The 62231-nt window shown below is 43.0% G+C and overlaps 1 protein-coding gene and 1 pseudogene across 1 annotated transcript; both read left to right on the top strand.

Moving 5' to 3' along the window:
- The first annotated feature begins 26821 nt into the window (after positions 1-26821).
- Positions 26822-56292, top strand: LOC139370658 (multidrug resistance-associated protein 1-like). The gene is made up of 31 exons (XM_071110264.1): positions 26822-26989; positions 31758-31934; positions 32891-33016; positions 35607-35744; positions 39450-39572; positions 40732-40793; positions 41022-41153; positions 41694-41900; positions 42744-42921; positions 43215-43376; positions 43504-43596; positions 44323-44526; positions 47297-47443; positions 47534-47621; positions 48241-48310; positions 48390-48516; positions 48672-48848; positions 48966-49133; positions 49343-49538; positions 49658-49739; positions 49900-50017; positions 50234-50441; positions 50980-51290; positions 51561-51760; positions 52354-52480; positions 52751-52852; positions 53262-53408; positions 53607-53765; positions 53861-54027; positions 54615-54809; positions 54988-56292. The coding sequence occupies exons 1-31, from the start codon at positions 26822-26824 to the stop codon at positions 55094-55096; spliced, it is 4668 nt and encodes a 1555-aa protein (XP_070966365.1). The 3' UTR covers positions 55097-56292.
- Positions 56293-57371: 1079 nt separating this feature from the next.
- On the top strand, positions 57372-58612 carry LOC139369579 (centrosomal protein 20-like; annotated as a pseudogene).
- Positions 58613-62231: the final 3619 nt, after the last annotated feature.

The following is a 62231-nucleotide window of genomic DNA, read 5'->3' as shown; positions in this document are numbered from 1 at the left end:
AGAGTCCGAGCACATAAGATTCACCACCTGCTTACACTTTGTTTCAACATTTATGACATGATCTTTCCATGTATATCTCTCATTGAACCATATACCCAAATATTTGAAGGTAGAAAGCCTACCGATAGGCTGTCCATTCAGAAACAACTGTATATTAATCAGCAACTTTCTTCTTCGAGAAGAAAATACAGCAAGACTTAGCCACTGACAATTTAAAACCACAGTCAATCGACCATCTTTCAACAGCCACTATAGATTGTTGAATAGATTTGGTCACATGAGAGACATTCCTTCCCCAATTCCAAGTAGCTCTAAAGTCAGCATATAGGGAAGCCCCAATGCCCCTACCCACATTCGTAAACACATTGTTAATCATAATATTGAATAGGACTGATAGCACTGCCTTGAGGAATACCATTGTCAACTCCATAGGCATTGCATAAAATGGATCCTATTTTAACTCGAAAACAGAGATTAAATATGAAGGCCAAACCCTAGTTATATAACCTCCCACCAATAGCCCGTTTCTCCACATTGTGTCGTAGGCCTTTTCAATGTAAAAAAAGACAGTAGCCATTAGGCTACTTCTTTCATGACCAAAGTTTTTTCAACTTCATTGCTCACTTTTACTAATGCATCCACCTTTATGGAATCTACTTTGATATTGACTCAATAATGTTCCAGGAAATAGGACAGTCTGTTGACTATCATATTTTCCGTCAGTTTACAAGTTAGAGGTCAGTGCTACTGGTCTGTAACTATCAGCACATGAAGGATCTTTACCAGGCTTTACAAAAGGTAATATTACTACATGTTTCCACCCAGAAAGTATAACCCCCTCACTCTAAATCTTCTTAAATAATTCCAGGAGAACATGTATGACCTCATCAGGTAATAAAATGACATCACGTTCGCAACGCACATTTATTACCCTCCAAAAATAGCCCAATCAAATCATTTTTAGCAGTCAAATAACAAAGAAATAAAATATTTACATACAAAAACATTGTTATCTTCTTCCATGAATACATTTTTCTTTTGTGAATACCCTTGTAATCTCATTCAACAATGCAATAATTCACCAATAATGCATTCGGAATATAACTTAAACTACCTGTATGTCAGTGGAGGCTGCCAAGGGGAGGACGACTCATAATTGTTACGACTGCTCCCACTCTTCCACCCTGGCGCTCGAAGGCACCAAGCTTCCCAGCATTGCGCACTCCTGCCATCATCATTACGCATAACCTGCCTTCCCCCGGCACACACGTCAGTGATTATTGGACGCACCTGGACTCAATCCCCTCTGTCATTACCTTCCCTATATCAGTCTGGTTCACTACTCTGTTCCCTGCTTCTGCATTGATTGTCAAATGTCCTTGTTTACCCGTGTGCTGACGCTGGTTCTGTCCTGTTACCTGTCTGTTTCTCATTAAATGTTCAACTCCCAGTACCTGCTTCTCATCCCTGGCGTCGGTCCTTGCAATAATAATGGCTGGAATGACGTCAATGGAATGGTATCAAGCACATCAAACACATGGCTTCCATGAGGTTGATACCATTCCACTGACTCCATTCCATCCACTATTATAAACCATCCTCCCCTCAGCAGCCTCCACTGATGTATGCTGTTATCAGAGATTCTCTTTGCTGTTATTGTTTCAGTTCTGAAATAATAATCAGTATTTCCCTATGTGACCCATAGATGGCAGTCTTATACAAACATATTAGGACGGACAACTTCAGAAGCCTAGAAATATTCAATAACTTTCATTTGGTGTGGATCAACAATTCAAAGTTTTGCCACAGTGAATGATCATCATATACAACCATCCAATAAATTGCATTGATATTTTATAGAGAACCCCACCAACCAACAGCACCTCACACATATGCAACTTCATGAATCGGGCCTTTTATGATTTACACGTAGACCAGCATGCAGCAGTCAGCCAGTCAGTCAGACACCGTCATTCTGCAGGTTTTATAAAAGAACGTGCAGAGACATCTGAGGAATGGTGAGGCTGACTGCGATGGCCCAGGGTAACCAGGGATGAGACTGGTGCATTTAATGGAATAGCTGAGGCTGGCTGTGAGGCAGACTGAGATTGGGTAAGTTAGAGCTGAGGCTGGCTGTGAGGCAGACTGGAAATGGGGAAGGCAGTGTGGTTGTGTGTGGGGCTGACAATGGATGTGGGGCAGACTTGGACTGAGGGGTTTGGGCTAGGGACGTGGGGTGTGGAGATGGGTCTGGAGCATGGGGCTAGGGAAGGTAGGGCTGAGGTGAGGGATGTGGGGCTGAGGAAAACAGATGGGGCAGGAACAGCGGGCTGGAGCTGCAGGGGGTAGGCTGTGGCGGTGTGAGGTGTAAGAGGTACCAGGCACTTGGTTTGGAGTGAAGGAAGACAGCTCTGTCCCTGCTGTCAGGCTGCCTGGCTGGTAGTGGTGTGGCATGGAGCATCAGTCTAGTGCTGGAGGACCTATGTTCATTGTCCTGGCTAGATCCACATACAGTGGCAAGAAAAAATATGTGAACCCTTTGGAATTACCTGGATAAATTAGTCATGCAATTTGACCTGATCTTCATCTTAGTCACAATGAACAAACACAGTGTGCTAAACCTAACAACACCCAAATTATTGTATTTTTTATGTCTATATTGAATACATAATTTAAACTTCACAGTGTAGGTTGGAAAAAGTATGTGAACCCCATAGGCTAATGACTTTTCCAAAAAATAATTGGAGTCAGGAGTCCACTAACCTGGAGTCCAATCAATGAGACGAGATTAGAGATGTTGGTTAGAGCTGCCTTTCCCTATAAAAAACAGTCGCAAAATTTGAGTTTGCTATTCACAAGAAGCATTGCCTGATGTGAACCATGCCTCGAACTAAAGATATCTCAGAAGACCTATGATAAAGAATGGTTGACTTGCATAAAGCTGGAAAGGGTTACAAAAGTATCTCTAAAAGCCTTGATGTTCATCAGTCCACGGTAAGACAAACTGTCTATAAATGGAGAAAGTTCTGCACTGTTGCTACTCTCCCTAGGAGTGTCCATCCTGCAAAGATGACTGCAAGAGTAGAGAGCAGGATGCTCAATGAGGTTAAAAAGAATCCTAGAGTGTCAGCTAAAGACTTACGGAAATCTCTGGAAATCTATGTGTGGAGAAGAAAAAGCACAGCACAGCACACCAACATCAAAACCTCATCCCAACTGTAAAGTATTGTGGAGGGAACATCATGGTTTGGGGCTGCTTTGCTGCCTCAGGGCCTGGACAGCTTGCTATCATCGACAGAAAAATGAATTCCCAAGTTTATCAAGACATTTTGAATGTTAGGCTGTCTGTACGCCAATTGAAGCTCAACAGAAGTTGGGCGACGCAACAGGACAACGACCCAAAACACAGAAGTAAATCGACAACAGAATGGCTTCAACAGAAGAAAATACGCCTTCTGGAGTGGCCCAGTCAGAGTTCTGACCTGGTAACTCTGTACCGGACCATACTCACCACCCTCTGGAGCGCCTTGCGGTCAGGTACCTTGCAGTTGCCGTACTGAGAGAAAGCGTGAAAGAGAGAGAGCAGTTGTTTTCCCCTTGTTGTCTGCAACTGGTGAGTGGATCAGGGCTGTGTGCAGGTGCATGTGTGTGTGTGTAGGCCTGTGTACTATGCGCTTGTGTCTCTCTGTTTGTGTATGTTCGTATGTGTACACCCTTGCTCCAGGGTTCTGGTCAGACAGTGCATAGCTGTGGTGGGGCTCAGGCTAAGGACCCTTAGGCTAGAGTGAGTGAACACGTCTGTACATAGAGGGGGGCCTGGAAGGCAGCACTGCCTGGCTGAAGAGCATGACATGTCTTGTCTGGTCCTGGTACGACAGACACCCAGTTTGTTTCCTAAATGGCATCCTATTCTCTATATAGTGCACTACTTTTGGTGAAAAGAAGTGCTCTATTTCGGGAATAGGGTGTATTTGGGAAGCACACCCCCCCCCCCCCCTGAGACTGTGTAGGTATTTATGTATCCAAGTTGTGGGTCGTTGCCTGGCTGCGACATGACATGTCGTGCCTGATCTTGGTCCTCCCAGTCCTGTCAGGACACCCAAAAAAACAGTATGTCCTGTGTTTATGTGTCCAAGTTGGAGGGCATAGATTTCAAAACCCCAAGTCAACCCTCAAGTAAACAACAAACAAGTTTCGTCAAATCAACAGCTTGTTAGTCAGCTACTCCCTAGCTTGGGTTAAGATGTCGACATGTTGAGATGTTATATCGGTGGCACCTTAATTGGGGAGAATGGGCTCGTGGTAATGACTCGAGCTGAATAAGTGGAATGGTAACAAATATATCAAACACACGGTTTCCAGGTGTTTGATGACATTCCATTCGCTCTGTTCTGATCATTATTACGCTCCATTCTCCCCTCAGCAGCCTCCTGTGCTGGACATTGTTGGATGCTAATATTGTCCCAAAGTCAGGAGGTTACCGCCATTCCTCAATGCATAGAAACACCACAATTGCCCACAATGTTTGTTTCTATGCTATGGGGTTGTACCTATTTTGTTTGGAAGTGGCATGTGGTCTACATACTGTATATGTTTTGATTCCGCTGTGGATTTGAGTCTTTGTTTTTTCAACGTGTTGGCCTCTTGAAATCAATATTCAAAGGAACCGCAAACTGTACACGCTGTACATGTGATTGTGTCTTCTTGCATACATACATGCACGCGTGGTGTCATCTTGGATAACTGTAGGCTCTCAGGTGTTCTGACATGAAGCCTTCGTTAAAGACAAAGTCTGTAAATGTTATTCACATGACAAGTGGACTAAGTCACCTATTCAGGAAACATGTCTTTCATTATACAAAGAGGGCTGGAGCCGGTTTCTCTAAAGCATCTTAAGTCTAATTTCATCGATTTTGATGGTTCTAACGATGAACTTAGCCTTCAGATGCTTTTGGGAAACCGGGTCCTGGCATAGAACGAATGGGTACTTTTAATTTGCCCCAAATCCTCCTCCATTACCCTCCCCCAAACCTGGTAAGGAAAACTAGGTCGACAGACAGAAAAATCCAGGGTTACGCAACATCGGCCTCATATCCAAAACTCTCAAAGTCACCCATTTTTATTGCTGTAGCGGTATCCCTCTGGAGAAGACCAAGTTGTCTCGTAAAAAGCTAACAATTCATTTTCAGATTTACATTTCCGTCTACCCGAAGCTACCCAACCCTTTTTATAGAGGCCTTTATAAGAATAAGAACTGGTGGAGAGTGACGTTTATAGCATTATTGAAGTGTTGACACTCAAGAAATAATTTATTTTTGCGTTCCTCGGCACTCAGACCTTGTTAAAGCACTGTAAACAGACTGTTTTCATGAACATTGGCGATCCAGTGTGTTTTAATGTAGCTATGTCTCGGGTTGAGCAAATAAGCTATTGCCTGTCTGAAAGTGTCGCTCAAGTTGTAATTTTCTCAGGAGAAATGCAGGCTCAAGGCCTTATCCCTCTGTAGAGGTAAGGTGTGTGTTGAGCTGCACCTGTAGATGAAGAAGTTAATGATTTTTCATGTCAGGACATATCTCACCCAGGTAGGACATTGGATGTCTCAATGAAACCACCCTTATAATAACTGCTATTACAGAGGAAATAGTTGGGCTAAAAAACAATTACTTGATTTGTTTTTGTTTGGTTTCTATGGCACTCCTGGATCTCCAACTCTAGGGTTTACACAAGTGGAAGAGAGAGATAGTCGGAGTAAGTTGCAGATAGAGACAAGCGGGAACATGTCAATGGTTTTACAGGAGAAACTAAAGTTCTTCATGAAAACATCAACCACATGCAATGCTCTTGAGGGTTGATAGACCTCAAGCTGATATAGTATGAATTGTCAATGGAACACACATTAAAAGACCTGTATCAACAACCATGAGGTATTCTTTTTTTGTCTTAATTGTTTTGAAGACAGTTTTTTCAAGAAAAAATAACGATTGATCCATTACTTAATGCAGTGGTTTTGCTTTTGCAGTCTAGTAATGTTCAACATCAGCATACATAACATTGAGTCGAGCCCAAAAATAAGCCACATTTTTCTTTCATATTTGTAAAGATCATCAGTGCTAACATTACACTAACTAAGTGCTGAAACAGAAAGAACTGTAAGCTCAGGGCGGGGCCAGGGTTAAAGGGTTGTGATGGCAAACCAGACCTATTTATCATAAAACCTAGCATTTACCTAGCATTACCTGTTCCTGTTAGTCACAGGATGTGGGCATCATGCGGATGTCTGCCATGGTGGAAAAAGTACCCAATTTCCATACTTGAGTAAAAGTAAAGATACCTTAATAGAAAATGACTCAAGTAAAAGTGCAAGCCACCTGGTAAAATACGACTTGTCTAAAAGTATCTCGTTTTAAATATACTTAAGTATTGAAAGTAAATGTAATGGCAAAAATATACTTAAGTATCAAATTTGATTATATTATGCAAACAAAATGGCACAATTGTCTTGTTTGTTTTTTATTTACGGATAGCCAGAAGAACACTCCAACTCTCAGACATCATTGTACATTTTTACAAACGAAGCATTTGTGTTTAGTGAATCCACCAGATCTGAGGCAGTAGGGATGACCAGGGATGTTCTCTTGATAAGTGCATGAATTGGACCATTTTTCTGTCCTGCTAAGCATTCAAAATGTACTCTTGGGTGTCAGGATAAATGTATGGAGTAAAAAGTACATTATTTCCTTTAGGACTGTAGTAAAGTAAAAGTAAAAATTGTAAAAAATATAAATATTAAACTACAGATACCCCAAAAAACTACTTAAAATTATTTTTACTTAAGTACTTTACACCACTGAATGTCTGTGGAATTATGGGAATTATCCCTAGAGTTCTGTAACTGACAATGACAGTTTCAGGAAGTCTCTTCCATAGAGATCCTATGATTCTATATGTAATTCTAAACTCTCCTAAGCTCTCCTCATCCTTGGGTTAATAGAGAGCTAACTGGGGTTCCAAGGAAGTGCACACTAACGAGGAAAAACAAATCGTTTTCCTATAGGAAGTAAATTAAGGGTTCAAGTGTCAAAACAAGTTCACATTTTTAAGTATAATGTTGGTTATTTTTTAAGACATTATTCAAAAGCACATATGGGGCGTTCACATGCTGTCGGAGTTATTGGAAGTTCGGAGTTCTGACTAGGAAGTTTCACTTGAACAACTCTCCAAGTCTTAATTGCAAGTGGGAAACTCTGAGAAAATGTTGTTACCCACGTTGCCGAGTTGTGACATTTCACCACGACCTTTCACCTTTTCAACCAAAAGATGAGAATATATCAGTTTTGGACAATTACAAACATATCAATGCAGATAATGAAGCCCAGCTAGCAGTGGTGGTTCTAGCTTGTATGGTTCCCTGGGCGAACCCCCACTTCAGCCCCACCCCCACAAAAAAAAAGCAGGATTTGGTGGGGATTCTAATGGAGAGCACATGGGCATTAGTTTACACACTTTATTCACAGCATTTATAGTTTTATAGTGGTGGAACATCCCACCCACATACATACCCAGTAATAATAAAATCATCATTGTTACCTACAATATGGAAGCATAAAACTTTGCAAAAGGGAAATTATTAATTTTGTTTATGTTATGCAGGGATGCACACATAAACACATGTGCGTGTACCCACACGTAATGCGCACAAACATACCTAAAGAATCCTGCTGGGAAGATGTGGAAGCAAATGGGTCTTCATCCTCATCGTCAGGCTCAGACAACATTTGTGAAGACACCTGTGTGGCTGAGGAGGTGGATGGCTCCTCATCCTGAGGCTCCGAAGTCATTTCTGAAGAGGCTTGTGTGGCTGAGGAGGTAGATGGCTCCTAGCCTGTGCCAGAGGATGCTCCAAAATATTTGATCGATTCCCCCACTCCCCCTACCTTGGGCTTCGAGTGGGGAGACCTGAGGTCAACCTACCCCCGGCCCCCTCCCCAACTCGTACTTCTGAGTGGGAGACCTTCCCAGGCAGTAGCCTGCCTAGCTCACAAACTAGAATCAGGGCGCCAACTCCGACAAGGTTAATTGACCCACAGTCCCACACGGTGACATGATATCATTGACGTGACGTGCAAATGAGCGATAGAAAACCGATCGTGCAAATGTCACCATTCCAAATTGTTTGGTGCGGCCGCCCCGTGCCGCCCTGGGCGTCTGCCCATGTCACCTATACCTAAACCCGCCACTGCCAGCTAGTTTGACAATATTTTCAATTTAAGCAAGCTAGCCAACTTTATTATTAGCAACGTTAGCTAGCTTATCAAGCTAGCTAAAACCTTATTGGTTGAAGAATTGGCCCTCTTCTCTCTGGTCTAAAGAGATCCCAGGGCAGTGAAGGGGACATTGCTCTGCAAAGTTAAAACGGGTGTCTAGACTCTCTGTGGTCACTAAAGATCCCGTGGCAGTTATTGTAAGAGTCGGTGTCCTGGCTAAATTCCCAATCTGGTACTCATACCATCATGTCCACCTAATCGTCTCCAGCTTGGCTCAATCATCCCTGCTCTTCCCCAGGTCATTGCTATAAAAGACAACATGCTCTCAATCAACTTACCTGGTAAATGAAGGTTCAATGAATAAATAAAAGCCCATGAATGCCCCAATAGGCCATAGGGTGCACATACTGTATATATGTCACGTTTATTATTACGGTGAATTTGAGGCGGGAAGTGAGTCCGAGATGTACAGAATATAGGGGGAATTAAATGTGTTTGTGTTTTTAATTAACATCATTTACACCAAATTTTACACAACCTTAATGTGTTATATAGGTGTCATGCCCTGACCTTAGAGAGCCTTTTTATGTCTCTATTTGGTTTGGTCAGGGTGTGATTTGGGTGGGCATTCTATGTTCTTTATTTCTTTTTTTTCTGGCCGAGTATGGTTCCCAATCAGAGGCAACTGTCTATCGTTGTCTCCGATTGGGGATCATACTTAGGCAGCCCTTTCCCTCCTTCTGTGTGGGATCTTGTTCTTTGTTTGTGTGCAGGTAGTTTGCACAACAAAGCTGTTGGGTCATTGTATTCTTTATTGTTTTGTTTTTTCTAAAGTTTCACTTCGTTAATGAATTATGTGGAACTCAAAGAACGCTACGTCTTGGTCTCATCCTTCCGACGACACCCGTTACAATAGGCCAGTGAGTGGGCTGGTTTGTTTTGGGGTGGAGGAGATAGGGCGCCTTCTTTTTTTTGTTTAGGATAATGACTATACGAGAGGTTGACTGGGCTATCCTGGGTTGGTTCTATATGAAAAGATATTGGTTAAAAACATTTAAGAAAATGTCTCTGGCGTTATTTTGCCACTTTAATCGAGGGTAATTGCTGTGTTTACATGTCGCTTCGCTGCTGTTCTTGTGCAACAGGCGGTTGCAGAGGCACATATGGGAAACAGCTGCAGACTGAGAGAGGAGAGAAGGAACCAACAGGAGTGGAAGTTCGACAGACCAGATAAATGATTCCCTTCTTCAGTCAGACAAAATCAAATCAGCTTGACGCAATTCAAAGCAATAACTTTCAACTACATTCTTTACTTAAAAATGTACCTTCTTAGAAAAGGAAGATCCCAGGTAACGAATTACAGTATTAATAGGACCTCATATTTTGATGTCACATGACATTAAGATATTATATACTATTACCTTAAGCATAGAGTGGGACATTTCAACTGAACAACTGAACATATCTTACACCTAGATAGCCTACAGTAGGTAAAGTTTAACCCACTTTTATGTTAATTTTCCCAGACAGACTCCAGACAAATCCAGTTTCTCTAGTCACAACCCCACAATCACATAATATACCATAACCCATATCTTGAACCCCCATATATAGCACAGTTGGCTAAGTAAAGCTGAACCCACTTTTTGGTTTGTTTCCCAGACAGAGTCCAGACAGATAGGGTTCTCTAGTCTCACCTCCCTCTATAGACAGGAAGTGATGACGATGAGGAACGATGTTGTGATTGCACCGTTGAAGAAAACCACAGTCTTGCGGAGGTACGGCAGCCAGTAGAATGGAGGTGGTGAAGACTCGTCAAAAAATGGCTGTCTATTTTTTTAGCCTACTAAAGGCTCTTAAAAAGTATCTGACAAGCGGAAGCTGTGTTAAATAAATCTTTGATACAGTAATTAACCTATGCTTTTCTTTTCTTTCTTCACATTTCTAAATCCTCACACTACAGTGTGAGTACCGAATCGCACAGTGTGTGGTAAACACTTCCTCCTCTTGAAGCTTGTCAGAATGTATATTCCTTTGTGTCATATTTCATAAGTACATTAGTGACATCATGGCTAACCGTTGTTGCTTTTAGCTTGCCCCACCTTAAGCCACACAGTGTTTACATGTATCTTCTCTATCCCTTCTACTGTCGCTATCCGCTAGGTGTGTGAATGAAATTGGGATCCTTGACATTAAGAAACATCACAAACCGAAAAATGATCCACATCGACAGGGCTGTAGTGGAACAGGTCGAGAGTCCACATCACTAAGGAATTAACATGGTCCACACACCAACACAGTTGTGAAGAAGGCACAACAATGCCTCTTCCCAGTCAGCAGGCTGAAAAGATTTGTCATGGGTCCTCAGATCCTCAAAAAGTTATACAGCTGCACCATTGAAAGCATCTTGACTGGCTGCATTAACCGCTAGGTATTGCAACTGCTTGGCATCTGAGCGAAAGGGGCTTTAGAGGGTAGTGCAGACAGTGTGCCGAGCACCCTGCCACCCAGGACTTTCCTGTCAGAGGAAGGCCCTAAAAATAATCAAAGACTCCAGCCATCCAAGTCATAGACTCTTCTCTCTGCTACCGCATGGCAAGCGGTACCGATGCACCACATCTGGAACCAACAGGAACCTGAACAGCTTCTACCCCCAAGCCATAAGACTGCTAAATAATGAACCCGATAGCTACTTGGACTATCTGCGTGGACACTCTTTTGCACTAACTCTTTTGACTCATCACATACGCTGCTGCTACTGCTTATTATCTATCATGTTGCCTAGTCACTTTACCCCTACCCACAGCATCACACTTTATCCCTACCCACAACATCACACTTTAACCCTACCCACAACATCACACTTTAACCCTACCCACAACATCACACTTTACCCCTACCCACAACATCACACTTTACTCCTACCCACAACATCACACTTTAACCCTACCCCCAACATCACACTTTAACCCTACCCACAACATCACACTTTACCCCTACCCACAACATCACACTTTACCCCTACCCACAACATCACACTTTAATCCTACCCACAACATCACACTTTACTCCTACCCACAACATCACACTTTAACCCTACCCACAACATCACACTTTACCCCTACCCATACCTGTGGCGGCAGGTAGCCTAGTGGTTAGAGCATTGGACTAGTAACCGAAAGGTTGCAAAATCGAATTCCTGAGCTGACAAGGTAAAAATCTGTCGTTCGGCCCCTGAACAAGGCAGTTAACCCACTGTTCCTAGGCCGTCATTGAAAATAAGAATTTGTTCCTAACTGACTGGCCTAGATAAATAAATGTACATACATCTTCCTCTCCTCGTACCTCTGCACATAGTTAACGCTACTCATTGGCGGTGGGGTTAATATTCTCTCTGTATTGTTGGGAAGGTTCCATAAGTAAGCATTTCACTGTTAGTCTACACCTGTTGTTTTACGAAACGTGACAAATAAAATGTTATTTGATTCAAAATATCCTAGCCTATTCATTGATTCATTGACCCTACTTTACGGAAGTTGCGAGACATTACAAGCCAAGAAACTGCAACTAATCCGTCTCTTCAGTTCCAAAAATACTGAATCTTAGGAGTCGACACTCAGAAATGGGAGTTTACACCCGGAGTTGACACGCAAGGAGTCGAGGAATCAATTATTTTGGAGTCGACTCTCCACCACTACATCTCCGTCATTAACAGTTGGGAAAATGACAAAGAAAGGCAAGCGACCGCAGCGAAGTTCTGTATTGCAATACTTTGACAAGTTAAATGACAAGCAAATGCAAACTTTGCGAGGTGCAATTGAGGTACAGTAATGGCAGTACAGCTGCTTAACCAGGGTCGTACCGTGAGACCCAAACTGTTGCTGGCAGCAGCGCAGCTGCATTGTTAATTCACGTGGAATTGAATACATTTTAATGGAAAACCCCCCAAAAATTGCAGTTTAAACTTCAAGAAATGTTTTCCATATGTCACATTCCTACTATCAGTCTCTTCGCCCATCTGCCTCGACTGAGTCAGGCAAGTCTTTCAGTAAACATTGCTCAATTCCGTTAATAATGCTGTGGCTTTGGGGATAAAACTCAAAACAGACCCAGGTCCAACCTAAAATAGCATCAGTATGGAAATCGTCAGGATGGGGATGGTCTCCTCGTCATAATGCCTAATAACTTTGGAGACTGCTCCACTCGTCCTAATGAGGGCTGGAGCCCCTCCACCCACTCAACCGGGTTTCCCTGACGTAGGCAGGCTCCACAACGTCACAACGAGTCACGACACAGTGTGGCGGTGAGACACTCTGTTGACACAGACGACCTGTTGGTTTTCTTCAATGAATGGCACCCTAAGAATAGAGTCGCTGAAAACTGAGGGGGAGGCAAGAATGCGGTGACATTTATTAGTGTGACTCCTCGGTAAAGAATACTGGGATATTTTTCTGAGAGAAAAAATTATACGTTTTATACTGGTTGCATAATACCCAGTTTCCCCTAGTTGAGGCTATAATTTGGAGACCCATTCTACGTGAAGTGTTTAGGTTATGGTCCTAGTTAGTCATACACACAATCTTATTTCCCTCAAAAATAACATGTTAGTGAGCATTTCTCCTTTGCCAAGATAATCCATCCACTTGATAGGTGTGGCATATCAAGAAGCTGATTAAACAGCATAATAATTACACAGGTGAACCTTGTGCTGGGGACAATAACTCTGAAATGTGCAGTTTTGTCACAAAACATAATGCCACAGTTTTGATGGAGCGTGCAATTGGCATGCTGACTGGAGGAATGTCCACCAGAGCTGTTGTCAGGGAATTGAATATTAATTTCTCTACCATAAGCCACCTCTGTAATTTTAGAGTATTTAGAGTATTTAGAGTATTTTAGAGTAATTTTGGCAGTACGTCCGACCGGCCTCACAACCGCAGACCACTTGTATGGCATCGTGTGGATGAGCGGTTTGCTAATGCAAACATTGTGAACAGAGTGTCCCATGGTCGCGGTGGGGTAATGGCATGCATATACTATGGACAACAAACACAATTGCATTTTTTATCGATGGCAGTTTGAATGCACAGAGATGGCATGACGAGATCCTGAGGCCCATTGCCGTGCCATTCCTCCACCGCCATCACCTCATGTTTCAGCATGATAATGCATGGTCCCATGTCGCAAGGATCTGAACACAATTCCTTGAAGCTGAAAATGTCCCTGTTTTTCCATTGCCTGCATACTTATCAGACATGTCACCCATTGAGCATGTTTGGGATGCTCTGGATTGACATGTACGCAGTATGTTCCAGTTCCCGCTAATATCCAGAAACTTAGCATAGTCATTGAAGAAGAGTGGGACAACATTTTTCTAAATTAATTTTTTTATTTAACCAGTCAAGTCAGTTAAGAACAAATTCTAATTTACAATGACGGCCTAGGAACAGTGGGTTAACTGCCTTGTTCAGGGGCAGAAAGGCAGATGTTTACCTTGTCAGCTCAGGAATTCGATCAAGCAACCTTTCAGTTACTGGCCCAAGTCTCTAACCACCATGCTACCTGCCACCCCAAATTCCACAGGCCACAATCAACAGCCTGATCAACTATATGTGAAGGAGATGTGTCACGCTGCATGAGGCAAATTGTGGTCCCACCAGATACTGACTGATTTTCTGATCCACAGTATCTGCATATCTGTATTCCCAGTCATGTGAAATCCATAGATGAGGGCCTAATTAATTAATTTCTATTGAATGATTTCCTTATATGAATTGTAATTCAGTAAAATCTTTGAAATTGATGCGTTTATATTTTTGTTCAGTATATATGGTTATATACATTGGAAGGCTGCCGAGGGGAGGACAGCTCATAATAATGGTTGGAACAGAGCAAATGGAATGGCATTAACCATGTGGTTGATGCATCTGATACCATTCCACCTATTCCGCTTCAGCCATTACCACGAGCCTGTCCTCCCCAATTAAGATGCCACCAACCTCCTGTGGTTATATAGTATCTCACACACACACACACACACACACACACACACACGTTTATCCAGTCTCTTTGAATAGGCAAAGCTCTATTGCAGGTGCCAGAACAGCAGGGTGGTAAATACTTTTGGAGCATGACACTCACAGTGGCATGTGAGACAGGTCTGGAGTCTGGAGTCTGAGACAGACAGAGGCATCACACACACACACACACACACACACACACACACACACACTCCCCCCTGTCTCATCTTCATGGACCAGCCGACTGCACGCAGAGAGAGGGAAAGGGAGGAAAGGGGGAAGGAGTGAGGCGAGGAAGGGAGGGAGAGATGGAGGGCGAGCAAGCAGCGGAAGACAGAACCCAGTTATAATAGCTTGCGTAGGCTGACACATCTGAATTTATTTTACAGCCTGCAGCTGGAGTCAAGCCACACATCTTAACACCGCTTATGAAAAAAAAACATTTTTGTTCGCTATGTTTCTTAATCGGTTTCAGCAGCCGAAAGCCAACCCTCCCCTGGTTGATGCTGCTGGTCGGATGCTATATTTATCCCCCTATCCTAGCACTCCAGCCCCAATGTAAGAGCCCAAAATTACACCATTATTTAGACTAGACTGTTTTCCCTCTGAAGGAGAGGAAGAGGAGGAGGAGCAGAGAGGAGAGGCGGAGGAGAGGCCAGAGGAAGTGTAGGTGACCTGGGTCGGTTAACCACCACTGGCAGGGCTGGCATGGGCACAGTTGGTACCGACACCCTCTCCTCCGCCACCTCCCTCATCATCTCTCGCTTGGCCTCTGCCTCCGACTGCTAGACCATCACAGCTACTATACTCCGTAACTGCAAGTGGCCCCAGTCCAGTGACAGCCTCCCATTGGCTCGTCCCGACCTTCAGTCTCTCCCCATTGATGTAAACAGCTGGTTAGTGCTGTTTTCTGTATGGTGTTATTGTTCATATTGTTTACAGACATACACCTTGGGGCTCAGTGGGGCTCAGTGGTTGGTTTACACAGTCTGGCATATAACATGAAGATTGTGTACGTGTGTGTGTGTGCAATGTGCAACCTTCACAGGATTGCAACACTTCCAAATTCTGACCTCCTCCACTTTCCTGTCTCTCTCCAGCTGAAACGTCTTGCTATAAGGCCAACTCTATTGACCATAGAGTTTATTCTGGACACAACTGTAACATTAAGCATTCCTCTGGACTCCAATATGCACCTATGATTGGCCGAGGTGAGAGCTAACGTTGTTAACGTTGACCAATGGGCTTTTATAGAGGGCAGTTACAGACAGACCACTTTCACATCGCCCGCCTGTGAGACACAAACGGTATATGAGAACCTGTAAAGTGAAGTGGCAGTCAGGTACACATTGAGCTCCTTAATGTTGCACAAATCCCCCCGAAAATAGATTCCCCCGATTTGTCCAACGCACCAGACCTTGTTTTGCTACCGTTCAATTACCAGAACATACTCCTTTGTCTGGTCTGGAGTTGATTAGTAAAGACTAACAGGCTTAGCCGCAATTCTTTTAAAAAAACGTTTTATTCCCCTGGATGAGTGTGTTTTCAATCACAGACGGGCCAAACACAGGTTGAGGCCTAACTTCTCCATAAGTATCACTTCTGAGCAATTACCAGAGTGGAGTATAGTGAAATAAACATCAGACAGACGGTGTTATGGTCTCTAGGCCCCCCTAGTTGTGGTGGCGTGTGCCTTGTTATTGCCATTGGTTGACTCGGACCATGTCCTTCCCAGGAAAAACACTCCACTCAGAACTCCGAGCTCTGGAACTCTGAGACATAACTGAGACAGGTCATTTTTAGTTCTTGTTTGGAACTGGTCTGTCTGGTGGGTGAAACGGCTGGTAGGGTTTAGGGTTGACCTTTAGGGTTGAGCATGTATTTGTCTCTCTTTGCTTGATGGTCCTGTCAGAGATAATGGTATGTTGGCCCTAGTCACACTGATTAAACTACACCATACCCAGATAGCACATTAAACCTTCAAACAACCATATGTGTCTGAGAGCATGGTGAGAGTTTGGTTGACCTATGGTTATTTCCTGATTATATCCTCAAATTGTTCAGAGAACGTTAATAAAACTTGCCATAAAAAAACCACAAGGAAACGTAAGAACGTTCCGAGAATGTTTAAAAAAAAAACACATATACATTCCGTTCTCAGCATCAACAAAACTCTCTCTATCCTCTGTTAAGTGTGTTCAGATGTGTTGGCCGTGCCCACTCATCGGCCACACCTGATCTTAATGATAACTTGTTTCCTTTGAAATGGGATCCGTTGCAACAGACTAAAATGAACAGCTTTGTATGTCTAAAAAAAACATGGCATGCCTGCTCCCTTCGAGTGGAACAGTGGACTAATTCCATGGATAGAAACCGGAAGATCAGAGGTTCAAATCTCACTGCTGCCGTGTCACAATAAAAACAAAATGTCTTTGCATGATTGATGCCTCAGGAATTGAATTGCCATGTGTCCTATCTGTGCTTGCAGTTAAAAAATAAATACATAAATAGCATTGTTATTAAAAGTTGTAAGGAAGTTATTAAAAGGCCTTCAGATAACCAATAATATCCATTCTCAGATTGTTCATAAGATTTTCAAGGAACCAGAGTAAAAGGTTCTCAGAACCTCACTGCAATCTACAAATAAAACATTCCCAGAAACACAGTGTGTGTATATATACAGTTGAAGTCGGAAGTTTACATACACCTTAGCCAAATACATTTAAACTCAGTTTTCACAATTCCTGACATTTAATCCTAGTAAAAATCCCTTGTCTTAGGTCAGTTAGGATCACCACTTTATTTTAAGAACGTGAAATGTCAGAATAATAGTAGAGAATGATTTATTTCAGCTTTTCTTTCTTTCATCACATTCCCAGTGGGTCAGAAGTTTACATACACTCAATTAGTATTTGGTAGAGTTGCCTTTAAATTGTTTAACTTGGGTCAAATGTTTCAGGTAGCCTTCCACAAGCTTCCCACAATAAGTTGGGTGAATTTTGTCCCATTCCTCCTGACAGAGCTGGTGTAACTGAGTCAGGTTTGTACGCCTCCTTGCTCACACACGCTCTTTCAGTTCTGCCCACAAATTTTCTACAGGATTGAGGTCAGGGATTTGTGATGGCCACTCCAATACCTTGACTTTGTTGTCCTTAAGACATTTTGCCACAACTTTGGAAGTATGCTTGGGGTCATTGTCCATTTGGAAGATCCATTTGCGACCAAGCTTGCTTCACTATATCCACATAATTTTCCATTCTTATGATGCCATCTATTTTGTGAAGTGTACCAGTCCCTCCTGCAGCAAAGCACCCCCACAACATGATGCTGCCACCCCCGTGCTTCACGGTTGGGATGGTGTTCTTCGGCTTGCAAGCGCCCCCCTTTTCCCTCCAAACATAACGATGGTCATTATGGCCAAACAGTTATATTTTTGTTTCATCAGACCAGAGGACATTCCTCCAAAAAGTATGATCTTTGTCCCAATGTGCAGTTGCAAACTGTAGTCTGCCTTTTTTAATGGCGGTTTTTGAGCAGTGGCCTCTTCCTTGCTGAGCAGCCTTTCAGGTTATGTTGATATAGGACTCATTTTAGTGTGGATATAGATAATTTTGTACCTGTTTCCTCCAGCATCTTCACAAGGTCCTTTACTGGTTCTGATTTGCACTTTTCACATCAAAGTACGTTCATCTCTAGGCGACAGAACGCATCTCCTTCCTGAGTGGTATGACAGCTGCGTGGTCCCATGGTGTTTATACTTGCGTACTATGATTTGTACAGATGAACGTGGTACCTTCAGGTGTTTGGAAATTGCTCCCAAGGATGAACCAGATTTGTGGAGGTCTACAATTTTTTTTCTAAGGTCTTGGCTGATTTCTTTTGATCTTCCCATGATGTCAAGCGAAGAGGCACTGAGTTTGAAGGTAAGCCTTGAAATACATTCACAGGTACACCTCCCATTGACTGATGTCAATTGATGATGACAAATTGATGATGACAATTGATGATGACAAATTATGTCAATTAGCCTATCAGAAGCTTCTAAGCCATGACATCATTTTCTGGAATTTTCCAAGCTGTTTAAAGGCACAGTCAACTAGTGTATGTAAACTTCTGACCCACTGGAATTGTGATACAGTGAATTATAAGTGAAATAATCTGTCTGTAAACAATAGTTGGAAAAATGACGTGTTATGCACGAAGTAGATGTCCGAACCGACTTGCAAAAACTATAGCTTGTTAACAAGAAATGTGTGGAGTGGTTGAAAAACAAGATTTAATGACTTCAACTTAAGTGTATGTAAACTTCTGACTTCAACTGTATATATATATATATATAAAAACTCAGCAAAAGAACAAGCATTGGAAACTGTGAAGTTATTTGGATTTTTACGAATTATCTTTGAAAGACAGGGTCCTGAAAAAGAGACGTTTCTTTTGTGTGTCACGTACTAACCATAGAGAGCCTTTTTATTTCTCTATTTGGTTAGGTCGTGGTGTGATTTGGGTGGGTATTCTAGGTTTTCTATTTCTTTGTTGGCTGGGTATGGTTCCCAATCAGAGGCAGCTGTCTATCGTTGTCTCTGATTGGGGATCATACTTAGGCAGCCTTTTTTCCACCTTTAGTTTGTGGGATCTTGTTTTTGTATAGTTGCTGTGTTAGTGCCACAAAACGTTACGTTCGTTTAATTCTTATAAAATGTATGTTCATCAAATAAAGAAAGATGTACGCTTACCACGCTGCACCTTGGTCCAATCCTTCTTATTATGAACACCGTGACATTTTGGCTGAGTTCATATACACACACACACATATATATATATATAAAATCAGCAAAAAAAGAAATGGCCCTTTTTCAGAACCCTGTCTTTGAAAGATAATTCGTAAAAATCCAAATAACTTCACAGATCTTCATTGTAAAGGGTTTAAACACTGTTTCCCATGCTTGTTCAATGAACCATACAGAATTAATGAACATGCACCTGTAGAATGGTCGTTAAGACACTAACAGCTTACAGACAGTAGGCAATTAAGGTCACAGTTATGAAAACTTAGGACACTAAAGAGGCCTTTCTACTGACTCTGAAAAACACCAAAAGAAAGATGTCCAGGGTCCTTGCTCATCTGCGTGAACGTGCCTTAGGCATGCGGACTGCAGATGTGGCCAGGGCAATAAATTGCAATGTCCGTACTGTGAGACGCCTAAGACAGCGCTACAGGGAGACAGGACGGACAGCTGATCGTCCTCGCAGTGGCAGACCACGTGTAACAACACCTGCACAGGATCGGTACATCCGAACATCACACCAGTGGGACAGGTACAGGATGGTAACAACTGCCTGAGTTACACCAGGAACACACAATCCCTCCGTCAGTGCTCAAACTGTCCACAATAGCCTGAGAGAGCAGACATCACCGACAACATCGCCTATGGGCACAAACCCACCATCGCTGGACCAGACATGACTGACAAAAAGTGCTCTTCACTGACGAGTCGCGGTTTTGTCTCATCAGGGGTGATGGTCGGATTCGGGTAGATTAGGGTAGGGTAATTCCCCCTAGAAATGTCCGGGAACTGGCAGGTGCCTTGGTGGAAGAGTGGGGTAACATCTCACAGCAAGAACTAGCACATATGGTGCAGTCCATGAGGAGGAGATGCACTGCAGTACTTAATGGTGGCCACACCAGATACTGACTGCTACGTTTAATTTTGACCCCCCCCCCCCCCCCCCCCCCCTTTGTTCAGGGACACATTATTCAATTTCTGTTAGTCATTGTTCAGCTTATGTCTCAGTTGTTGAATCTTGTTATAGTCTTACAAATATTTACACAGGTTTGCTGAAAATAAACCCAGTTGACAGTGAAAGGACATTTCTTTTTTTTGCTGAGTTTATATACACACACAGTACAATTCAAAAGTCTAATATTTCATAGGGCCCCCCATAGAGTTGTTTATTAATCATTATTTTACCAGGTACAGTACCAGTCAAATGTTTGGACACACTTACTCATTCAAGGGTTTTTCTATATTTTTACTATTTTCTACATTGTAGAATAATAGTGAATACATCAAAACTATGAAATTGACTTTCCTAGTCAAATAAAGGTTAAATAAAATAAATAAGTGGAATCATGTTTAAGCTGTCATCAAGGCAAAGGGTGGCTACTTTGAAGAATCTCAAATATAAAATATATTTTGATTTGTTTAAAAGTGTGTGTGTCCAAAACTTTTGACTGGTACTATATATACACTATATATACACACACATACATATATATATATATATATACAGTGCCTTGCAAAAGTATTCGGCCCCCTTGAACATTGCGACCTTTTGCCACATTTCAGGCTTCAAACATAAAGATATAAAACTGTATTTTTTTTGTGAAGAATCAACAACAAGTGGGACACAATCATGAAGTGGAACAACATTTATTGGATATTTCAAACTTTTTTAACAAATCAAAAACTGAAAAATTGGGCGTGCAAAATTATTCAGCCCCTTTACTTTCAGTGCAGCAAACTCTCTCCAGAAGTTCAGTGAGGATCTCTGAATGATCCAATGTTGACCTAAATGCCTATTGATGATAAATACAATCCACCTGTGTGTAATCAAGTAATATAAATGCACCTGCACTGTGATAGTCTCAGAGGTCCATCAAAAGCGCAGAGAGCATCATGAAGAACAAGGAACACACCAGGCAGGTCCGAGATACTGTTGTGAAGAAGTTTAAAGCCGGATTTGGATACAAAAAGATTTCCCAAGCTTTAAACATCCCAAGGAGCACTGTGCAAGCGCTAATATTGAAATGGAAGGAGTATCAGACCACTGCAAATCTACCAAGACCTGGCCGTCCCTCTAAACTTTCAGCTCATACAAGGAGAAGACTGATCAGAGATGCAGCTAAGAGGCCCATGATCACTCTGGATGAACTGCAGAGATCTACAGCTGAGGTGGGAGACTCTGTCCATAGGACAACAATCAGTCGTATATTGCACAAATCTGGCCTTTATGGAAGAGTGGCAAGAAGAAAGCCATTTCTTAAAGATATCCATAAAAAGTGTCGTTTAAAGTTTGCCACAAGCCACCTGGGAGACACACCAAACATGTGGAAGAAGGTGCTCTGGTCAGATGAAACCAAAATTGAACTTTTTGGCAACAATGCAAAACGTTATGTTTGGCGTAAAAGCAACACAGCTCATCACTCTGAACACACCATGCCCACTGTCAAACATGGTGGTGGCAGCATCATGGTTTGGGCCTGCTTTTCTTCAGCAGGGACAGGGAAGATGGTTAAAATTGATGGGAAGATGGATGGAGCCAAATACAGGACCATTCTGGAAGAAAACCTGATGGAGTCTGCAAAAGACCTGAGACTGGGACGGAGATTTGTCTTCCAACAAGACAATGATCCAAAACATAAAGCAAAATCTACAATGGAATGGTTCAAAAATAAACATATCCAGGTGTTAGAATGGCCAAGTCAAAGTCCAGACCTGAATCCAACCGAGAATCTGTGGAAAGAACTGAAAACTGCTGTTCACAAATGCTCTCCATCCAACCTCACTGAGCTCGAGCTGTTTTGCAAGGAGGAATGGGAAAAAAATTCAGTCTCTCGATGTGCAAAACTGATAGAGACATACCCCAAGCGACTTACAGCTGTAATCGCAGCAAAAGGTGGCGCTACAAAGTATTAACTTAAGGGGGATGAATAATTTTGCACGCCCAATTTTTCAGTTTTTGATTTGTTAAAAAAGTTTGAAATATCCAATAAATGTCGTTCCACTTCATGATTGTGTCCCACTTGTTGTTGATTCTTCACAAAAAAATACAGTTTTATATCTTTATGTTTGAAGCCTGAAATGTGGCAAAAGGTCGCAAAGTTCAAGGGGGCCGAATACTTTCGCAAGGCACTGTATATAGCGGTATGCACTATAAATGCACATACTGTCTATACAGTATATACAACATCCATAGAGTCATTTGGATGCATCTAACTACTTTGTCATGTTTTAGAGAATTGCAGTGCTACATCCTATGACTTCACCTGTATGGAACAACAGACAGCATATAGCATCCCTGACCATTGACTACGTTACCCACACACACCAAAACATGGATGACCCAGTAATTAGGAAGATGGCCTTTCATGATAAAAGCTAAAACTCACATTTACCGTAGTGGTGCTGGTGGTCAGGGAGATATCGCTCTCCTATAAACCCCTCCCCCTGTCACTATCAACCTGTTGCCTTATCAGCGATGTTACAGAGCAACCCAGAATAGAACGAGTCACACAGGAGAGGAGGGATATCAAGCACAACGACTATGACACATCTTTGACCTTTGTTAAGGAAGACACTGAAAAAGGGGGCCAATGAAGAATATGAGCATTATGTCAGTATCACTCAATATATTTAGTATACAGGTATATCTTTTTTATTCTATAGGCCAGAACACATCTTAACACCTAAAGTTACATTGAATAGAATATATCGAACTGAATATTGAATTGAATTGGATATTTAATTGGATTCTACACAGACTCCAAGGGAGAGACTACTGGGTTGTGTTACCCCCCCAGGTTTCACACCATGAACAGACAAGTGACCTTGAGAAGAACTGATATGTTTATGGCGATGATTCACGCTGAAGAAAAATAGAGTAACATTTTCTTTCACGCTCTTTGGACGTGGCTAGACACAGCAGAGGGCATGGTGGGTTGCTTCTACCATGCCATCCCTCCCTCCAGCCCTCCCTTCTTTCCATGTTTCTCTACTGTGGTGTCGGTATTACCAGACACTGTCATACTTTCCCCGTGCACCATCTGAACTTTCCCTTGGGTCTTCACCAGGGTGATGGTCATCAGTTAGTGTGTCTGATGTTAGACTACCGTACCTATAAGCAGACTACAAAGACCCTTAAAGAGCAAGAGACACAGACACTGTTTTTATTGGGTTTCGACAAAAATATTCCATGAGGTTCAGATGGGGATGGATGTCTGTTGGGGTCAGAGTTTGTGGTGAGTTTTTTTGAAGGTTTGGCTGAGGTTCGGAGGAAAGTGAAGTGCTGCAGGGTTACTCATCCTCACATCTGGCACTCTCCTCACACAATAACTGCCCCACACACTGCCCACACACACACACACACACACACAAACACACGTGCACGCATACACACACACACACACACACAGAAGTATGCATGAGCAAGCACACACGTACAGTACATACACACAGATGCACATGCACACACACACACACACAGACGCATGCATGAACAAGCACACACGCATATACACTCACAAAAGTTCCTCATACACACCCTCCAACTCCTCACACACACACTCTCCATAATCGCCTCTCAGAATCCACTCCCAAAAAAACTAATCAGTAAGTTGCTGCATTCCACACAACATCATGGATGGCTATATATCTCAGAAATGACACCCTCTCTCTCTGTGTCAACTCCATGGTGCTGGCTGGGGCACTGATAGACTACTGTTGCCTGTGTGTGTGTGTGTGTGGTTAGCAAGAGTGGCATGGCACGGCTATGAACTACACTCAAATAAATCATCACTGCGTGTGTGTGTGTATACATATATAAAGATATGTGTGTGTGTGTTTGTTCTGCTCTTGCTCAGTGTTTCTCACCTAAATGCTGGTAGGAAATTCATTGCATTCCATGGTCCTTTGTTTACAGCTGCACATACATATCTAGGTTATTAGGACAAGCAAGGGGCCAGGAATGAACTTTGAACTCTGAAAATCGCACCTACTTAACTGTGTCAATGCAAAAACAAAACTCCTCGTGGTCACAGAGGGAGATAAAGCTGCTACTTTACTACAGGGAGAGGACGGGTGTCGAGGGGAGGAAGGGAGAAGGGAGAGAGGGGGGAGAGGAGTGTTTCTGGGTATGGAACAGACTGCCATCCTATCAAGGGGGAGTAGCAAGTTGTGGTGTTTTGATCAAGATCCAGCAGACGTTGGAGAAAAAGAGGGGAGAGAGAGAGAGAGAGAGAGAGCGACAGAGAGAGAGAAATACTTCCACCCACCTAACAGGGAGACACACTCATAAACAGCGGAGACACAGAGAGGGACTCAGAACTGCTGGAGGAGCACAGAGAGAGCACAAGGTGTCAGAGAGAGAGAGGAACACTTGACTTGAACACTAGAACACTTGAGTGGCTAACACAGTATTATACTAACACAGACACACACAGTGTACCTTAACACAGAGACACACACAGTGTACCTTAAAACACAGACACACACAGTGTACCTTAACATAGAGACACACACAATGTGCCTTCATTGAGGAGAAGTCTCACACTGACACACACTGAGTGACTAGCCTACACCTGAGAGCAGAGTTATTTTACTTCCGAAAAAGGAGTCTTACACACAGACACTCTCTCTCACTCATACAGTGCCTGTGCCCATCCTGAGAAGGGATATTGTACCCCAGAGAGAAGTGAGGAGGAAGGAGAAGGGGAGTGGATGGATGCCTTTTGTGAACTCAGTGGCCTGGATCCTCTATGGGTGAGTGCATGATGGACCTCATGTTCAAAAGTTCACTTGTTTGAGCAAGTACCTGTAGTCAACTGTTTGAAATCTATTTAGAATACAGTGCCTTCAGAAAGTGTTCACACCCCTTGATGTAAATGGATTTAATTGTCATTTTTGGTCAACGATCTACACAAAATACTATGTAATGTGGAAGTGGAAGAAAAATTCTAACATTGATTAAAAATGTATGACAAATAAAACCTTTGGCAGTGAGTATTTTTGCGTAAGTCTTCAAGCTCTGTCAAGTTGGTTGTTGATCATGGCTAAAAAGCCATTTTCAAGTCTTGCCATAGATTTTCAATCCGATTTAAGTCAAAATTGTAACTAGGCCACTCAGGAACATTCAATGTCATCTTGGTAAGCAACTCCAGTGTAGATTTGGCCTTGTGTTTTAGGTTATTGTCCTGTTGAAAGGTGCATTTGTCTCAAAATGTCTGTTGGAAAGCAGACCGAACCAGGTTTTCTTCTAGGATGTTTCCTGTGCTTAGCTTTATTCTATTTATTTTTATCCTAACAAAACTCCCTGGTCCTTGACGATGACAAGCATACTCATAACATGATGCAGCAAAACTTGTGGGATGCATTTGCAGTTTGTTTTGGTTATGTTTCAGATTATTTTGTGCCCAATAGATATCAATGGTAAAAAATGTATTGTGTCATTTGGTCTCGCTTTTACAGTAAATAACAATGGAAAATGTGGATGCTACCATGATTACGGATAATCCTGAACGAATCATGAATAATGATGAGTGAGAAAGTTACAGAGGCATACATATCATACCCCCCCCCCCCCCCCCCCCCCCAAAAAAAAATGCTAACCTTCCCTATTATTGGTAATGGTAAGAGGTTAGAAATAGAGGTCTTCATGGGTCCAAAACGACTCATTCCAAAATGGACCTGGGGATTTCCCACCCATATCCGATATGCATAAATACAGATCCATTCCAAAGTGACCCGAGGAAAACTAAACCCTTTCCGTATAGACCTGGTATAATCCTGAACAGGTCCGATCCGAGTGATGGGAGCAGCAGAAAAGTCCTTTGCTAAGCTAATTTATTAAACAGAGCTGATAAAGTGCGAGAGGAGGGAGAGAGAGGTGCCGCTCTACTAGGCAGGGGAGGGGCCTTACTGTGAGCGAGTGACACAGGGAGCAGGGAGTGAGAGACGAGAGACGGCAACCAACAAGCCGACTCGCACTATAGTAGACTAATAGCTGCCATAGCTAGGTTATTTATCATCCAACATGATGACGTAGTACCTGTCTTGACTGCATCAAACCAGGAGAAGATATTAAAGGAGAAGGAGAAGCTATTAAAGCTAACTAACTTTAGCTAGCTAGGCTAATTGAGGCTGCAGTGCACACGCTTTCTCATCCTACAGTTACAAATAACAACAACTCCTTTCAGAATACTAAGCAGAAGTCTACATGTTGGCTCTTGGTCGTTGTAGCATGTCCTTCTCCTTTAACTCTAAAATTCCATCATTTTAATTCCATCTTCCATTGATTAGATATCTCCTAACTTTTGCCACACACAGAGGCTCTATGACTGTAGCCTATTGCCGCTTTGCTGACTTATGATTGGCCAACAACAACAAGCTACACGCTCCTCTCTCTCTCTCTCTCTCTCTCTCATCCACCTACCCGAAACCCGTGACAATCATATCAGAGCCGACCCAGACCCGTGACATATTTTAGAATTCTGGATCCGGACCCACTCGGGTCTCAGGTATTCGGATACAGGTGGATAGCATGTCTTGGGAGTATGATCTTTGTCTTTGGGATATGATCTAAAGCGTCAAGTTCCTTGGCGTGCACATCACTGACAACCTGAAATGGTCCATACACACAGAGTGGTGAAGAAAGCGCAACAACCTCAGGAGGCTGAAGAAATTCTACAGATGTACCATTGAGAGCCTCCTGTCGGGTTGTACCACCGCCTGGTACGGCAATTGCTCCGTCCGCAACTGTATGGCTCTCCAGAGGGTGGTGTGGTCAGCCCAACGCATCACCGGGGCACACTGCCTGCCCTCCAGGACATCTACAGCCCTCGGTGTCACAAGAAGGCCAAGAAGATCATCTAGGACCTCAGCCATCCGAGCCACGGCCTGTTCACCCCGCTACCATCTAGAAGGCGAGGTCAGTACAGGTGCATTAAAGCTGGGACCAAGAGACTGAAAAACAGCTTCTATCTCCAGGCCATCAGACTGTTAAATAGTCACAACTAGCCGGCTCCCAACCAGTACTCTACTTTGCACCTTATAGACAGTTGCTCTATGTACATAGTGCTGCCATATGTATATAGTCATTGAATCTACTACAATAGTAGTAGTAGTACTACAACTACTGTTGTACACACCTTTTCTGTTCATATACTGTCCATACGGTCTATACACACCATTTCGGACTCTGACATTGCTCGTTTTGATATTTTTGGGATTTGTGTGTATTGTTTTGTGCTGTTAGGTATTACTGTACTGTTGGAGCTAGAAACATAAGCATTTCAACACCATCCAACACCTTTGGGATGAATTAGAACGCCGACTGTGAGCCAGGCATAATCGCCCAACATCAGTGCTGACCTCACTAATACTCTTGTGGTTGAATGGAAGCAAGTCACTGCAGCAATGTTCCAACATCTAGTGGAAAGCCTTCCCAGAAGAGTAATGAATATATAGAATATCATTGTATGCCGTAGCGTTAAGATTTCCCTTCACTGGAACTAAGGGGCCTAGCCAGAAAAATTCAAATCAGCCCCAGACCATTATTCCTCTTCCACCAAAATGTACAGTTGGCCCTATGCATTGGGGCAGGTAGCGCTCTCCTGGCATCCGCCAAACCCAGATTCGTCCGTTACACTGCCAGATGGTGAAGCGTGATTCATCACTCAAGAGAACGCGTTTCCACTGCTCCAGAGTCCAATGTTGGCTTACTTTACACCACTCCAGCCGACGCTTGGCATTGCGCATGGTGATCTTAGGGTTGTGTGCCGCTGCTCGGCCATGGAAACCCATTTCATGAAGCTCCCGACGAATAGTCGACGTTGCTTCCAGAGGCAGTTTGGAACTCGGTAGTGAGTGTTGTAACTGTGTGCTACATGCTGCAGCACACAGCGGTCAAGTTCTGGGAGCTTGTGTGGCCTTCCACTTCACGGCTGACAACAATAACAGCACTTTCAGTTGGCAGCTTTAGCAGGGCAGAAATGTTATGAACTGACTTGTTGGACGGTGCCAAATGGGACAGTCACTGAGCTCTTCAGTAAGGCCATTCCACTGTCAGTGTTTGTCTATGGAGATTGCATGGCTGTGTGCTTGATTTTATACACCTGTCAGCAACGGGTGTGGCTGAAATAGCCAAATCCACTCATTTGAAGCGATGTACACATACTTTTGTATATATGGTGTATCATGCAATTATTGTGGCAGGACTATGTATTGTTCTGCAGGGATAAATGCATCTTGGCAGAGTAGTGTGTACTGTGTAGGATTGTCTTTTTTACTAACGTTCTGCCAATTTTCTATAAGGTGCTCATTGGTGGTTGACTTTATTGTCCTGAAAGAGTTCAGTTCAAACTTTCCCAGCATGCACATGTTGACACATTTAAACCTACAGGGCGTAGAGTAAGTTCAGAGTTCAGGCATACGTTTCCGAAAGTTCACTTTCAAAGTTAGGTTACTGAAGACTTTCCAGGTAGACTTCTCTGCGGTACAAGGAAGGTACAGTTGCACAGTATGCATTGACCTTTCTCAAATTACATTAGAGCCATAGACACCTATGGTGCACATAGGGCACATAGGCAGACAGGAATAATCCTGGCCAAGAAAGACCTTAGGCTACGAGGTTCCAATATCCACACTAGCATACCACTTAATGACGAAATCAATGTATTGGACATGCATTCTAATCTAAGTAGAATGATGGCATGGATAGTGACACCACGCTAAGCACGAGAACTGGAGTCTCAAAGAGCGTAAGCATCCTATGTGATGCTACCGTAGGTAATGTAAGGATGTCTGGGAATATCAGGTACAGCCAAGCATGTGAATCAATCAGTATGTGGACAGCTGCCGGTAATCCCTAATAGTACGCATAGGAGCAAAGCTCCACATTCTGTATCTTGATTAAAAAAATGTGAGAATGGCCCTGATCCAGCTAGAAAGCCATTAGTCAATCCCCCTGTCCTCTCTCTCTCTCTCTCTACCCGTCCCCCCCTCTTTCTCTATCACTCAGACCTGCTATTCACATGCCAGCCAAATTCAGATACACACTATCGTTGATGTAAGTGTACTTTTATTTGAAAATTGGAGAATGGCATTGATCCAGGAAGAGAGGTATCGGTCAATCGCCTGTCATCACTCGCTCTCTGTCTCTGTGCCTCTCTCGCTCTCTCCCTGTGTCATTCTCTCTATTCCCCCTCTCTTTTTATTTCTCTTTCTTTCTCTCTTTCACACACCTGATATTCACATATCAGTCTTGTTCAGGAATAGACATGCAAACACTAATTGTGATTTCATCGATAGAACAGTCTGCTACTTCTAGAACAATCTGCTACCAAGTAACATGCCATAACCGTTATATTGCCAACAAAGCCAGAAAAAAACATGGCCATTATCAGTCGATGTACCTTCCGAGCTCGCCAATCTAACTATATACAAAGGTGGCCGACCTAATCTTGTGCCAGCAGTCTCTTTAACAAAGTTCCCAACGTGGGACAAGACATAAAACAGAATGTTGTGAATGGGAAAACTCTGGAACATCCAAATGAAACATTTACAGAAGGTGAAACATAGAATAGATAACGGATATGTAGTAATTCTATGGCAACGTATGTCCCTGGGCCCTTCAGAGTTGTGCGGCTACATCAACAACATAAATCTTACTTTGGTAACAGTTCTGGTCAAAGAGCTGAAAGGTGAAAAGATAATTGTTTCATCCCCTACCAATCAAATGTTATTATCTTGCATTGTGGATAAAGACAATTTGACGTAGAGAATCCTGCATTCAGCAAGAGAGGTGTGGTTCAGACAACACCTACTCTGCAAACTGGAGGGATTGTATTGAAACCCTGCAATTCAACAAGTTTTGAAAACATTATTTTAAATCAAAACTACTCTGCAATTTGGGAGACGTGACAAAGGCAGTGATGAACAGTCCTGTCGAGACAATTACAACATTCTCTAAATGACAATGAACAGATCCAATTTAACTAACACTAATGGTTGAGATCTTTGGACACATTTATGCTTGCAGTGACGTAAAGTATTACAGTGAGGAATTGAATGATATCAAAAAGGAATCAGAATGTATCATTTCTCTCAGATAACTGAAAGGTGCACAACACAGTCCATGCAGGCTCTCTCTCCTCAGTTCACATCACTACGTTTGATAGGTACAAATAGACCTTCCATTTCCATCCAAACCAAGGTCTGGAAGAAGCTTCTGTAGCCAATTCAGAAAACGCTGAGCAAGGTGACCAAGAAAAAGCTTTTGAGTTTGTTTGACAACTTACGATCCTTATATAAAAGTTGTAAAAGTGTTTGTTCGCAGGCCTAAATTGGAGCCAAGGAGAGACTGTGAAAAAGACTCCCACTCATTGAGTCAATAGCCATCTAGCACTTCAGAAGAATACCTGTTACACTGACAAAATATTCAGTAGGTGGATGAATTTCCTCACACATGATCTGGAGTATTTTATGTAGTCTCATGTGGGATGGATAAATTTAACTGAAATTAATAACACATTTGTTAGTATAGTAACACATTTGGTGTTGCTGTTGCGTAATGAACCAACATGCAGCTGTTATGAATTGTGGTCACTCTCCCTTACGCCCTTTGGAGTCTGCCTTGCCCAGCTGCTATAAGCTGCTGTGTGTGTGTGTGTGTGTGTGTGTGTGTGTGTGTGTGTGTGTGTGTGTGTGTGTGTGTGTGTGTGTGTGTGAGTGTGATTCACAATGTTGCATTGCTGCCGCTCAACAAGTCCAGCCGACCGTAGTAGTTAAACCCACTTCCTCTCGCGACTCTGCAGGCACCTCTAGCTCCTCCAAACTGCAGCCAGACACCCAGCCCCTCGTTAGAGGGCTTAGAGGTGATAAACAGGGAGAGGTGAGAGTACAACAGAGCACTTAGAGGCTAAGAGTATTTTGGTGCTTTTTACAGTCAGACTTCCTTCCTTTTCAGCCCACCGTCGCCGGGGGCTGCAGGCTTGCATGATGCAATCTGGAAATGTGGATTTGGCAACTTCGGCCAACAGTACACACTTCGGTCGGCACAAACAGAATACATCCCACTGTCGTCTAAGTGGGTTTGTATCGTCATCATGTACTGTAATATTTTGACTGACTTCGCCCTTCCAAAGGGGAAAGTTTTTAAACGTGGTGGAGCCGTGGGTTAAAATATTCCAGGACTGACTCAGCTCTGTAGACAAAAAGAAGAAAAACTCCCAAGCTCCAACCATCCAACCAACGTGCACAGATTATGTTGACTTGCTGTGGTTTCACTCTCCATTGCCTAGATACACAGACCGGGACATTATACTGTAACCAGCGTCCAGTTTCTCTGGACTGGACTCAGCCCTGCTTCAAGCAGGCTAATACCCTGACAGAAGTAAACTGTTAGACTGATATATCAAGTTGACGTTCCTCAAGTTGACAGTACAGTAGGCGAAGCTTGGAGGAAAATTGGTTGAGTTGTATTTATTTGATCACAGCCAATTCAGAGACTGAATGAGAAATTCTGTACCTAAAATGAACAATGAACAATACTCCATTTCATAAATGTAAATCTGTATTGAGTCAAGAAAGAAATGACTTCTACTCAGTGCAGAGAATGGTGCAGAAACCTACTCCTCCGCTCTCTACCATCCTAATTTTACACTGCATATTAACTGGTCTATCTTTGTCTTTTCCAGGACTGGAATCGAACGTGGTACACAGACAAACCGGACCTGACAGAGTGCTTCCAGAACACGGTGCTGGTCTGGTTCCCGTGCGTCTACCTCTGGCTGTTGGCGCCCTTCTACGCCCTCAAACTCTACTGCCATGACTGTGGATGCATCCGAATCTCCACTCTCTGCACTGCCAAGACGGTGAGCCAACCCATAGAATCCCAATACGGTCAGCGGTCGGTCCAATGATCACAGAACAGTGACTTGAATTGTCCATTCTAGTCATTCTATCTCTATGAGCCAAACCAGCCTGAGTTTATAAGCACATCCAGTGACTTGCAGATGCAGGGTACAAAAAGTAAAGTCATGAAAGAAAAATAGATACCCAGTACCCACACACTGCTGGATGCGCCTGTAGTGTTATTCAGTGCAACGCTTCAACCCGAAAGTACAACCAGCCTGCACCAATCAGTCCTGAGCCTTAAGACCAGCCTTAAACCAAACCGCAAGAGTAGACATGGCATGGCCATTAACATTATACAAGACCAGGCGAGTGTTCGAGTGCACCAACCATATCTGCCATAAAATAATATGAGTGTGAAGTACTGTGAAAACCAAGCACCAAATGGTTAGTGTTTATATAGGGCCGGCCGGGGACAATTTCATGCCTTAGCGAGCAAGAGGAGGGGATATCAGTGGGGAAAAGCCTTGAAGGTTTGGAGAGTACTCAAGAAAGCATGGAGAGTTTACAGGACGAACGTAAGAGTTTACAGGACGAACGTAAGAGTTTACAGGACGAACGTAAGAGTTTACAGGAAGAACGTAAGAGTTTACAGGACGAACGTAAGAGTTTATAGGATGGCTTACATGGCACTCCAAGAGGGTTACATGTACATTTAAATGTATTGGTCCCTTCTCACTTTCCATTGTTATGTTTCATGTGGTCTGTATAAAGTATATAAAATACTTACAATATGGAGACATGCAACTTGACAATATGGATTGACGGTTCCAGTCTCTTTAGAGTCCAGATTGTCATTTAGGTGCTAAAGATGCATGTTTCTGGTTTCCCCAGTAACCAAAACGTTTGAATCAATCACAATGACAGTACTGCAGACCTCACTCTGCTTCCCTCCCTGTGTCTGTCCATCCTACAGGTGCTGGGGTTCCTTCTGGCCTCATTTGGCTTCGTGGAGTTCTTCTACATTCTTCTGGAGAGGAGTCATGAGATCCAAAACCACATGGTCTTCCTCCTCAGTCCCATCATACGCAGCTTGACTGTGGTAAGTACTGTAACCATCAGCCAATGTCTTTGTCTCAGCTTCTTTCTTCACGATTGCTCTCTCTCTCTATCTACTGTTTATGTCTCAGTATCTGCTGTTGACTTCTCTTCCCTGACAGTAGATCCTGGGAGTTGCTTTTCCCCCCTACCTTTATTTAAGCAGGTGACATACATGATATATATTTTTAATGCACTGGCAGGATCTGCTGTCAAGGAAGAGAAGTCAAGAGGCGATACTGAGACATATTAGATGGAGAGAGCAATCGTGAACAAAGAGGCTTCCCTGACAGCAGATCCTGGGGGTGCATGCGTATAGCAGCAGTTTGAGTCGTTTACTCCTGATTTACTTTTAGAGAGGGCAGGGGCTAGGTAAAGCACTCCATGACCTCTGTCAATAAACACTGTGACAATTTTTACAATGATTACAAAGACATACTGTACTCTACTCTCAAATCATCCTCCCCACTGATTTACAGTACTGGGATCAGGCTGAGAAGAACGTCGGTGGAGAGCAGTGCAGTGCACTATGGGAGGTCCAGCTAGATAGAATAAAGTCCTGTTTACTACTGTGTGAGGGGGTATAACGTCAGATTTAAGACAAAGGCAGAGGTGCAAGGGGTTGGAATAGAGGGAGGAGCGGAGGAGGCCGGATGTAGGGCAGTGTGCCTCCTGTAGCTGACTCACATAGCCATGACCCCTCTACCCATAACTCCCCTCTCCCTCAGAGGCCGAACACAAGTGCTGCACAGACTCAGTCCCTCCAAATCAGACAGTCTGGCCCACCTGTGGTCACCTCAGACTCTTAGGTCAATATCAGCAACTGTTTGGGTGAAGAAAAACTGAATGCATCTCTTGTACCAGGTACACAAGGCATCCATTTTTAAAAAGGTCACTTTTTTATCACATTAGGGACCTGGATTTGAAATCCAAGACCTTGCTACAGTTAACCAGCCATGATATTTACAGTTGATTGGTTGGTTGCTATATAAATAAAAAGCCAAGGCCAATACTTTTCTGGACACAGAACCATAATGGCAGTCACCACCCTCTGGTTTCCCATACGTAAAGCTAAGGAACACTGTGTCCAAAAGAAACAACGTTATTTTTCTTGTTTCTCGTCCTCATCGACCCATATACAGTCAATGTATGGGAATTTTATTTTTTTCACCAGACTCACCCCGGTTCGTGGTCATGGTTACTCTCCCTTCCTACCATGAGAGCTGCTTGCAAGGCACGCCATCTGCTGTAATCAGCGACACCATGACGCAGAGTTATTTTTCCACCCCAATTCCCCAGACTTCCAGTATAATTACTAGGTAGGGAATTGAGTTAGGTTTTAGTAATGGACTTAGTTCTACCCACTGACTTCCATTCAAGGAAATGGGTTCCTCTCAAAAGGGAATGGCCATTTCTTGCTTGCAATGTGGTTAGTTAGGCAACAGGCCAAGCAGCATAGAAACTGGGAAATTAACCTGACATCCAACCACACATCATAGATATTTTTCTCTACAGTGTTTCTACCTAGCCTGGTCCCAGATCAGTTTGTGCTGTCTTGCCACACTACAAGCTTTAGGAGTTGTCAAGGTAGCACAAAACTATCTGGGACCAGGTTAGTTTCTATGGTGTCGTTGATATATCAAGAGTTTATACTGGTAATTATGAGGCTGGAGGCAGTTTCTTTGCCTGCAATGTGGCTAGTCAGACAATAGGTGTAGAAACTGAAATGAACCCAACAATCACCATATTTATCTCTACTCTATAGCATACAAAAAGTGTTTCTATGGTGTTGTTGATCTATCAAACGTTAAATAATCATGGCTGGTTGCTTAAAAACAGGACAGTTTTTAAGATCTGATGGAACCAGTATGGTATCTATTATGCAACTCTATAACCACAACTCTCCTTTTAGTGATGAGCTGGCGAGGCTAGTCAGAGATAATTACAGACAAAACACAGTCCGTGGAAAGACGAGGGATTTTTCGGATAGACAGTGATGCCCCAAAACATGGAATCAGTCCTGTTTAATCTACTCATTTTACTACACATTTATTTAACCAGGCAAGTCAGTTAAGAATGTTATTTTATTTACAATGACAGCCTGCATTCGAACAAATAAAATAAAATAAATATAGTGCAATTCAGGCAAAAGGCAATGCATGGATGGAGGGATGGAAAGAAGGAGGGGTGGAGGGCATAGTACCATGCATCTGTTGTTTTATTGAAGGAAGTCAGCATTTTCAAACGTGCACACACGTGGCCACCACCTGTGGTCAGGGAAATCCCAATCTAACCTCTTTCTCCAAAACCAACAAAAGCCAAATCCAATCCTTACAAATATTTTCTATTTTCTATCAGAGAGACTACTGGGAATGACAGTGAATGCTGATACAAAGGATTTATTGAGGGATTCATTTTCATCTTCAAAGTAATAGTTGTTGAGTTTCAAAGTAGACTCGCTTGCCAGTCCTCAGTCAGGGGTCTCTCGCTTGACTTTCACAATCCGTTGTAATGCAAGTCATACTAATCTCACTCTCACTCACTGTCACACTCTCTCTCCCAGTCTCTCACTCACTCTCCCACTCTCTCCTCAGGTCCTGGCCATATGCATCATCCAGTTGGAGAGGATACGAGGCTGTCGTTCCTCCGTCTTCCTCTTCCTGTTCTGGGTCCTGGCGGTGGTGTGTTCCCTGGTGCCCCTACGGGCAAAGATCCAGCTGGTTATGTACGAGGTACGGTGGTAGTAGAACATGACTTTATTCTCCATGGTCTATGGGAGAAGTAGCAGGTGTGATGACACAGGCACTAACCTACTCAGTGTCTGCATGACTGATGTTACAAGTAGTCAAGATTATTCTCACACGCTATGTGAATGTAGGTTAGAGACTCCTGTCAAAACAGTCATGACACACAGTAATTTTGTATCGTAGGAAACAATTTACTTGGATGAATATGCTACGCCTACATCCTGACTGTTATGTCTGCTTAGGTTTGCACTCAGTGACCCCACAGAACCAGTTTGTCTGAAGGGTTGTCTAAGGTCTAGGGTTGTCTACCCATAGTCTAGATTTAGAGACTAAAGAGTGCATTGCTTGATATAGATATGCTGTTGTACCTGCTATGCTTCATTCGTAACTCCACAAAATTAACCAAGGGTTTTCTAGTCTAGACTTAGCATGACTTGGGTATAAATGCATTGCCTCCCCAAAGTCGACAGAGGAAACCCTGCAGTGTTGGTAGGGCGGATGACAGACACTGCCAACTCTCGTCTCCCTTGTCTCCCTAAAGCCTCTGTAGATTTCTAGACTCCCCTCCTCTCATACGGTGGCTCTTCCTTACAGACACTGCAATCATTGTCCTCGTATTTGTCAAAGCGGTAACAGCATTCGTGCTTTTAGAAACACACACATCCATATCACATCCTTATCGCCTCCAGTATGACATTACCACACGTAGTGTTTAGGCCAGCGGTAATGAGAGGTCTGAGGTAAAACCGATAGTGATGGTGAGACAACCCAACATGGCAGCCCAGGGTCAGACCAGAGGCACGTCAACACCACTTTTAAAGGCAGGAACAGCCAGCAAACACCTACTGGGACCGACCTACTGGGAAATACAGTATTTGTATTATCCACTCAACACAGTCACATACTCCGGGAGAACAAAACATTAAGAACACCTTCCTAATATTGAGTTGCACCCCCTTGTTCCCTCAGAACAGCCTCAATACATCGGCACAAGGTGTTGAAAGCGTTCCACAGGGATGCTGGCCCATGTTGACTCCAATGCTTCCCACAATTGTGTCAAGTTGGCTGGATGTCCTTTGGGTGGTGGACCATTCTTGATATAGACTAGAAATTGTTGAGCGTGAAAAACCCTGATTGTATTTAACAGGTGACATCAATAAGGGATCATAGCTTTTCACCTGGTTAGTCTGTCACGGAAAGAGCATGTTTTGTACACTAGTGTATAGACGGACACATTTTCAAACGTGCACACACATGGCCACCACCAGCACTGATCATATGGACAAACTCAGAGAAGAACTTTGAGACAGCTCTTCTGGTAGACTAGCAACAACATTAGAAGAGTTCCTGTATCTCAACATGAGACATTTCACTGCCACGGTAAAAGCTCTGAGTGTACGGAGTTCATGTTTGGTTTGGTTTTGCAGACCCAATTCCAACTGACCTATGTTTACAGGCATATATTACCACCCACTCCTAGCTCCATACCATCCTGACCCTGTTTTCACTATGCGGCCGGATCTAGTTTGTTCTCCCCATCTGCACTCTGGGCGCAACATAGTGTGAGGTTGTCATCAACAACTACAGGAAACGGAGGACCGAATATTCCCCCATTCACATGGGCTGTAGTGGAGCGGGTCGAGAGCTTCAAGTTCCTCAGCGTCCACATCACTAAGGACCTATCATGGTCCAAACACAATAACACAGTCGTGAAGAAGGCACGACAATGCCTCTTCCCCGTCAGGAGGCTAAAAAGATTTGGCATGGGCTGTCAGATGATTAAAACATTCAACAGCTGCACCATTGAGAGCATCTCGACTGGCTGCATCCCCACTTGGTGTGGCAACTGCTCGGCATCTGACCGCAAGATGCTACAGAGGGTAGTGCGTACGGGATTGAACTCCCTGCCATCCAGGACCTATATACCAGGTGGTGTCAGAGGAAGGGCCTAAAATTTGTCAAAAACTCCAGCCAAAGTCAGAGCCATAGTAAACGGCAGTTGGAGTGATTTTGTCATTTTAGTCATTTAGCAGACACTCTTATCCAGCCCTTACAGGAGCAGTTAGGGTTAAGTGCCTTGCTCAAGGGCAAAATATGTTTTCCTCTAGTTGGCTCAGGGATTTGAACCAGAGACCTTTCGGTAGACAGGGCGGCAGGGTAGCCTAGTGGTTAGAGTGTTGGACTAGTAACCGGAGCTGACAACGTACAAATCTGTCGTTCTGCCCCTGAACAGGCAGTTAACCCACTGTTCCTAGGCTGTCATTGAAAATATGAATTTGTTCTTAACTGACCTAGTTAAATAAAGGTAATAAAAATAGACTGTTCTCTCTGCTACCGCATGGCAAATGGTACAGGTGTGCTAAGTCTGGGACCAAAAGCTTCCTGTACCTCTTCAACCCCCAAGTCATAAGTGTGCTAAATAGCTAACCGGAATATCTCCATTGACCCTTTTTGCACTATTTCTGACTCTATGCACACACACTGGACTCTACCCACATACTTACACTGACACTCCAACACATACACGCACACATTCGCCACACACACACATCACATACAGTAATAGACAATAGCAGCAGTGTATCTATCCTGTTGCCTAGTCACTTTATCCCTACCTTTATGTACATATCTACCTCCATTTCCTTGTACCCCTGCACATCAACTAGGTACTGGTACCCCCTGTACATAGCCAAGCTATCATTGCTCATAAGCCTTTGACTGTAAATCTACACCTGTTGTTTATGAAGCATCTGACAATTACAATTGTCAGATTGCAATTCATACCTGTGCAGCAGACAGCCTAGCGGTTAAGAGTGTTGTGCCAGCAACCGAAAGGTCTCTGGTTCAAATCCCTGAGCCAACTAGATGAAAAATATTTTGCCCTTGAGCAAGGCACTTAACCCTAACTGCTCCTGTAAGGGCATAAGAGTGTCTGCTAAATGACTAAAATGACAAAATCACTCCAACTGCCGTTTACTATGGCTCTAACTTTCACACAAAGGGAAACGGGTCAACATTAGGTTGACATATGGGCCATCAAAAACAGGCCTGCTGGTCTCTTATAAGTTAAGAATAACATGTGAAAACCACATTTCACATAATACGTGGTTAATATCACTGTTTTGGCTGTCTTCCATTGAGAAAGAGGGAGGGAGGGTTGTTGGTTTGTGTCTGCTTCACCCACAATCTCTCTATTTACAGATATGGGTCGTAGCGTGACTGCAGGGAGCTTTTTACTATTGCTTCATTTATATAAAGCGACGTATTAAAGACTTTGGTTTTTCACCATGATTTGGCTTTACGGTTCAAAATAAGCTTTATTGAGTCTCTCTGTGATCGTGGCATATAACCATATCCTGTCCTATATAGTGTTCCTTATGTTGAGTTCAAGCATGGGAAATCTTGAAATCTTTATCTGGGAAGAAAAGCTTGCATTTTTTACAAACTCATGCAAACCCACACTGATTAAATAAAAAGTATTGCAATTAATGATACATTGTTTACTAGTTGGGACAGAGCATTTAAATTGAAACACGATTTCCTTGATGCCACAGTTCCAATACTGTGTGTAACCAACCCATTTCCATGTCTTAAAACTCAAAAGATGCATGTCTCAGTAACCCACCCCTTATTTAACCTTTATTTACTTCGGCAAATCATGTAATATTCTGTGTTTTCTTTTTTTAACAGGGTATCACCACCGATATTGTGAGATACACAGCGTTTTTCTCCTACTTCTCACTCCAACTGGCCCAGCTCTTCCTGTGTTGTTTCGCTGACCAGCCTCCAGAGGGAAAAACCGTCCTCGTCAAAGTAGGCATTAGATCAGAACGTGGGCTATATTTCACTTCCGCCAAAATGCTCTCTCCTTCCAAAACATGAGAGAATGCTTGGGCAGAGACTGGGATTGAGAATGGAATCCATCTTGTGGTTTTCGACTTTCGTTGTCAACACACTCACTGAGTTTCCCTTTTGGTGGAAGCTCAAGTGATTCACTTCCTCTCTCTGCCCACTTTCCTATGAGGACAGTGTGAATTAATGAATGAATGTGTGTTGTCTACTCTGTCCATTCCATACACACGACTCACACACCACATGAACCATGCTACGACCGTTACACCACTACTACACCAACGCAGTTCTGTATTTATGCGGTTTACGGAATCATACTCTCTCACGGTCGGTCCAATCAAAAAAGACTGATGAATCATGTCCCAACCAAACAACCATAGCGACTATCAACCTGACTTTGGCAGTGGTAGCTACAGTGAAGCCTATATAGTCCATGACATTACATGATACTGTATCTTGAGAGAAAAACAAGAAAACAAACTATCCCAAAAAACTCCTAAATGTCTCTCAGCATCTATCCTGGTCGGCCAGCGGTAGTGAGGTTCAGAGGACTGGAAGCCACAGCCTGGCGTAAGAGCCACACCCTAGTGTGTTCTCTGCTCCCCCACATCTTGGTCAGAGATTCTCATAGTCAGACAACAACAGAGAAAGCAAGGGATGGAGAGGAAAAGCAAGAGAGATGGAGAGAGAGAGACAGAGTAAGACCTCCGGTGAGGGGGCGGTAGAGGGAAGAGAGGTTGCCAAAGATCGAGCATGAGCACAAATTGCTAGTGTGTAGGTGTGTGTGTTCAGCATGGTTCCACAGTGACGACACGTTACCACCCAGCATGGACCTCAAATTCTCCTCCCAACCCTAGCTCCAATACTAACGCTAACTGTTTACGCGCTTCACTCCTGTCCACAGTCTCCAGCTATTTACACATGCAGTTTCCACTGAGGACCACCTTACTGCATCATGCTGTTTAATCTCATTAGCATCCAGTAAATTGACTCCACAAGTACATCATAGAACCCTTAAAGTCAGCCACAGAGGAGTCCTATGTTTTACCAAAGCCTTTAAACATTGAGAGATTTACATGGTGGTCAAAGTCAGTGACATTCACCCTCTAATCTGTTTCAGAACCCATGTCCAGTCAAGGATGCCTCTTTCCTGTCGAAGATGCTCTTCTGGTGGTTTACTGGGTAAGATGGTTTAATGAAACTCTCAAACAACATGTTGACTTGTTTGAAAAATCTTTTATACTGTAAATCTTATAATGTACGTGGGTGTTTGTGTATAACTTATACACTGAGTGTACAAAACCTGAAGAACACCTGCTCTTTCCAAGACATAGACTGACCAGGTGCAAGTCAGTATTAGGAAGGTGTTCTTAATTTGCACACTTAGTGTATCATCGCTGTTCCCCTCAGGCTGGTGGTTAAAGGTTATCGTACCCCTCTGGAAGCTGGAGACCTGTGGAACCTGAGGGAAGAGGACACATCGGACAAGATCATCTCTGATCTGGAGGAGGAGTGGACCACAGAATGTGCCAAACTGCAACAGTAAGAACCAATTACAATATGCATACTCTCGCCAAACTAATTCAGTAGCTTCAGAGACTCAGGAATCAATTAACTTAATTTTATGACAATGACATTGTGGTTAAACTTCAGAATAGTGTCTGCCTAGAACTCTAGATGATTGAGGTCCCTTGAGGAGCTTGTGTAGTTGTAATCGGAAAAACAAGCTGTCTCGCTAAGGGACACTTAAGTCCGAAAATAGGTCAAAAGGTCAAAATAAGTCCCCTTCAAATAGGTCAAAAGAAGTCCCCTTACTGTAATGTTGAGACACTAGCTTTGAAGACCCCATTGTTAAATTCCAAAACCTTGCGTTCAGCACTCATCAACTCATGTCTGAGCAGGATAATGCCTTTTATGGCTGCTGAAAAGTCTTCTCTTCACATTTTTGCATCGGAGATGTGTCAAATGAACAACAATGACTGTTGTTGAATTTATTTCATCCCTTTGTTTCAGATTTTTAAAAACAGGCAACATGTAGGGCCATCAAACCCAGATGTCATCTCTGTCTGTTTGTTTTTCCAGGCAGGAGAAGACCATGGCAGCAGGCGTGGCGCTGGGCACCAGACTGCCTGACCAGGCCCAGATACTTAGGAAGCTGCAGAAGGAGCAGAGCTCCGGCTTCTGTCTGCTGAGGACACTGGCCAGGAACTTGGGACCTTACTTCCTTACTGGGACGATGTGCATCATCTTCCACGACTTCTTTATGTTTGCCATCCCTCAGGTGCTCAGGTAAAAATTGCTAAGGGTTTGACGTTAATTCTACACAGGAGACTAAGCTCCCAAAAATCCATGGCATCACATCGTAAACAAAGCCATTGTAAACTGGGCAGCACGACACAATAATCCCTTGCAAGTCAGACAGATTCCACGTCTATTTCAAATGCCCTTGACATAGATATACATACTAAAATGTCAATTTGGAAACCTTAAAACTGGACCCGCCATGCTTGACCCCATCTCTGGCACCCAATGCCAGTCTAGACAGGAACCTTGTTGTTGTTGTTGCACAGCCATGGCTTGGTGGAAGTGTTAATTACGGTCAAGAGAAAGGAGTCAGAGACCACAGCTTTCTGCCCCAACATGGAGAGTCAAGGACATTAGCTTAGCTTAAGGGAGGGAAGGGAAGAAAATAAAGAAAGGAAGGAAAGAGAGAGTGAAGAGAAGGCTCTAAACAGCAGAAAGGCTGAGGTTGCTCTGGTGGACCACAATAAGAGAGCCACTAGCCAAGTGTTGAGGCCAGCCCAGCCACAAGAGGAGCACTGTTGTGCAACTAGAGACGGCTTTGTGTCGACCAGCAGGCCCTGCGACCACACTAATGATCATAGTCCACACAGGGCTGCATGGCAAAGCTGACAGAGAACAGTAACTTGTCTGTCTTATGACTCCATTAAATGCACTGCAGTGGCACAGTGTCCATGTTCTGTGTATAGGCTTATGTTTTATAGTATGAATAAGACTCTGTTGAGTTGAGTATGCTGAAAGTCTCCAGAAACATGAAGCAGAACGTATCCACAGGAAGCACTGTATGATATTACCATGTTCTCTCTTTCACCCTTATCCCCTCTCCAACAGTCTTCTTCTGGGCTTCATGAACGAAGAAGACGCCCCCCTGTGGAAGGGTTACTTCTACGCTACCCTGATGTTCCTGCTGTCCTGTCTCCAGTCCCTGTTCAACCACCAGTACATGTACACCTGCTTCACCGTGGGCATGAGAGTGAAGACAGCCGTGATGGGACTGGTCTACAGAAAGGTACGTCGTCGTGCCAACCAGTAGACAGTGGGTGACTGTGCGTCACGTTGTAAACATTGGCTCTTAATGGCAGGCTTGAAATTCCAACGTAAATAAACTATACCTCGACAATTAACATATTATTTTTCCAAGGACCAAGAAAAAAACATTGAAAAATAAATGTTCATTGTCAAGTTTAGGGTTTATTTAATTTGGAAAAAGAGGTTCTGGATGTTAAGAAACCTTGAAACCAAGTGTTACATAATACTCATTTACTGGAGGTTTAACTTGAGGTTGTTCTGTTTTTCCTCTAGTCTTTGGTGATCAACAGCGCATCCAGGAGGACGTGCACAGTGGGGGAGATCGTCAACCTGGTATCAGCCGACACTCAGAAGCTCATGGACTTTGTGGTTTACTTCAACGCAGTGTGGCTGGCTCCTATCGAGATCGCCCTCTGCCTCTTCTTCCTCTGGCAGGTATGGATGGCACGGTCACTTCTGTTTTTTGTTGGTACTCATTGATGATGGACATTTGTTTTCTTTGGTACTCATTTATAACAAACATTGCTTTTGATGACTTGTGTAAAACGATGCCATTTTACAGCACCTAGGCCCATCTGCGCTAGCCGGAATTGCCACCGTCATCCTCATCTTCCCACTCAACGGATTCATCGCCAAGAAAAGGAGCAAACTGCAGGTACGGACATGTCCTAAGAGGAGACTCATATGCACTTTGACCTCAGTGCAAAAAGATCTGGGACCAGACAGTCTTTCCAGGCTACTTTGACCCCAGGCAGTAGCCGAATCAGAATGTGATTTTGCATGTTTGGTCAGGGATGCCACAGCTGGTTTACATAGCCGAAGCAGAGCTGTGTGGGAGTGCGGGTTGGATGGATGTCTCCACCTTGTTATGCTTATGAAAAACAACCACAGAAAAAAAGGGGCTATAAAAGGCTATATTTTTCATTTGTTTTTTGGAAAAACAACAGACAGTTTTGGCAATAATGCCTGTTTTAATCTAACTTACAGTCGTAGAATGTCACTGACCGCTTTCCTGGCCGCTTTGTTGTTTCCTCGTCGTAAAACTGCTAAGTGTTAAGAACTGTGTTCAATGCTGTAACAGAGTACAATTCTAATTAAATTAAACAAGTACATACTTCTGTAGAGTGCTCAGCATTAGCTGTTACTTGACAAGTATTTGCAGCTGTAACTGACAACTCAATGTTTATAAAATCACATTAAATCACATTTTATTTGTCAATGGCTTCGTCAAACAAAAAAACACACAAAATAGCAGAATTGGTCAGGAGCCCGTAAGACAGCTACTATCCACTGCAGCGCCATCCTGAGATGAGTAATAGATACAGGTATGCTGGTGCAACAACACTTCTATTTAACCATGTCTTTGAATGCTTCTCCCTAGGAGGTACAGATGAAGTTTATGGATGGGCGAATCAAGCTAATGAACGAGATCCTGAACGGGATCAAGATCTTGAAGTTCTATGCATGGGAGAAGGCCTTTCTGGAGCAGGTCCTGGGATACAGGGAGAAAGAACTGAAGGCCCTGAAGAAGTCCCAGATCCTCTACTCCATCTCCATCGCCTCCTTCAACTCATCCACTTTCCTGGTATATACAATATAACTAGTAGTAATAGTTATTTGGTCTTTCGGAGTATAGCAGTGTCTACTCTTTACTTTTTTATTTAAAACAAAAACTTTATAAACAACAAAAACAGTACAACCCCAACCCCTCATTCTCCCCTCCCTCCCTCCCTCCCTCCAAACCACCCTCCACAACACCCACCCACCAAGGCATCTATAAAAGTAAGTTCAATAGGAAAGAAACAAACAGTAATAGAAACAAAACCAATGGGAAAAAAAGTTCAATAAAAAATGTTATCAGCACAAATGGCCACTAGAACAGACATGGCTGCTTACCAAACTATGCAAGTTACACTAAGTAAAAGACAGGCTCTCCAGGTATTGTATTAATGGAGACCAGGTTAAGTCAAACTTTGTTGGGACCCAAGCACAGTGTACCCAACCTTCTCCAGAGGCAGAGATGACACCACCTCCTTAACCCACTGCATAAAGGAGGGCGGCTTTGCAGACTTCCAGTGAAAGAGGACAAGGTGGCGAGCCTGATGCATTGTAGCATTCTGGTCTAGGGGAAGTAACCCAAAAATGTCAGTGACTGGGTTGGGGTCACTGCCATCTAGGTTGATTAATGGCTTAAGGCTACTAAAGTGATTTGTTTGGTGGAAAGATTGTCAAATTTTTGATTGGTGTAGCAGTCTCTCTTTGTAGAGTTCAGGAGTCGGAGAAGAGGCATATCTGTTGTCCACATCTAGAATGAGTTGAGATAGCTCCAATAAGAGGCATATCTGTTGTCCACATCTAGAATGAGTTGAGATAGCTCCAATAAGAGGCATATCCGCTGTCCACATCTAGAATGAGTTGAGATAGCTCCAATAAGAGGCATATCCGTTGTCCACATCTAGAATGAGTTGAGATAGCTCCAATAAGAGGCATATCCGTTGTCCACATCTAGAATGAGTTGAGATAGCTCCAATAAGAGGCATATCTGTTGTCCACATCTAGAATGAGTTGAGATAGCTCCAATAAGAGGCATATCTGTTGTCCACATCTAGAATGAGTTGAGATAGCTCCAATAAGCGTTTGGTGCGCTGTTTGTCGTCATACACTGTGAATGAAATAATTTGGCCTCTTAGATATCCTTTTAACAACTCCCACACAGCAGAGTGAGACACATTATGGGTGCAGTTGATCTGTAAAAAGACATCAATGTAAGTTGATGTGTATTTTTTAAATGCACTACAGGATAGTAGTAGTGGGTCAAGTCTCCATGCGCTTTGTGACACAGTACTGTCCGGAAAGCGGATATCTAGCTGGACAGGGCTACGGTCTGAGATAGGACAGGGCTATGGTCTGAGATAACGATGCTGCGATATTGGCTATTAGTTACAAAATGAAGAATTCTATTGTCCAGCAGGAAAAAGTCAATCCTAGAGTATGAGCTGTGGACTGGAGAAAAAAAGGAGTACTGTTTAGCAGTGGGATTGCTCCTCCTCCATGGATCAGACAAATTATAGGATTCTAGAAGTGAGTTGATTACTGCACCTGATTTTGAAATTACATTGTTGGGCTTCGGTCTGGATCTGTCTAGACTTGGATGCATTACACAATTGAAATCTCCGCCCAATATCAAATGATGAGTGTTAAGGTCAGGAAGTGTTGCGATGAGGTCAGAGGAAAATGTTGCGTCATCCCATTTAGGACCATAGAGGTTAGCCAGAATAACCTGTGTGCTAAACCATTTCCGCATTACTATAATATATCTTCGATTAATATCTGAAATGACTTTGGAGGAGACAAAAGGGGTGCATTTTCTGATAAAGATGGCTTCCCCTCTGGCCTTAGCACCAAAGTTGGAGTGAAATATTTGGTCTACTTATCCTCTCTTTAGTTCATCATGGTCGCTGGACCGGAGATGGGTCTCTTGGAGAAAAACAATGTCCAGACTTAAGGACATAAGATGAGCATACACTTGGCTACGCTTGACCACCTGGGTAATTCCTTTCACGTCCCAGCTGATAAAGCATGTGGAGCCTAGAGTATGTTAATTAGGCGTAGTCATAGTAATCAGAAATGAATGTTAGTACAATGTAAAATGTAAAGAAAATAAAAAACAGCTAAAACAACAAAATACCCAGAAGACAACCTTGGACCCCTATGCTGGACTTCCCCCTGTTGGAAGGCTGCATCTACCTCTCCTAGACCAGAGCGAAATGCTACCATGTTCAAATGAACCTCAGTAGAGCTCTATCCTGGGCCAACATAATAAAGTTACAACTAGGGAAGGGATTCTGGAGGGAACCACCAAAGTTATCTATGGTATCTTATGCAAAATGCATATTTTAAGGATATTAAAACAATATATAAAAAAGGAAGTATAGGTTTATGTCCCCCCCCCCTCAACCCCATCCACTTGGGATGACTTGAAACACACACATATATATATATATATATATATATATATATATATATATATATATATATATACACACACACACAACTCTCAAAACATTTAATTAAATAAGTAAATAGAAGGGAAAAAAGTTAACTTCAACATTTGTATAAATGTAACCCTCTGTTGAACATCCTAACAAGCCAGAACACATACAATTGTCTGGAAAATGCATGGTAAATAATACCCGTGCTGCAGTGTTCGCTCGGCTATACAGGTCTACTCTTTTCTATCCATAGCTTCAAGCCTCACTGTAGAAATGTATCATCGCTGAATTCTGTGTGTGATGGTTACAGTTACAGCTTCAGGTCACCATGTCCCAATCATGCTAATTTGTTTTTTCCCCCAGATTGCCTTTGCCATGTTTGGTGTCTATGTGCTGATTGATGACAAGAACGTCCTAGATGCCCAGAAGGTCTTTGTCTCCATGGCTCTCATCAACATTCTGAAGACCCCACTGAGCCAGCTACCCTTTGCCATGAGCACCACCATGCAGGTGAAATACAATGTCCAGTATTCAACAGACCAAACCAATGTATAATGTTTTGTGCTGCTGTTCAAAAAAAAAATGTTCTTTGAATTTTAGGCCATTGTCTCGCTGAAGCGCTTAGGGAAATACCTGTGTTCTGAGGAGCTGAAAGACGACAATGTAGCCAAGGCCCCTTTGAGTACTGGTAAGAACACCTACTGGTGCCATGTATGTTGACATACTTTACCTATAACTTTTAGCTCCAAGTGGAGCAAAGGGCTTTGTATCAGCCTATAGCAATTAATCAACAAAAACACTCATAGCAACTCTTACCCAGTGGGAACTGTGGTCTGCCTCTGCCTGTCGTAACCAATAAAAACAAGCCTCTGAAGATTTGTTGTTTACATCCATGGCATTCTATCCAGAACCCGTAATGGTAATGTTATGTTGTCACTTCCTGTGATCGAGGTCGACTGGGGAGACTGAGTAATGATAGGATGTTGCCATCCAGTGGTTGAATGTAAATTACTTCTAGACAGTCAGACGTATGATTCCGGATAAATAAAAGCAGTTTTCTTCGCCTGTAATCCGTCAACACTTCCTTAAGACAGCTCGTAAAAAGAACACACTGTAATTTTAGATTTCTTGTAATTATGTAGACTCTGCAATTTGACATGTCACTTAAAAGGACATTATATTTTTAACGTTGGGTAGTTGTTGGGTGCATAAACGGGTGCATAAACTGTTATGCCTGTATGCAGAGAGGAAATATTAGTGTATTTTTTCAATGGTTCCTCTCTCCTCCCTTTCTATTTTCTTCTCAGATGGGGAAGGTGTGTTGATAGACAATGGAACGTTCAGTTGGACTAAAGAAGGTCCTCCATGCCTTAAAAGGTAAATCATAACAGTATTCCCATTTTCACACATTCTGAAGTTTAAGTTAAGAGACTCAACTCCACTCCTCTGTTTACAGGATTAATGTGTGTGTACCCCAGGGTTCACTGGTGGCGGTGGTGGGCCATGTGGGTAGCGGGAAGTCCTCCCTGCTGTCTGCCATTCTTGGAGAGACAGAGAAGAGGAGCGGCAGTGTCTCAATTAAGGTAAACAAGTTCTCTTAAAATAGGAAGCAACAGAAGTTGAATATATTGAATCTAAGGTTTTCAGTTTCAGTGTTACAATCTGTCTATGAGGGTCTGGTTTACACTCAATGTTCTTCTTCTTCAATGCTAATGTTCCTCTATTTAATGTTCCACAGGGCTCAGTGGCCTATGTACCTCAGCAGGCCTGGATCCAGAATGCCACGGTCCAGGACAATGTTACGTTTGGTCGTGAGAAGCAGAAGACCTGGTACCAGCGGGTGTTGGATGCCTGTGCTCTGCTGCCTGACCTGGAGATCCTGCCTGCTGGAGATTCCACAGAGATTGGGGAGAAGGTGTGAAAATAATCTTCTAGAATTCCACCTCCTTTCACTAGATGGTCAATCAAATGGACTTCTAGAATGTTCTGGAATCTTGAGTCATGTCTTCTTCTTGATTGTTCTCCCTGACAGGGTCTGAACCTCTCGGGTGGTCAGAAGCAGAGGGTGAGCCTGGCAAGGGCTGTGTACAGGAAGGCTGACGTCTATCTGCTGGATGACCCCCTGTCTGCTGTGGATGCTCATGTGGGGCAACACATCTTCGACAAAGTCATCGGACCCAAGGGAGTGCTAAGAAATAAGGTGAAACTACGACCAAAATATGATCTCTATTAACAGTCAGAGTGACACTTGTAGAAATCAATATTAGAAGCTTACACGTAATCGACTGTTCCTTGTGTGGTTTTGAGATGGAAAAGCAGATTGTTCAAATCAAATCCACCATTTGTATTAGGCTAGTTCCGTTGATTGTCTGTTTTGATTAATCCTGCTCCTGTGGTTTGTGTAACCAGACCCGTGTCCTAGTAACCCATGGGATGAGCTTCCTGCCCCAGGCGGACCTCATCCTGGTGCTGGTGGACGGGGAGATAACAGAGAGTGGCTCCTACCAGGAGTTGCTGAGCCGCCATGGGGCCTTTGCAGACTTCATCCATACCTTCGCCAGCAACGACCGTAAAGAGAGTGTCACAGAGACTGCCGCACAGAGAGGTAGGACCTCATTGTAATGAAATTTGGGAGAAGTCATTATTGCCATTGATGAACAAACATTTGCTTCTCACCAACAAGCTATTCACCATGTAAATTAAAATTTTGTACCATTGCTGCAGGTGCCAGGAGGGCAAGCTCACGGCTGAGTGTTACAGACTTCATGCCATTCTCAAGAGATCTATCCCAAGAGCAGCTCATTGGGTAAGTGAATTTCCAGCGCACATCACATAATTTTTTCCTGATAACATCATGGTTCTAATTGATTCAGTGGTATAATAAACGTCTATTGGAGAAAGTCACATTGAGCATGCCAAGCATTTTAAAAATAAAAACCTAACTGAAACCCCTCTATGTTCTCTAGGGGAGACACCAACAGTACTAACCTGCAGGGTATGGAGCCCATGTCTGAGATAGACGAGGAGCAGGTTCCTGAGGACTTGGGAAAGCTGATGGAGGTTGACAAGGCACGCACTGGGAGGGTGAGTCTAGAAGAAGAGCTGATTTTTGACTGCACCTCTTATGGTTAAAATTGTTCAAACTAAATGATAAAGTCTCCATAGCCATACAGGTTGTACCCATTTGAGCGCTCCAGTACATTGTTTCTTTAAAACAAACGGAGCTTCTTTCTCACCTTTTACATATTAACAGGTGTTTGTCAATTTCTAGCAACTGATTGCCTGTCTTTTTTACCACAGGTGAGGCTGGAGATGTACATGGAGTACTTCAAGACCATCGGCATGGCCTTCATCATCCCCATCGTCTTCCTGTACGCCTTCCAACAGGGGGCCTCGCTGGCCTACAACTACTGGCTGAGCCTGTGGGCCGACGAACCCATCGTCAACGGCACCCAGGTCGACACGGACATGAAGCTGGCCGTCTACGGGGCTCTGGGCTTCGCACAAGGTCAGTGGTGAATGCATTTTACTGAGAAAAGGCACCAAAGATAAAAGTAGGTCCTTTTGACTTGGATGAACAGAAACAGCATAGACTAGTTTAGCTAGAATCCTTAATGGTGAAACAGAAAATACTACAGTTTAGTTAGAATCCTTAATGGTGAAACAGCCAGGTACGTTTGGGGCTATTACAACAACAAATGAGTTACTCTGAAGAATGAACACTGTTTTATTATTGCATGCACGACTGAACAGCAGAATATGTACTGCATTTTGTTTTACCATGCTGCTTGACACACCTCAACTCCATTTCATCCACAAAACACAAACAATAACAACAAAGGTGCTGGGGAGGACAGTGGCGCTGTGTCCCCTAATGTGGATTCCATCTTTCATCCCACTAATGTTTGTTTATTTGGACCTGTTATAACCCTCCATTGTACTAGTCCTCCAAGAGTCCTTCTGAGAGATTGAGAGTTTCAGTATCTGATATAAACCACAGTTGCCAAACAGCAGGGATCCTAACAGCAGTTTATTTTATATTTCAGGAATCGCTATTTTCGGCACCACGGTGGCCATTTCGGTCGGAGGTATCATCGCGTCCCGGCACCTCCACATGGACCTCCTGAAGAACGTTCTCCACTCCCCCATGTCTTTCTTTGAGACCACCCCCAGTGGGAACCTCCTAAACCGTTTTGCCAAGGAGATCGACGCTATCGACTGCATGATCCCCGACGGCCTCAAGATGATGCTGGGCTACCTCTTCAAGCTGATGGAAGTCTGTATCATCGTCATGCTGGCTACACCTTTTGCGGCAGTCGTCATCCTGCCCCTCGCCATTCTCTACGCCTTCGTTCAGGTATGTTTCTAACCGACTGAGACAATGTTTTGTGGGGGAATAATAGTTTTAGACTCTTGAAAACCAGAATAGCGGATTTTGCAAGTTGTTGGTTTTGCGTGGTGATTTATTCCACCTGCTAACATAGTAGTACTAAGTAATGGCAGGCTACATACTGTAAATCTACTAGAAATGCTGGAGTGGAAAACCCACTTCCACACACATACACCACCTCTTGGTACTTTCGGTTCATTAAAACGTAATGTTTTATTTTTCCGTTGTGCATTACAGAGTTTCTACGTGGCCACATCCTGCCAGCTGAGGAGGCTGGAGTCGGTGAGCCGCTCGCCCATCTACACCCACTTCAACGAGACGGTGCAGGGAGCCAGTGTCATACGGGCCTTCGGAGAACAGCACCGCTTCATTGTGCAGGCTAACAAGAGGGTCGACTTCAACCAGACCTCCTACTTCCCCCGCTTTGTGGCCACCAGGTTAGATATAAACAACACATTCACCTTGCAGTACATGCTCTGGTAAAATAATATATCCAGTTGATGTGGTGACTGGTGTACATTGTTCCGTTTTCAGATGTTTTTTAATAAAGCCTGGAATAAAAGAAAAAGGGCGACCTATAATTAAATTATACAAATATTTAGCTCCAGACATAGGCCTATAGCAAAGTGCATATTGATTGTGTTGTAGGCCTATATCTCTCACACTTCTCTCATCTCTTTGTGACAGACCAGTTTTAAATGCCTTCTGTCAAATGTTTCTGTATTTCTTTATCTGCATTTCTTTCTTCACTACTCTAGGGTTATTATTAATGCTTGGATAACCTTATCTCTATTATGTATTGATTTATTTTTCATTCTTTATGCGGTGCGTACTGCGCAGAACACCTGAAGAATTATCACTGGGAATTATCACTGTGAATCATTGTAATGTTTGTTTATGTGTCAATTAATCCCATAAGGGATGGGTTGCCAACTGGCGATTTGACACAATCAAAACACCTCCATGATGAATGGTGGAGGCCAAAACTTTCTTCACAACTAATCAGGCTTTCTTCTCTTGATAACCGCAGGTGGTTGGCAGTTAATCTTGAGTTTGTCGGTAACGGTGTGGTCTTAGCCGCAGCTATTCTCTCAGTGATGGGGAAAGACACCCTGAGCCCTGGCATTGTTGGTTTGGCTGTGTCACACTCCCTCCAGGTAAGATATTACACCCTATACCATAGTCATTATAGGTAGACAACTCATTTAGCAACAAAGAAGAATAGTCATTTTAATATTTTGTATCCGGCTACAATCACACAAAACCCATTACAGGCAATCCCTTTTATTGCATCAGAAAGTGCGTGGTTTACCAAACTGAAAAAAAGCAGAAGAATAGCCTACCTACGTGCTGCACAATCCTAACTGCATATTACCTCAAATGAGAGAGCTCTGTTTTCATTTGAACCTCGCAATTGTGTTGTGCAGGTGACTGGCATTCTGAGCTGGATTGTGAGATCATGGACAGACGTAGAGAACAACATTGTGTCTGTTGAGAGGGTGAAGGAGTACGCTGACACTGCAAAAGAGGTAAGCATCTGCATACCTTCTCTGTTAGCTAATACCCCCAATGAAATTAGCTGTTATACAAGTAATATGCATGACAGGAGTCATGACATTAACATTGTAAGTTATGTCGGCAGTTACTGTTTCATGAATGTTATTCATTCTCTTTTTTAGGTTTACAGTAACTGAAGTGTTGCCAAACTAAACATTTTCTAGCCAGGTTTGCAGTAACTGAAGTGTTGCCAAACTAACCATTGTTTAGCCAGGTTTACAGTATCTGAAGTCTTGCCTAACTAACCATTATCTAGCAAGGTTCACAGTAACTGAAGTGTTGTGCAACTAACCTGTTTAGATCTATAGACATAGAGGGACAAAGAACATAGATATAGAGACACAGATCCATTTAATCTTAACTGTTCTCTATACTCACCAGGCTGTGTGGACCGTGGAGGGCAGTTCCCTGCCTCTGGCCTGGCCTCAGACTGGCACTATAGAGTTCCAAGACTATGGACTGCAGTACCGCAAGGGCCTGGACTGGGCACTGAAAGGCATCACCCTGAAAATCCAGGAGAAAGAAAAGGTCAGTACAATCTAGAATGAGGTAGCCTTCTACAGTACCCATAATGCTTTGTTTATGATATTCAGTTTTGTCTGAGGCAACATACTCCTTTTACAGTTTTATCATACTTAGGACCAGGGGCATTTTCCCGGCCATGTTACCTGACCAGTAAAAACTATTTGATCCTATCTAACGAAGGGTCTCATTTGTCATTCTTAGGTTGGCATTGTGGGCAGAACCGGAGCTGGAAAGTCTTCCCTTGCCCTGGGGATCTTCAGAATCCTAGAAGCAGCCAAGGGAGCGATCTACATCGATGGAGTCAACATCGCAGAGATCGGACTCCACGACCTCAGATCCCGCATTACCATCATCCCACAGGTACTACAGTTATTGATTGATTGATTTTATTTGATAATCCCCCAAAATGTCTTACTACAGTGATGGTAACTGACTTTTGCTTCTTCCTCCAACAGGACCCTGTATTGTTCTCCGGCTCTCTGCGTATGAACCTTGACCCCTTCGACACGTATACTGACGAGGAAATATGGAGTTCGCTAGAGCTTGCGCACCTCAAGAACTTTGTGTCCAACCTGCCTGACAAACTGAATTATGAGTGCTCGGAAGGAGGAGAGAACCTCAGGTACGGACAATTGATATATTTGACCAAATAACATAATAGTATATATAAATATATGCCATTTAGCAGACGCTTTTATCCAAAGCAACTTACAGTCATGCGTGCCTACACTTTAGGCATGTATATCTGTCACACCTGCTCCCGCTCTTCCCCCCTGGTGCTCGAGGTAATCACTTTGTTGATTACCCCCTGTATATCTGTCTGTTCCTTGGTTGTTTTCCCTGTGTCCGCATTGTGTTATGTGTTCCTGTCCAGGCACTGTTCCTGTTCCGTTTAATATCCGTCAGCTAATAAACCTTCACTCCCCGTACCTGCTTCTCATCTCCTGCGTCGCTCCCGTGACAATATGTGACACATATCAACTGAGCTACAAAGAACCACTAAAGACCAAACACAAAGCATATAGGCTAGGGCTGGTGTCCTGCATCCAGATTAAGCCTATTCCTGAACAACAAATTATATTGAGCATTATTTTTGCTTAATCTGGTCTACTATATCTGGTTCTATCACCTGTAAACCTCTATATTCTGTGCTTTGGTGCTCAAAGGTTTAAGTGTCAATATTCAACCTTCACTTGTCTCCATCTCTAGTCTGGGTCAGCGCCAGCTGGTCTGCCTGGCCCGCGCTCTCCTCCGTAAGACCAAGATCCTGGTTCTGGATGAGGCCACAGCCGCTGTGGACTTGGAGACAGACACCCTGATCCAGTCCACCATCAGACAACAGTTTGAGGACTGCACCGTGCTCACCATCGCCCATCGCCTCAACACCATCATGGACTATACCAGGTAAGGCTCTCTGCTCTACTTTTTGCCCAGCGCCAGTTGTCTCAAGTTTGGGATGTGCATATCAATTCCTTTCCTACACCTAGTAGCTACTACGCCCCAGTCAAATGATGTCGTAACATCTCAAAATCAATGGTTCTGTCACAGAATTTGACACTTCTTCTCTCTCTTCCTTCCATAGAGTGATAGTGATGGACAAAGGCCACATCTCGGAGATGGACTCCCCAACCAACCTCATCTCAAACAGAGGACAGTTCTACCGCATGTGCCGAGAGGCTGGGCTAGTCTAAAAGCTACCCAGCTCCGAGGTGGCTCTGGCCAGGGGAAAATTCTGATGGCCCTGGCTCTTCCAAACTAACACATGTAGAATCGGCCATTCCAAGCTCCACGATCCAGGCAGTTCAAACTCTTCCTGAGAGCAATGCTTTTATAACGACCAGGAACTGAAGTCGATGTAAACCAAAGATGACCCAGAAGCGAAGCTGATGACGATTTAGTGAACAGTATGTGCTCTCTGGTCACGATAAAGACATGTAACCTACGCACACTTAAACTGGTGCTCGGAACTGGAAAGAGACATCAAGCCCCGATCTCAAAGACTGTAATTTATGAAGCTATTACTGGACGCAGATGGGTTGTTGCTAGGCAAACATTTTAAATATTGTATATAGGCTGTGCCAATGAAAGTTATGGAGATGAAAGTCAGATTGAGTGCAAAATCCACAGGACTTTGGTTCCGTCTCTGAATGTGAACCAAATTATTTTTGTAGATCTGCTACATTTAATGAAGCATCTTTTTGAAGAACACTTGGGTACATTTGATGTTGAGTTGAAATCTCAGGCAACCAAATCCGACTATTTTGTTCATATCAGTGATGGTAACTGACATTTGGGTCTTCCTCCAACAGGACAGGTGTTATCATCTCATCAGACAGAAAAAAAGTTTATAATAAATTCAGATCTATTCTCATACCATCCAACCACAGGGTAAGTCTAGAGAAAGTGGAGCAATATTCTCTGACTGACCACTAGCCTTAAAGGGCTGACCCTGTAAAACCCAGAAAACACAAAGCTTTTCACAGTCATCAATCTGAAATTGAACCCTATTCCACAGAATATAGTGCACTTTTTTAGGCTTTGTACTATATAGGGAATAGGGTGCCATTTCAGACGCACAAACACACTCATCAGTCTGATTCCTACCCAGCCATTTCAGTGTTTTATGAGTCTGGTCAAAGAAGAAAACACTGCAGCGAGCCAAGGTGCTTAGCTAGCCTAGCGTCCAACTATTCTGCGGTATTTGTTTATTTCAGTCTAAGTAAACACATAAAACAGTCAATAGAATCTGTATGGTCGGGTATGTAGGACTAAAATACCTGGCCATTCAACTGTTACAGTGGTGACGGGAAACCCGACAGGAATGAAGAGAACGCCTTTTCAAAACAATGGACAAAACGTGTAAAAACAACAAAAAAAGGGAAAAAAAGTTTCTCTCCACCTTACATCTGTCAGTCATTCCACCTACACACTAAGCCTAATTCTCACAGCTATGGGTGCAACACACATGTGCACACAGACCACCTAATTCTCAAAGCTATGGGTGACATATTGAGGTAACAGACTCTCATCACATACCATTCAATGTCAGTGTTATTGTTGTTATTCCTTTGGTTCCAGTTATGACTGGCTGTAAATAGACATTCCTTCCTGTTTATATCTATAACATGGACTTTTCCAAAAGAAGTCAAAGGATCTTAATATTTTTGTCTTACTGGTTTAGACAATATGCTAAGAAGAAACTATACAATATTTGTGAAATAATGAACATGGAAGTTGCCTTCAAATTCTAAGAGATTGTATTATATTTATACTTTTTGTATTCAATCTGTTAATTTTTTGATTGAACATTTTACTGTGCAATAATTCATGCTGGAAATAATAAAACTGTTTTGAAAATAATGTTTTTGTGAGTCTTGTCTGTGAAACCTTTATGCCTCTATGCCTTATATAAGTATGAGTCAAGCATGACTGCAGGCAGTTGGGTAACATTTTCCAAAGCCTGTCATTGACAGGGTGTGCAGACCACAGGAGGCTGCTGAGGGGAGGACAGCTTATAACAATGGCCAGAACAGAGCAAATGGAATGTGTTTGATGTATTTGATATCATTCCAACTCCACTCCAGCCTTTACCACGAGCCCGTCCTCCCCAATTAAGTTGCCACCAACCTCCTGCGATGCAGACATTAGGCATAATTTGCTTACAGTAAAGGCACTAGTCACCACAGCCAAAGTCATAAACTCTACTTAAAATGTGATTTTAAACCTAACCTTAATAACACTGCTAACATTGTGCCTATACCTGACCTTACATTAAAAACAAAAAGCTCATTTTTGTTTTCATAAATGTTTACGACATAGACCACTTTGACTTTGTCGCTGTGGGAACTAGTGGGAAACGATTTGGTCATGCCCAGGCAAGTAACCAATTTAGATCACTAGGTGGGAGCAAAAGTTAACTTGTGAAGCTAACAGTTTATCCTCTGAACTCGGTGAGGGACACGAACGGCATTTGTTTATACCTGTTGCAATGGCGACCATAACGGAACTGAACTGCGGTAAGCATTGTCCTTTCTTTCACTTTAAAGTATATATTACATTTATTAAACGGAAGCGAATTGCAACTGTGCAACTATTTCATAGTTCGTGCAACGCACAGTGTAAGAAGAGGACAGTAGGTAGCGCTAGCTATCAACGTTTGCCTGGCTATCGTACAGAGCAACACACCTTAAATTGTACGTTATTAATATGTCCCCACAAGTTGCAGAGGTTTTTAAGATACCATTTCCAACAAATGATCTTATCTTATCTCCCAGCTCTGAGGGAGAGCCTAGAGTCTCGAGGTGTGTTGGGTCAGCTGAAGGCTCGGATCAGAGCTGAGGTGTTCAGTGCGCTCGACGATCAGAGCGAGCCGCGTCCTGCGCTGTCGCACGACAACCTTCTACGAGCTCATCCGCGAGTACCTGGAATTCAACAAGTATCGATACACAGCGTCTGTGTTGACAGCAGGTGAATATTATGCATTCAATTCAACCATATGACAATCAATTTCAGAACTGAATATAAGTGCCATTGGTAGGTTCACCGTTATTCAATTACAAGTTGGATCCTATGACCTTATCAAATCAATGTTTTTCAGAATCAGGTCAACCTGAGGTACCAATTGACAGACAGTTCATGGCGAATGAGCTGAAAGTGGTGGAGGACCACAGTTCCAGATCTGTGTAAGTTTATCTAGAAATTATTCATAAAAGGTCACAGGAAACTGATTCCAGACCTGAAATTCTTATCCTATACTGATTGAAAACTGTAAATACTACTATTAGGCCTAGTAAAGACGTACATATTGTGTGTTTTCAGGCCTCTACTGTACGGATTGCTGTCCCACTTCCTAAGCAGCAGTGGAGGGAAGCTGTTTCTCAGGGGCTCAGCACCTGCTAATATGACCAGAGACCCTAACACACTCCCTGGTCCTGAGTCTTAACACAGGTGTGTCCTGTTTGTCACTCCAGATTTCACTGGGACTGGGGGTGTTGAGCGACTTTTATTTTATTTATTTTTATTTTTTTGCAGTTGATGTCAATAAAGCCTTAGTAGTGTGTGTTAATGTTGCCAAAACAGATAAAAATCAACAGGTCTGAATTTTATTTCATTTGGCCAATTGTTTGTTCCCTGAGAGTCTGTAAATGTAGTCTGTTCTTCACTACTGCTATGTCCGCATAGCTGTACATACTGTAGTAAGCGTTTTATGTGCCAATTGCTCATGAAGATGTATTTTAAATAAATAGTTGTTTTGATACATTTTTATTTTAATAAAGCATTTTTAGCATATTTGTAATTATTCGATTTTAGGTATAGGCTACACATGTTGATTTTGTTGATGTGGATCTATAGGTAATCATTTATATTTAGGCATTAGGTCTATTGTTTGTAGTTAATGGGTTTATCACTTTATAAATGTTTTATGTTTCATCACACAGTGGCTGTATTAGCACAAAATAATTTTGCCCGGAGTATTCAGGCATTTTTACAGTGTATCTTCACTCCCACATTCTCATAAAACTCAGTGATAAACACCTTCCACTGAGGAAGTGCACAGAGGCAATAAACTGTCTCGAATGTCTATTGTGGTCACGACAAACAAAGCCAACATTTATGAAGTCAGTATAGAATGTTTATACAAGTGTTATCTCATGGTCTTAGCATATAGGCATTGTACTGTAGAGCATAATATGCTGTAGCTCACATGTAAAGAAAGACTTAGGCCTGCCTGCTATCACATCTACCCTGTGTGTCCCAAATGGCACCCTATTCCCTTTATAGTGCACTACTTTTGACCAGGGCCTATAGGGATTCTTTATCACTATTATAGGGAATAGGGTTCCGTTTGGGACATAGGCCTGCCTGCTATCACGTGTCTCATGTAATCTAACTAGTCTAGAGCTGATTTCTCTCACTTGATAAATGGCTGCTATAAATTCTAAGGCCAGATGACATACAGATGACCAAAAAAAAGTGCTCTCTTGAACCTAAAACGTTTATACCTGGAACCAAAAAGGGTTCTCCTATGGGAACAGCCGAAGAACCCTCTTGGAACCCTTTTTTTCCACGTTTACAGTCAGAGCACCATACTGTTGCTGTATAAGGAAAGATTTGAGCAATGCTCTCCCAGTGCTGCCAAAATCTAAAAGGTTGAAGTTGTCTTGGAACAATGTCCCCTGTGGACTTCTGTTGATTTATCTACATAGTCTACCTCTCTGATGTTAGGAAAGTTATGATGGAGATTTCAAACAACTGATAACAGTGTAGTGGGTGCAGATTCAGAGACACTTTAGCCCAGAATCAGCATGGATTCACCCTTTTAGTATTAAATCTCTTGAAATCGATATATTGTTGACAAGCCAAGGAGATATAGCCCTTTACTATGCATCTCCTATCTGCTTTCACATTTCCACAAGCAGAAGGTCTATTAGTAGAATTACCACAGAGATTAACTTTTTTTCAACCCAACTTACCATCTCCTTCATATCAATTTATGAAATACTCACTAATCTTTCCGTTTATAAAATGGGAAACGTCCACTTCTCCCTCTCAACTAAATTATTTCTGAGACCTATCCATATCAGTTGAATGAAAAACAACATTTCTACTAATCCCTATATTTACCTAAGCCAGGATTCCTCAACTGGCAGTGAATCTATTTGGCCACCCAAGACTGTAAAAACACCAGCAAATTCGCTCCAAGTGACTTTCATTTTGGAAAACTGCTCCAAAGTATTCCCACCCATAATAGAGAGATACACTGAGTATGCCAAACATTAAGAACACCTTCCTAATATTGAATTGCAGGCCCCCTTTTGCCCTCAGAACATTCTCAATTCATCGGGGCATGGACTCTACAAGGTGTTGAAAGCATTCCACAGGGATGCTGGCCCATGTTGACTCCAATGCTTCCCACAGTTATGTCAAGTTGGCTGGATGTCCTTTGGGTGGTGGACCATTCTTTAAAAACACGGAAACTGTTGAGCGTGAAAAACACAGCAGTGTTGCAGTTCTTGACACAAACCAGTGCGCCTGGCACCGACTACCATACCCCGTTCAAAGGCACATAAATATTTTGTCTTGTCCATTCACAATCCATGTCTCAATTGTCTCCAGGCTTAAAAATCCTTCTTTAACCTGTCTCCTCCCCTTCATCTACACTGCTTAACGTGGATTTATTAAGTGACATCAATAAGGGATCATAGCTTTCACCTGGATTCACCTGGTCAGTCTGTGTCATGGAAAGAGCAGGTGTTCCTAATGTTTTTTATACTCAGTATATGTGATCGTGTACAAATGTAAGTAATGTTTGAAATGGTTATGTTTTAGTCAAATATTGTATATGTTTGGGCGCCTTGTGGTCAATTTGCAGTCTATTATGTATAATTATGTTCCGGCCCCCTGACCATCCGATCAAGACAAAATGGGCCAGCAGCTGAATCTAGTTGATGATCCCTGACCTAAACTGATTATGAAGTGAGAAACGTCCTCCTCCTTCCCTCCCCCCGGTCCCTGCTCCCTCTCTTTTTCTCTCTTCTTGTTCTCTATCTCACCCCCCCCCCCCCCTCTCTCCTCTCATCCCTCCCTCCTTCCTTGTGTTCCGTGGGGCAGCTCAGAACTGTAGCTGGAGAGCCCTAGTGACGTCCCTGTGTTGCCTAGACTCAGCGCAGGTCACACAAACATCTGCCTGCTGCTGCTGTGGGCCGGGCCTCTATCTTCCCTCTCTCACCCGTCTCCCCCATCCTCATTTCCTCTTTCGCCATAAAAGGGAACACAACATTCTTATCTCACTCTGAGAATGACATTGCTCTGAGCCCTGGAAACTCAAGTCTATACCTAGAGTCAGACATCTTTCTTTACCTTACCTCATGTTTCCCCAGTCAGATATCTTGTACTGTAGTGTTACAGGTTGCTGTATTGAACTGTACTGTAACAAAGACATGACTTGAATAGCCTGCCATTGTATCGGCAAGTGATCTAAAGAGAAACTAGTTATGAATATGATGGCTAACCATATTCTATGAGATGAACAGGTGTTCCTGTACCTGTTTGTTTACTGAGTGTTAATTCATGGAGATGTTATTTTTTGCTGCTCCTGTAGACACAGTATCAATGGTGACAGCAAAGATGCTTTACAGAAGCAACCTGCTTTTGGCATCCCTAGGAGTGATGCCATGCACTATTCCTAGAACTCTTTAGCTAATTCTTAGAACTACAGCTCTATCTGCGGATCTCCCTAGCCCTGCCTAGGTTGCACCTCTGCTCAGGCAGTCCAAATCTTTTCTCAGACAGATACATAGCTATATATGCAGAGGAAATAGAACTATGACTGTTGTTATTCACTGGGCCGATTGCCTGAAAATTGGTAGCATTGTTCCACCATTTATATTGTACATTGGAAGTGTGTGCAACATCTGTATAAATACGATTGAGTACAGTGCTGCTTCACTGCACCAGAGAGCAGCGTTGTTTGTTCTGAGCTTAAATTAGAACGCAATTACATTTCTATGGGGACAAATGTATCTACAAACATATGGCTGTGTCAACTGTTTGTCCATCTATGGCTACAAATGGTAGTCAGGGGGGCCGCTGGGGACATAAAGTGTATGTATGGTAAATTATTTAAAGAACTCAGAAAATATGTATTTGTCTTGGATAGTTTTCAGCTCCCACATAGATTGTGCTGTATAAGGAGAATTTGGTTATGAACTAATACTCGTGTCAATAAATCATAACCTTTTTATGCCGTTTTTGGAGGTGAGGGACAAAGCCGGCGATATTGATAGGCACTTATGGTTCATGCCCATGTAATCACCAAGTACTGTA

Source organism: Oncorhynchus clarkii, chromosome 17, assembly GCF_045791955.1.
Source record: "Oncorhynchus clarkii lewisi isolate Uvic-CL-2024 chromosome 17, UVic_Ocla_1.0, whole genome shotgun sequence".
In the NCBI taxonomy this organism is placed as follows: domain Eukaryota; kingdom Metazoa; phylum Chordata; class Actinopteri; order Salmoniformes; family Salmonidae; genus Oncorhynchus; species Oncorhynchus clarkii.
The sequence above is the reverse complement of the archived record's forward strand: the minus strand, read 5'-3'. Positions and strand labels throughout refer to the sequence as shown.

Excerpts from the sequence above, each read along its gene's own strand:
- LOC139370658 (XM_071110264.1), top strand. The coding sequence starts at position 26,822 with ATGGCTCTCCAGAGGGTGGTGTGGTCAGCCCAACGCATCACCGGGGCA. Across the intron at positions 40,794-41,021 it reads CTCTTCTGGTGGTTTACTGG|GCTGGTGGTTAAAGGTTATC; the intron begins GTAAGATGGTTT and ends TGTTCCCCTCAG. Across the intron at positions 47,622-48,240 it reads CAAGGCCCCTTTGAGTACTG|ATGGGGAAGGTGTGTTGATA; the intron begins GTAAGAACACCT and ends TTTTCTTCTCAG.